At 41.9% G+C, this 64,636-nt stretch overlaps 2 protein-coding genes across 3 annotated transcripts; one reads left to right on the top strand and one right to left on the bottom strand.

The window, feature by feature from the left end:
* The first annotated feature begins 1,026 nt into the window (after positions 1-1,026).
* lypd6 (LY6/PLAUR domain containing 6) lies at positions 1,027-27,544 on the top strand. Its single transcript, XM_064944583.1, has 5 exons — positions 1,027-1,172; positions 20,311-20,484; positions 23,602-23,700; positions 24,443-24,573; positions 25,391-27,544. Exons 2-5 carry the CDS (start codon positions 20,367-20,369, stop codon positions 25,562-25,564), a joined length of 522 nt encoding a protein of 173 aa, XP_064800655.1. The 5' UTR covers positions 1,027-1,172; positions 20,311-20,366; the 3' UTR covers positions 25,565-27,544.
* A 9,162-nt stretch (positions 27,545-36,706) lies between these two features.
* mmadhcb (metabolism of cobalamin associated Db) lies at positions 36,707-58,721 on the bottom strand. Of its 2 annotated transcripts, none has more exons than XM_064944582.1 (8): positions 58,701-58,721; positions 41,602-41,650; positions 41,337-41,487; positions 40,969-41,189; positions 40,735-40,843; positions 38,936-39,066; positions 38,028-38,114; positions 36,707-37,813 (listed from the first exon to the last, which is right to left on the bottom strand). In XM_064944582.1, the coding sequence occupies exons 2-8, from the start codon at positions 41,608-41,610 to the stop codon at positions 37,619-37,621; spliced, it is 903 nt and encodes a 300-aa protein (XP_064800654.1). In that variant the 5' UTR covers positions 41,611-41,650; positions 58,701-58,721; the 3' UTR covers positions 36,707-37,618. The 2 variants fall into 2 exon arrangements, with proteins under 2 accessions (XP_064800654.1, XP_064800653.1); XM_064944581.1 differs by lacking the exon at positions 58,701-58,721 and adding an exon at positions 43,142-43,305.
* Positions 58,722-64,636: the final 5,915 nt, after the last annotated feature.

Genomic DNA, 64,636 nt, shown 5'->3' with positions numbered 1-64,636 from the left:
CCTTTATAAAAGGTAAATAAGCAGTTTGGGTTAAAATACCATTTCAATAGCTTTAAGATCTGAATCCCAACCACATCTTATTAACAAGTCTCTCTCTCTCTCTCTCTCTCTCTCTCTCTCTCTCTCTCTCTCTCTCTCTCTCTCTCTCTCTCTCTCTTCTCTCTCTCTCTCTACACTTCACTCAAATAACATAACTTTCATACACAAGCAGTTTAGTTCTTCTGACTCTTACATCCACACAACACAAATCAAACTCAACATCCAGACTTAATATACAACTGCGGCATAAATCTTCTGAAGTGTATCTTTAGGCAGATAATTTGTATGTGTCCTTGATTGATTGATGTGTTTATTTATTTACCAAGAGCAAGCACCATCCCCCTTAGTTTCTGCAAAATATAGTGTTATAGTGTCAGTGAGGTGTGCTAGATTTGTACAAGAGATACAGAGAGATAATACACATGTAGGACTACATTTTGGTACTGTAGTTTACTGTGATTATATGTAATTCAACAGTTACCATACACACAACACACACGAAATACGTATACATACTGTGTAATAAGTAATGCATGAATGTTTTGTTTGTTTGCAACCCTAGTAATTAAAGTGTGACCAGTGGAGGGCGTTGATCTGCAAAATAATGAGTCATCAAACGTTTTAAGCTATTCATTATTAAAATAAAGAATATGAACTAATATTAACGCTATGTAGCCTTAACATTGGAACCATTTCAGAACAGACTCCAGCTCTGACGGTGCCTAGAAAAATATGGAATATTGATTATCCGTCTCTAGTTTTAAGGATTAATATTTTTTGCATTCAAAGGACAACTGCAATATTTTTTCTAATCAAATGAAGGAATAAGGGAAAGGCTAAGTGAAAGTGCGGTGTCTGTCTGTGTTCCTAATTTGAATGTGAACCTACTATCGAGATGCGCAGCCTATTGGGACTGTCCCAGTCGGTATTGAACACGCCTCCCGCCACCCGTCGTCAACTAATGTATTCCATTTCCAAGACGTCAAAGAGTCACAGAGCCAATACACCGACCTACCGACGTGCAATAATCCGCAAAGGCAACACACGGAGGAGTGTACATTTGTTTTAGAGCCGTGGACTATTCAAAAGCTGGGACCTGGGGTGAAGTTTGACTGCTACAGGAGGAATTCCTAGTAAGTGAAGTGTTTTGTTTATTTAGTAACTACAAATACTCAATGGGATCAATAAGCGACAATAGAGTGGCTGTGCGGTGACATGGGTAAACAGAGCCCCCCAAGAAAGAAATGGATACATTATTTATTATTTGAGAAAGAAAATTAATATAACAAGAATGGAAAATAATAGAAAAGCCAAGTGCAATAGACTATGAAACTGTATCCAGTACACACTGTTTTTGTGTTGTATTTAAGCTCTTCTTGCAGACCCACTTTGACCCCCATTCTCCTGTGTCAAGACCATAACATGATGACCAGAATAGAGAAAAATATTATCCATGCATGAATAATACTTACTTTATGGATGGAGAAATGTATCCTGTCATTTGAGTAAAATATAAATGTGACAAATTCTATTTGACTAACATGAAATATATTTGAAAGGCTGTTTTTGTTTGTTTGACATTAATAAATTATACTCCCAGAACAACAAAGGACTGTCTGATTGTCCACAATATAGTTGCTAGGCTACAGATTAGTTACATTATTATTACACAATTATTACCTAGTTTCTATTGAAACCAATAACATTTTGCACATTTTATGTTACTAAATCAAGAGGTTGGGGTATTCAAGGAATAGAAACTATGAGCTCCATTTGGACCACACCTCTGTCAGATTGTACTAAATGCCATGCAGGTTTAATTTCACACATTGTTTACAGACCAGGGTCCAGATCCACTGTTGAAAAGGAACTCAGTATTGCAATGGATGTGAATGTAGACTAGCAGGTGCATTGAGGCTCCCATACCCTTGTCTTGTCCATGTACAGTGTTTTCCCTACCCCCGGACAGACGCATCTATGGAAGCCAGAGGTTTGAGGTTGGCTGTAACTGCCTCAGTAGTGGAGAGGTGGGGGCATTGTTCACGGGGGGCTTGCTGCTGTTGCTATGTGGATTTTAGTACATCTGTTTGGGAGTGGTCTCTCTCATTGCTCCATATTCTGTAGAGCAGAGGTTGCTGGGGGGCAAAGACTTGCCCTAGTCTCCTGCTCTGCTCCCTCCTGCTAGGCTGCTCCTCTCTGTGGTAGCTCTGTCAGTTTGGCTTAGATCACCTTGCTGTGCTCTACCCCTTCATATTCCATGTATTGGTGCCACTAAAATCTGGTGGTCAGAGAAAATAACTGGTGATGACCAGAGGTTCCCCCCTACTGTTACATAGACATAGTTATCACCCTGTTTTGATCCTTATGCAATAAGGCATCGCCGTGTTTTCTGCCACCTCTAATTCCTTGAGGTTTCATCTGTGTGTCAACTATACTGAACAAAAATATAAACGCAACGTGCAACAATTTAAGAGATTTTACTGTGTTACAGTTCATAGAAGGAAATCAGTCAACTGAAATAAATAAATTAGACCCTAATCTATGGATTTCACATGACTGGGCATAGGCCCACCCACTTGGAGCCAGGGCCAGCCAATCAGAATGGGTTTTTCCTTTTATTACAGACAGAAATATTTGTGTCCGGTATATTAGCTAACGACAGATAGAAGGACAAACTGTAAAAGCTATCCTTACCAATCTGTGCCATAGCACATCATCACTGACAACCTTTCTTGTGAACTGATGCATATGCTGTATGTGATCAAAATAAAGGAGGAAACTGATATTTGATCTGAAATAAGGGAAGAGTTGGTTAAATTTAAGCATTTTGCTATAAGCATTTCGCTACACTAACAATAACATCTGCTAACCATGTGTATGTGACCAGTAACTTTGTGTTTTATTTTTTATTTGATTTGGTGTGAAGCTCCATCTGTAGTCTGGCTCATTGATAATCGTGCGGCGTGTGAGTTGGGGCAATGCATGCTTTTGTAAGGAGGACATCAGCATAACAATAGAGCATGAGAAATTAGTTTTTGAGGTGAAAGAATTTAGTCTTCCCATAAACTGTGTGTTTCTGTGGGCTGCTCTGCTCTGCAGCACGAGGCTGATGCCTGATGCCCACGCGTGGCAAGAACAGGCATGGGGTCCCCTGGGCCCCATTTCAGGGGGATTGTATGTATGGGCCTTGCTCTCAACAGAAATCACTTGCTGGAGCTGAGGAACACTCACTGGATTGAGATTAATATTCATTTTGAAATCATGACTGAGTAACACAAATGCATTGAAAGAGCATAACTTGATAGATTTTTGGTGTGTGTACTTTTCAGGAATGCAATTGTCAAATATATGATGAGATTCAGTGTACTACTTACTGTGATGTTAGATGTTAGGATCAATACATTTAGCAATATTTTTAGGATCAAAATGTTTCAGATTGATTTGTTTAACAGTCCATCTATCACACAGGACATCTACATTTTGGGTCAGTTTAATGCACTCTCTCCGACAGCTTATATATGCACCATCATTAAAATGTATATTAACATTGCACTACCTCTGTGTCATTGATGGATAGATCTACAACCCGATCGACCCTGTTGTGTGATGTCTGACTAGGTTGAGAAATGTACTGTCATCATGTCAGGTGCGGAACGCTCTGTTCCTCCTCATTAGCTTGGACACATTCCATTATGTGTTGTTCTGATTGAAAGTGCTCCTGGTCAGATCTTTGACTGCCGCTGGTCCAATGACCCTGAGTGACACCACCGGTACTAGTGATGTGGCTCTACGGTTGGGCAAAGACAGATGTAGGTAGGGACACCTGCAGGGGACATGGTGGTATGGGGATGGAGATGGGGGTATGGGGAGACACACAGGTATAATTTGAGATGTGGGTAATAACAAGGATGTGGAGACAGAGGATGCAGGTATATGGGTCATTATCCTCGGTAGGTGCAGACAGAGTATGGGGGTTGTTACCTGGATAATACAGGTATGGTGGAGGTGAATGGTAATGGGCTGCTATGGGAACCCTCACTCAGTCATGTACTGGTACAGCCAGCCCTACTGCTGAGCCTCCCCACTAGGTTGATGGATGGCTTGTGTAACGTGCCTTTGGTCCTTGGTCCGTCCCTTTTTGCATGCGAACACATGACAAATAATGCCTGTCAAGGTGCGCTCAACTCTGTGTTTGTCTTGCCAGAATGCGCTGTTGGCTGTTTTCTCAGTGGTAAATTATCTCTCCCTACCATTTACAGTATCTGAGTTGCCTGCAGTAATTTACCCTCAGTGGCAAAATGTTGTTGGGAAAAAAACAGGTGAAGAATGGTGATAGTAATGCATCTCTCTCTCTTACATGCACACACACACACTCACACACACACAGGGAGTCATTGTGGAACATGCCACCCCTGTTTCCCGGTGTAGACCTGGATGCCAGACCAGAGCATGTAGATAAAGAAAGAGCTTTTTGTGAGAAAATGTTTCCTGTGATTTTTACTGACAGACATGTGGCCTTTGATATTTGTATTTCACTTCATGATGAGAACTCCTTGGTCACACATCCTTTTTGTGGTTAATGTCCACATTTTATATAAGGGTCTATCTCTATCTCTTCCTGTTTTAGACTACTCTGTTTTTCTCTCTCATCTCTCTCTCTCTCTCTCCCTCTCTGTCCCACTGTTAAAGACATTAAACGGAAATACTCCACATTTTCATAAGGAGACGTAGGAACTTCTCAGCTGCCCTCGCAAATCACTATTGCACGCTTGTCATCGCCGTGATGTTCAAGTGGGTCACAGCATAGCAGAGGTCAGTGGTGGACTAGTTCTGAGCTATGACAGGGATGTTTAGACCAGTATTAACCCTTCAGTCAGCAGAGAGTGGCTTTCTGTCTCCAGTATCTCAGAGACTGGGCCTGTAGCGGGGTACTCTCTCCACTCTCTAGTCAGGGTGTCACTGAGGAGTGGCTGTCAATAGGATGAGGGACAGGGATGGATCAGGGACAGGGTCAGAGATGAGAAGGCTTGCTCCAGGCCCGGGTTAGTTTTCCTCCAGGGCACCCGTCGTAGCCAGATCATTCACAAATTAGTTTAATAGTGTTCAACGGGGCTTTTTTCTTATTGTGCCAATTCCAATTTATGTATTTTTTAAATTTAATTAGGCAAGTCAGTTAAGAACAAATTCTTATTTACAATGACGGCCTACACCGACCAAACCCAGACAACGCTCGGCCAATTGTGCGCCGACCTATGGGACTCCCAATCTCAGCCGGTTGTGACACAGCCTGGATTCAAACCAGGTTGTCTGTAGTGACAACTCTAGCACTGAGATGCAGTGCCTTAGACCTCTGCGCCACTCGGGAGCCCCTTATGTATACTGTAATGTTAATTTCAAGTACATAACATTTGAGTATTGTCTTTTCAAGGACAATATTTGTAGCCTGGAAATGTGTTAAACAAAGGTTACTGTAGGTTATGTGGTTCCCTCTTGCTACCGTATATCGCCATCTCTGACATACTGCTAATGCTGCTCTCTGTGAATTATTCAGCAAAGTTTGTGGAAGCTTAAACGCATGGATGACTTTTACTACCAGACCTTTATGTTCGGTGACTGCACCACTGAGTTGTCTAAGTCAGAAACCCTTCTAACCTAGAGTAGTGGTTCCCAAACTTTTTATAGTCCCTGCGGCGGCAGTGGTTAGAGCGTTGGGCCAGTAACCGAAAGGTTGCTGGATCGAATCCCCGAGCTGACTAGGTATAAATCTGTCGTTCTGCCCCTGAACAAGGCAGTTAACCCAATGTTCCCCGGTAGGCTGTAGGAAACTACTGGAATGATTTTCCATGGCTGCAGAGGGGTGTGGCCTTGCAGAATTCAGTTCAGTTTCAGATTTATTTGGATTCTAATCCCCCCTTGGTATCTTTCCCAATGGTTTAGTGATCAGATGTATTCGACTTGTCCACTCTGCCTCCTTCTAGCCTCCCTCACACCAATGTGTGCCTGGAAGAAGCTTGCATCCTGGGGTGAACCTGCTGTCTCTTTTCTGTCCTGTTATATTGGGGTTAAGTGCTTGATTACCATAATCTGCTGCAACTGTGAGTGACACATCCTACATTTTCAATTGATGTACATTTTCTGTGTTTGGATTTCATGCTGTTCATTTTCTAATCAAAGATTGTAGATAGAAAAAGTGCAATTAAATTGCAGTGAAATATGAAGAAGCACTCATGGCTGAGATTTCAAGGACTAAAAATACGGATGAAAGCAAAGAGGGAGAATAGCATTTCTACACGCGGAGAAGAGAACAGGGCCAAACGTTTCATTTGGGGAACACTTTGAACTAAATGTTTTCCCCAAGGAAATCTGAGACTCTAATGTAGCCTACAAAATAAATCAGAGCTTCTTGAGGAAATCAGAAAAATCCACTGTCACATTCACCTTCTTTGATTCACACATTGTGACATATATACTGTAGTCCCTCCCATGTTATGGGGCTATGGTAGTCTGGTTACCAGTCTTTTGAGCGAACATTTCACTTCCTGTCATTTGCCAAAGAATTAGGATGAAATCCTCTGATCTCCTCGAGCTCATTAATGAAAGGCCAGTCTCTAGTAAATGAGGAGTGGTGTGTAATAGCTGAACAGAGACAGCATCTAGGCTAGGGCTATGGTTGGTTAACCTCTATTTTAGTATGCAGGCAACGTCGTCACCCTGCTCAACACTTTGAATGGATCGAGAGCGTAAAGGGGCACGGTTTTACTATCTACAACCAGAGATACACTTACCACGTCCCTTGAGATCATGTCTTTTGATGATCTTTCTTTGAAGTTCAGCACTTTTAGTCCATGAATGTGATTGGATAGTGTCTTATGCATAATTCATGCTTTGTAGTAGTAAAATCCATGTTTTATTTCTTTTGCAACGTAAATGTAAAAATGTTCTGCCACACAAAGGGCAGTAAAATCAAATAATTCCGATTATCATTCATTTCCTTTCTATAAACAATTGACTGTATTATATTCTGTTTAATACATTCCTAAGCCTACATATACTTCAATAATCACAGTTATGTATCTCTGGTGTAAAATACTAATTCCCTTCCATGACCTCAGTATTGCCAATAACCAAAGGTCCGATTTTAGGGGATTTCAATCTCTTCAACTTAAGCCCATCTTCAATTGACTCCTTGAAGCTGTTTTTCCTGACTGCGAATCGATCAGTCCAATTTTCCTCAGGTGACATGGTCGTTGTCTTCAAAACGAAGCGGCCAGTCATTCTGACTTTGAAGTCAGGTCTTTACAGAGCAGAGCATTTAAAGCTTCATGCACTGTGTCTAATTGTGTGGTTTCTTTTGACAGACTTTGGTGTTGGGAAGAAAGGACAAAAATGTGGTCCTAAACCACTCATATTTCCTGAGGGAAATGAGTTCTCTGTAAGATAAGAATGGTCAGATCAGCGATGTAAGGTCTCCTGTAACTACGTACACGGTCACTTTCAACAGCTTGCTAGGGAGTAAATCAGAGAACCGGAGACTTGTTGAGTTCTGGTTGGGAAGGTTCAGCCTTCCTGTCTTTTATAGACCGTTGACTGGTGGTTTATGCTGGTCCTGTCTTCTATCCAGTCTTCCTACCAGACCCAGTCTTACCATTGTTGGTCTCTAAAGTTCAATCAAGCTCAAACGTAGACAATCAAAACCAACTTCTCATAGTTGAACTCATTCTTAAATGGAATGCTGTACATTTCTTCATTCTCCTGGGGTACCTAATTCAACCGTTAAAGTCAGCAGTCCATGCCCTCCCTGTGTATGTGGTGTGAAAAATCTTGAGCCAGGGTGATTTGTGCCGTCCCTAGTGCCTCTATTAAGACAAAATGAAGAAAAAAGAAAACAGTCACCTCCAAAATCCCAATTAGCTTCCATGTTGCCTTTCAACTGGACCCACGGCTTCATGTCACCCTCAAGTACAAGGGGATCAGATCCACCCCTGCAGCCCCTCTCTCTGAGTCTGACCCCTCTGCAGCTGTCACAGGGTACATTATCCCCCCGTCAGCCCCTCTGATCCCAGTCATACCTCAGTCACAGTCACCCCTCCTCTCCTCGTGGGCCCGGTCCCATATCAAAAACTTCACACATCTTAGCCACCCTTCAAAGAGATTTGGTGTACTGCACCCTCTGTTTCTCATGCAGGGGCTTTAGCCCCTTCACAGGCCAGCCAAACAATGTGGGAGAGCTGGTATGTCCCAGAGGAGGGGGGCGACGGGCTGACTGCGCCTCTCCTAAGTCCCCTGCTAAAGCATTATGTGTAGAATAGGAGCACTTGTACATCACATCACACTGGGATGAGAGAGAGAGAGAGAGAGAGAGAGAGAGAGAGAGAGAGAGAGAGAGAGAGAGAGAGAGAGAGAGAGAGAGAGAGAGAGAGAGAGAGAGAGCGAAAGACAGAGACAGAGCGAAAGAGAGAGACAGAGACAGAGCGAAAGAGAGAGACAGAGACAGAGAGAGACAGAGAGAGAGAGAGACAGAGAGAGAGAGAGGAAAGGTCTCATTGTGATCCTTAAAGTGGTACAGTTAAAGTCAAGTGGTCCAGTTTGTACAGTGGATGGAGAACTCCATTGTGAGTTGTATTGACCTCCCAGGGAGCTTTTCCTGTTTGCTTGGTAGCCACCCTACATTGTGTGGTTTACGGTACACAAACAACATGTACCACATGAGGTGTTATGACGGCTTCTGTTTCAATGTTGGCATTCCTATAAACCTTTGTTTAATTCTGCTCATATTTGCTTTGAAATGAAAGGCTTTTTTGGTGATCACTTTATGATCTTTTCTTTATTGTATTCATATTTATAGGCTATGTGTATGTCGTAGACATAATTCAATACTAAAGCACACCCACATTTATTTTTATTTGGATTCAACACAAGCCATGTTTTGCTGTGAATAAATGCAGGCAAAAAAAATTTTTTGAAAGCTTTGTTTCAGGAAAAAAAACTACAGCTACAGGCCAGAAACCACAGAATGTTGGGAGAAAAGTAATTATTCTGAAATGTGGAAGATTACACTGTAATTATGACAATTGCTCGCTTGGTATTTGTTACATGATGTCATGACAGGGTTTGAGTTAATGTGATTTATGTAGGCCTAAATACTTTAATGCATTCGTTTTAATGGGATAAAGTTGAAAGGAAATGAAGCTTTAATCACATTGCACTTGGACCAATCCCTTGCAGTAAGACTATAACTTTGGGACACATTTGAATGTTCCCTGCTCCTTTAAATAGAGTGGTGTCCTATATCTAAAGTAAATGACTAGCCTACTCACTAGCAATTGAATGGCACATAGTGGCAAATACAGCCACACAAATAAACATGGACTATAATGACTGTAACTGTTGAGGCATACAGTCCATTGAGTCTTCATTTGATCCAGCTTCTCCTTCCTGCGGTTATATTGTTACAGTCCCAGACTATTTCAAACTACTCTGCAAATCTGCGCTATCCCGTCATTTATGTCTATCATAAGTGTGACTGCAGTCTGAGGTAGTGTAAAAAAATATACAAAAAACGAATTGACTGACAACGGTTCAATTATTTGAATTCCATTTCGTACGTTTTTCTTCTGTGAGCTCAATGCACACATTGCACAGTTTCTCGAAAGACAAATCAGATCCAGCCTGTGTGATGTAGTAGGGAGTTTTAGTTTCTAACAGGCCAATATTCCACATAGTTTAGTGCATAAAGCGTGGTAATTAACTACAATGACCATAATCCATTGCGCATCTACTTGTCCAGTCTTGTGTTTCTTTTACGCCTGCTACTGAAAAGACAGAAGAATGTGTGATCGTGAAGGGATATAGAGAGGAGCTGTTGCTTCGCAATGTATCTCTACCTGAAAATACATGATCTAAGTGATTGATAGTTGGTGTTCAGCAGTCATAAAAGTATGCCTTATTTACTTTGAAGAACGACAAGAACTTTGAAGAACTATAGTGATTTTGTCAGACGGCATAAGCAGCAGCTCTATAGAGACGAGATGATAACATGGAATGAAGTAATACAATCCTCAAATGAAGCAAATGTAATAGACATAACGTCTGAAATATTTTATTAAAATAAAAATAATGTGAATAAATGATGGTTAAGCAGTAAAGTGCAGTCACTACCATCATGTGACTTTTATTAATTGTTTTATTCAGTTTTGCTACAACATTCAACCCAAATAATCAAAACCGAAATCGAAAACTGATTATTGTTTAGTAATCGAACCAAACCAACCTCAAAATGGACTAATAGCCAGATCCCGTGTCATGTTAAGGCCAAGGCAAAGTACAAAACATGTTTTATCTGCACAGGCAACATTCCACTGCTTTATTATTGTACAGTGGGGGCCCTTTTATTCCTGACCATGGCATTTTCTGGCAGTAGCCAGCAGCCTGTTCCCCCCGTGAGTACCAGCTACATGGTTAATCCTCTGGATCTTCGTATGCGCCAAACCTTCGAGATTGGGGATTAAAAAATTATACAGCTGACTTGGAGCACTTCAAAAGAAAACTGCTGGATTAGGGTTGTGCTGGTCGCATGTAGGATTTCAATTAGCCAGCCAGTGATTCTGATCCGATTTGACTCCGACTCCCAAGTCCCAGTCAAAGTCCCAAATGATACCCTATTCTCTACATAGTGCACTACTTTTGACCCGTGCACTGTGGGCCCTGGTCAAAAGTAGTTCACTATATAGGGAATAGGGTGCCATTTGAGATGCAACGACAGGTTTTGTGGGATAGACTACCAGAGGCCAGGGGCATCGTTGGCTGCTGCCATATGGCAAATAACAAGAGCGGACAGTCCATGTTGATGAAGCATTGTCTCGTTTTGTTTTGGCACTTTTGAATCAATGGGAGGCTTGGTCTTTGTCTCGACTGTGGTTGTCAGCCCTGCATTTAATCAGCTTGACTTTGTTTCTCTGAATCGTCCTGAAAGAATGGCATAATTGGATTTGTTAAGGGACAAAAGGTATGCATACTGTATAGATTTGTCAAGCTGTTTTTCAGCTGTGCAGGCAAGTTCCGACAAACCTCTCCTACTGTAGCATACTGTAGCTTTCTATTTTATATTTAAGCAATAAGGCCAGAGGGGGTGTGGTATATGTCCAATAAACTACGGCTAAGGGCTGTTCATAATCAGACAAATGCGGAGTGCCTGGACACAGCCCTTAGCCATGGTATATTGGTCCTATATCACAAATCCCTGAGGTGCTTTATTGCTATTATAAACTGGTTACCAATGTAATTAGATCAGTAAAAATAACTGTTTTGTCATACACGTGATATACCACGGCTGTCAGCCAATCAGCCTTCAGGGCTCGAACCACCCAGTTTATAATAGCTAGTATAATATTTATACCACTCTGCTACCCAGGTACAATGCTGTTGAAATGTGCACAACTGTTAAAGGCCTGCAGCACAGAAAGAAAAGCTTGCACCAAGAACCTCAATATGATTATATATATATATATATATATATATATATATATATATATATAATAAAAACTGTTTTTACATTAGTTACATTACCAGCTAAAAATATTGTAGTCATATTACTGGTACTTTTGAAAAACTAAATTATTACTTATTGGATTACTTTTAAATTCAGAAAGGATGTTTAAAAAAAATACATTATGACATCTTTAGTTTTTTTCAATGACATTCAATTCAGTGTTTGAAGAAAAGGTGCAAGTGTACATTAGTTCCACCTGAGTCTGACCACAAGTCAGTGACCACTATGATGACACACCAAATGTGTTTGATGAATCAGTTTTGTCTTCTTCTAATGCCTCTTAAGGGAATGTAATCCAAAAGTAACTGAAAGTTATTAACGTTATTGAGTTTGGGTAAATCCAAAAATTAACATTACTGACTACAATTTTGGACAGTAACTAGTAACTGTAACGGGTAACATTTAGATAATAACCTACCCAACCCTGCACACCACTCTCCCCTCCCTACCTCTCTTCCCCCCTGTCCAACCAATTCTCCCTCCCTCTTTTTCTGAATCTGGTCAGACCAGTTCTCAGAGTCACTAGACTGCTGGTGATTTGCATTTCTCTCCCTCTCAGAAGGGAGGAACCATTATTCACAGGTCATTGCTCAGCCCAGGAGATTGTGTTGCGGGCCACAGATTGCCTTACCCTGCTGGCATCCTCTCCAAGAGACACTCCTGCTGCTCTCACCCACAAGGAGGCTCAGGCCCAAGCATTTTGGGTTGGGCTTTAGAGTAATATGAACATTAGGTCTGACTTTGGCACTGACCTGAAAGAAGATTGGGATGGGATGACTTTGCGTCATCTCTCTCTCTCTCTCTCTCTCTCTCTCGAGACAACAAGGTATACTATGCAGCCAGTTGTAGAGAGGCAAGGCAGATTTAATTCTGTTCTTAATTTATGTGCATCTGTAATGAAATGAAACATTGGTAAGACTGGATAATATTGTTGTTTCTAGTCTTCTTTATTAGCCCAGCACCTATGTTTTTAAGGATGTGCGTATGACCACAAACTTTTCTGTAGACTGGATAATATGTCACCAACTTTATAGAATTTGGTAAAGGTTGATAAACATGCTAGTAGTAAGAACCAGTAGGTATTTGATTAGTTGAGAGTCACACGTGGAGAGGTTTGAAGCAGTGTTGTTGTGTGATGAATGGGGTTTGTTTTCCCTCCTCCGATATCCAGCTGAAGCAGTGTTGTTGTGTGATGAATGGGGTTTGTTTTCCCTCCTCCGATATCCAGTTGAAGCAGTGTTGTTGTGTGATGAATGGGGTTCGTTTTCCCCCCTCCGATATCCAGCAGTTGAAGCAGTGTTGTTGTGTGATGAATGGGGTTCGTTTTCCCCCGTCCGATATCCAGTTCAAGCAGTGTTGTTGTGTGATGAATGGGATTCGCCCCCGATATCCAGTTGAAGCAGTGTTGTTGTGTGATGAATGGGGTTTGTTATCCCCCCTCCAATATCCAGATGAATGGGGTTCGTTTTCCCTCCTCCAATATCCAGTTGAAGCAGTGCCGTTGTACAGTATGACGGATAGGGTTTATGAATGGTAATAATTTTCCCCTCCTCCGATATCCACAACCATGTGGAGCTATTCATTACTCACCTGGGGCCATGTGGGGCACTGAAAGGGATCTTAAGAGTAATAAATGCTGCTTTTCTTCATTACTACCCCATTGACCTCTCTCACAGCAGGCACACACACACAGGCACTTCCTGGCTAATTAAACTTAAGCACACCCAGACACACACCCTTTGCGTTTGCATTTAAAGCCACAATCTTGAATCAGTGGTCGGTTGCCACGACCTGCTATTTTGTCAAACTGAAAGGGAGGGGTTTGGAAAATGGGACCACTTTCAAATTCATTAAAGGCTAGAGTGATGCTTTTCCATTTAACATGTCACCTCAGAGTGAGACTCCCCATCTTGTGGAATTGATAGCAAGAGAGAGTGAAAAATATTACACAGACAAATAAGTAAGGAGAGACAAACAAAAGAATGAAACAGTCACGTGGGTTTAGAAAAAGAGAAACGATGGATTCTGTCTAGGTTCCTCCTCTTCTCCTTCAACAGTGATTACCTCTATGGCTGTGCCAACTGCCAAACAACAGTCTATCAGCCCTCCCTTCAGACCTGTTAAACAAAAGAGAAGATTCTAAATACAAACGAAAGACCACAGCTTCCATTTGCACAGCGCGCCAAATGGCATGAAGGCTTTGACGACAGGTGGAGCTTATGGCAGGCATCCTGGCAGAGGTTTAGAGAGGCTGGTACGATTGAAGTTGTTCCACTCCAAGCATGTCCTGACTGAAAGGTTAACATGCATTGGAAGGTTGCCTTTCTGAACCACCCAATAATTATTGTCTTATGACAAAAAAATACGAGAAACATTTTAACGTTTTTCTATGAACTCTGTCTGGACCAAGGATTGATGCTTATCTCACATTAGTAATGCATGAATCAAAGAGGAAACTGTCACTGGAAAGAAATTCCAAGCGTTTATTCCAACACAGATTGAAGACATGGGGAGAAATGTCATGTGAAATCTATTTTCTTGAATCATGTCACAGGTTGTGAGAAGTTTTTGGCTAGTGTTAAATTTGGCCCTGATTTTGTAGGCGATTCCTTTGTAATTCGATTGACGTCTGTAGATACACTATTTTGGAGCAGTCGCACTCTTTCTCGATCATCCTCCATTTCTGTCAGCCTTGTCATTTTGTTTCCTCCAAAGTCAAGTGAGGCACCTGCTGACACATGGCTTAGCGTGTAACATGTAATACTAGACTCCTCACAGAGAGATAGAGGTACCTTAGCATGTTAAATACGAATCCTCACAGAGATATTAAGGCCAATAAGATGTCCTTTAGCTTCTGTGTTGACACCTGCAGAGTTGAAATAAGACCGTTGTCCCCACTCCCAATGTCAATGGGATACCTGTCTGTTTGTGTCCTTTAGCCTTTCTCCCCATTCATACACAAGGTATTATTTTGCAATCCCCAGAGTAAAGGTTGAGGCAGAGGTTAATCTGGTGAATATCAGAAACATTCATCTGATCTGCCTCATCAGCCCTGTGATCAGTCAATAGTTTTTGCGGCTGGTTTTAGCAGTTCAACAGTCCTCCAAAGGACTTATTGTGCTACTGAGAAAGTGGTTCCATCTGTGAAAATAATGGAATTAATAAATTACTGAACACTCCAAAACTGGTGAATCCTGGATTGTGGAATTTTTCTAAATAAATGTTCTAAAAGTATTTGTGTAAAGGATGCCCGTTTTACCTGTTTATACATTTTGCATTAGTGAAGTGTTTAATAGAACAGGCCTGTCAAAGTTATCCTAGCATTGCAGATTATCATTCTTGGTCCATCCAAGAATAGTCTTCATGTATTTGTCTGTTTCATGTATTTGTCTCTCTACCTGTTACAGTAGCAGGAAAAGGAAACAGGAAATGGGTCAGGGTTCCTGCTGGTTGATATGTACACCTCTCTCTTTTGGTCTCTCCCTGAATACACTGTGGACCTTTTGCCATGATAACAATCTCTGGGAGGAAACTCAATGCAGTCCACCGTGGCTACAGAGTGCCACAGCGCCTTGTCCAGGGGGTCAGAAGGTAGAGCATTACAAGGGGCCATGACTCTGCACAGCTTCTGGGCATATGTTGTGTTTTGTGTTGGTGGTTGTGGTTTTCCTGGCATCACATTGAAGGTATAAATTGCAAGTATTATGTGTGTACATGAGAGCCGTAATGAACAAGTGTACTTGAAAGAAGTTGAGAGACACTGATTCAGGTGTTGAATATAACACATTATAATAAAACAATCCCCTTAACCGTGACCAACCCCTCGTGATTTCCCTTTGCATTTTGCAGTGGGGCGTTGCCAATGTTCATGTTATCCTATTTACAGTTACTGTAACACAGCCATCAACATGTTTTAGATGCATTATTATGGCCAAACCGGATGGGATGTTATGGTCTGGACCTTGAAGCACTTTACCTTAACATATGACCATACCGGGTTCACTCCAGTTATCCACAGGTTAGTGTGCTGCTTAAGGGGAGAGTGTGGTTGTAGGCTCGATTTCCACAGTTCAGCAAATTCAGCACATTTTTTGAATTCTCTTTTTTTCCTGACAGCTTTGACAACCTATGTTAGAGTTTTGTCGTGTAGTATTAAATATCCACTCCAGCTCCCTAGCACCTCATTTATCACCTGATTTACTTAACAAAAGGCACATCTCAATTAGGCGGTTCAGGTATCCTCATGACATGGCACAAGTGGGGGGGGCTTTCCTCTTTTGTCCTCTATTGCTCCTATATTGTTCCAGCAAGCAAGGGGGGAGGCAGATGACATCAGAGTGAACCATCAGACAACTCTTTGATTTGCCAAACCCTTGAATTTTGCAATTGTCTTAGAAAGCCCTATTCTGCTCTATTAGTGTGATTTACTGTATCTATACTTGTGGATTATAATTTTTCAACAGGAAAAGTAAAAACGTATCTGTACTTTGTCTATATCAGTTGACTGAACACACTCGTTCTCGTCATGATGGCTCTGTTGCAACGTGTTGTACTTTTCGTTATTGCTTATTCTATTCAAATCAAATCTTAAAGTTGCAGACTTACATTGAGTATTAAGATTGCTTCATCATGCCCTGATGGTTTACTTAATTTCATATGCAAAGCTAGAGCACAATCACAACATTGTCCTATCGATTCTATCACAGAACAATCCCCACACCAAACAATTATATTGTTTTCATGAATCAGGTACCCTGCTAATACCTCAGACTATAGTGACTGGAAATATTTGCTCAGGGTCATTAGTTAACAAAAGAAGCTGACTTAACATGGTAAGATAAGATAATTGTGTTTATCGCTTCAACAGCAGTGTGCAGCAAAGAAGAGAAAGCATACACACAGTACTTACTGTATGAGCCAGAGCCCAGAAAATTAAAGCTGTTTTGTTTTGGTGCACTGAAAATCCAACAGTGTGTCAGTGTAGCCACACCCTGAGATAAAGATTATTTGCTCAGTCTTTTAGATTTCTTTGGCCCATGTTACAATACCTTTAGCTACCTGCCTCAAGGTTCATAAACAACACAAATCCCAATCACAACTAAACATGGAAGAGCAGCTTTGTTTGATAATGAAGGCAAGCAAATTCAGAGTAAAAGGTTGTGGTGTGGCTGTGGTCTGAGATATTGCTGGTTGGTTAAATACATTAAAGTGCTTTATCACTCCCCAATCACCCTGGTAGCCCAGGGTGACAGAACTCTAATGGCCTTGTACACCTGTCCTTAAAGGCACAGTGCAGTCAAAAACATGTGTTTTACATATATTTCCACACTATGAGACTGGAATAATAAATGATGATAAAATGAATGATGATAATCCCCTTTTAGTGTAAGAGCTGTTTGAAAAGACCAGCCTGTTATGGTGGGATGGAGTTTTGACCTGTCTGGTGACATCACCAGGCAGTAAATTAGTTAATAGACCAATAAGAAAGAAAGTTCCAAACCTCTCTGCCAATAACAGCTAGTTTTCAGTTCTCTCTCCCCACTCAGACCCCTCAGACAGTGCTAGCAAAATTCTTGCTTGAGAAATTGCTCTTTGCTAAGAAGCTATTTTTGTTTCTTTTTGACCATTTTAATTGAAAACAATCACATTAAGGTACTTAATTGTTACCCAGAAATTATTTGATATTAGGATAAAAATGGCTGCATTGGACCTTTAAAGACATCACCGGGCGGATTTAACAGGCAACAGTCCGTACAAAAGATGGCTTATGGGAGACTTCAAAGTTTAAAGTCTCAAGGCGATGCTGCTATTTGTGAGCAATATTTGATTTGGTTTGATGGAGCACTGTGAGTACATTCACACTAATCAGTTTGAGTCAGCTGACTTTGAGAGCTAATCCTAAAATGACTTAGTGAGGCTCAGAGGTAAATCCTCTAATGCCAATAAGTATCAGTTTGACTGGGGGTGTCAGATATTACCAGATGAAAATGAACTAAGTGTGAACTTTGGAGGAATTTGTTGTTGTTTCTTGCTTGCATTGATCTTAGGAGTGAGACATCTTACTCAAATGCAATTCCTTAATCAGTTTGCTTTGCACCCTTCTTTGTGTCTTGTTGTGCCACACAAATTGCTTGAGTCAAGTGTATGTGACAAATGTGTAAACGGCTCAAATTGTTCTTTAAAGAATACAACAACCAACCACAGGGCTATCCCTTGTCCCGTGGCCAGGCACTCTTCTGTATCCCTGTCAGCTCGCTCTGACAGAATGGGCCAAGGTCTTTCTCAGGGTGAGGAGAACACAATTACACGATAGCCAACCCCTACATTTCTCCCAGGGTTGATGGACGAGCCTTGTTTCCCAGCTCTCAGGCTGTGTCCCGTGCTCTAGGCTCTGGAATGGGATTTCCCAAGGGACAGAGGCCCCATCTACCCTGGCTACCTCGGACCTGTTTGGGAGACTAGGAAAAGGACACTGAATGGAAGGTCAGGGCCATTTCACCATTCTGTGGTGAAAACAAGAGTATTGGAACTCTCCTCCAATGTGACTGTGTGTTATTCAGACTTTCAGAGAAGTCAACATCTACCCAGAATCACTAAGTGGGTCAACAACATGGGCCTTGGTGGTGAGACTAGACTAGACCACTGCCTCCTCCTGCTGAGGAATTCCTGAACCTAATGAATGTCACAATATTGTGTCTGGGTAAGGCTGGTTTGTCTGTATTGGACATGTTGTGGGCTACTGGGTATTTCTTCAGAGAGAATTGGTCAGACCGTTAAGCAATCTTGTCTGGGAAAGTCAAGGGAGATCCTCACGTAATGGTAAAACAACCTTGCTCACACGTAAATGTCTTAACCTTGCTCACACAGACACACAAGGACACAGGCATTCCATTAAAGGCATACGATTACAATATTAATGTAATCATTTCACCCTTCCCCCTCTAATGTTGCCAGGGAATCCTATGTTTTGTCACTGTTAAGTCTGAAACTGTAGGCTAAGCGTAATTCCCTTTGTTGTGATGGTGATGGTGACACATCAATCCAATGGCAGTCACCCAACATCACTATCCCTCAGGCTTTGAAGACAGACAGCCACAGTGATTCTATAAGTGATCCTGAATAACTTCTGATTAAATCATAAATAAATTTCAGTGAAGACTGTTTCTTTATTTGTGGTAAAAGCAGAGTTAACAGAAAATACCTATTATAATTTACTGCATATGTTTTTCACTTATAGAGCCCTGGAGAAATTGATTACATTGGTAAAAAATGATGTATTCTTATAAATAATACATTCAACTAATCAATAAGTAAATAATAATAATATAATGAAGATATACTTATTATTTTCATAATTTTTATATCATAAACAACAAGACACACTTATAAAACAACAAAAATACCACACCTTTCCAGTTTCCACCCACCCTTCCCACACAAAATGACAAAAACAGTCAAAAAGGAACATGTAAATGATTGAAAGAAAATGGACTCTAATATCCATTACGTAGTTAGAAACATAACACTTTACAGGCACTACATGTTTGAGTTTTGAGTCATTCCTCACCGACATGCAGCCACTCTCGACTCTGCTGTTCTGTTGTCCAGGAGGCTGGGCTGCTACCCTCCTGGTCTTCTGAGGAGCCTGGTCTCTTCTCCTGGTCTTCAATTTAACAGCATTCAAAACACAGACCATCCCCAGCAGGCCACAGCCCATCAATGAAGAATACACTGTATACTGTAGAAATAGTAATCTATGACAAAGCGGTCTTTCTCCTCATGAATTACAAAGGTCCGAGGGCCTAATTGGTACACACAGCCTATTATCAACCCCTTCAGCTATGACTAAACAATACAGTAGTACTCTCCACTCTCTTCCACTGACAGGTTAGAGAGGACCAGATAGATGTATGGTTGAAGAGAATTTATTTGGTCATTCAATCCTCAAGTATTGGTCGATCTTCAAACATAGTAGATTTGTCCAATATGACATTGTACCCTTGAACAGTCTTTTTTTGATCTACGCAACCAGGATAGAGTATGATTAGAGTTAGAGCTGAGAGCCGTTCGAGAATCATTTTGTGAGCAGGTAAGACCACCAGCATATACATTTGGATGTAATTATTCTATTGATTTGGATGCTTCACACAGAAGTAACTGTTTATTACTATCCCAACTGTTTTTTTATGCCTAACTCTGTTACTGGTGTCTCACTGCATAAAGAATGAGCTGGACCAGAATCAAGACAGCATGAGGGCTGATGATGCATGAGAGTCTGGTCCCTGGCAGACTGACTGGTGTCATTGATCTAATGAGGAGATCTTTGACTGGGGGATAATATATGCAGGCTGTGTCCCAAATGGGAACATTGCCTGACCGGGGTCAAAAGTAGTGTACCACATAGGGTGCCATTTAGGATGCAACCCTAATGATGAACACTGCTCTGTTGTTTCTGGTCTGGTGGCTGATTGGAGGATGTCCAGGGCTTCAGGGTTTTCCTCTGTCTTTTCCAAAAGGGCTGGTGACTCCCATGGTCACTGTACCATATTGTTAGGATAGGCAGTCAGGATGCTTTGATCAGAAATCCAAATTGATTGTTGTTTTTAAATATGCTTTTTTTTCCTCTTTGAAATGAAACAAAGTAAATTGTGCAAAGTGGAACATGCTATCGCATTGGCTAAAAAAAGGAGTTGGGTTAAATGTGTGCTCTCTTTCCGCTGCAGGTGTCCTCGTGTAATTGTCCAATCAGAAACCTGCATGTGTGAAGCCGCGGCCAGCAATGGAACCCTGGCCTGCAGTGGCCTGGGTCCTACTGCTGACGGTCATCGCTGATTGGCTGAAAACAGCCCAATCAAAGGACTTTACAGAACAGGACATCATCTACCTCCATCCCTCAAGTAAGAATCAGACTTTATTATTTCATGACCAAAAGTATTTAATAGAGTGATGGTGTCCCAATTTCCCAGATGAGAGTGATATGCTTCTAGACATCCAATACTAATAGCGTGAAAGGTTACAAGTAATTTACAGAGCTAATTCACTATGTCCAAAATGCAGCTGACTTGCATGGAATTGGCGTTTGTGTTGGACGAAATGTATTCAATTATTCCGACAAGCTAAGAAAATGCCCTGGGTTTGGTCTGATGCGACTTGGATGCCTTGTAGATCAGTCAGCAGCTGTTATTGCACTCAGAGATCCCACTTCTGCTAACATCGTCAATGATGTGACCGGACTGCTATTATCCCAGTGACTGGGTGATATAAAATTGAGACGGTCCGTCAGTCACCGCTGTCGGCTTTAACTGTTAATCAACTGGCCAAAGCCACGTCCATGTATTCATGTAGCCCAGCCCTTTCTCTCTGAGAACGTGTAAGCCTTATAAACTAGGCTAGGGGAGACCTTCAGCCCCTTAGTCCCCTGTAAAGCTGTCAATAGACTGAGTCTGTTATTACAGGCCATCTCTAATGGAGGAGAGGCCCCTCTGTCGCTCTCTTGCTCTCTTTCTCTATGTCTCTCCCTTTCTCTTTCTCTTTCTCACACACACACACACACACACTCACACACACACTTTCACTGTCTTGTGATGAGACTATTTCGTTAGATGAGCCCCCTTTGCTTATTACATCCCTCATAACTGCGGCTTATCCCAAACCTTAATAGACTGCTCTATTCCAATTTTGACTGACCCTTAAGAGTTATGAAAAAGTCAGTCAAAGGCTATGCTACTCAGGAATAGCTGTTAGGGGTGTATATCCAGTGAGGTTGTGATCCCAAGCCAAACCAGACAGATCTACAGCTGGCACAGCAACTGCCTGCTCCCTCCCCTCTCCACCACCAGGCCAGGCTCTTTGATCTGAGGTATGGGGTCATGTGACTCCACGCATAGCTACCCAGCACAGTCAGACGCCCCACAGTCACCCATGTTGTCAGTGCCTTCTGCCGTCTGCCTTCTTTTGTCTCATCCACACATTAGCCCAGCTATTTCCAACCCCCCCCCCCAATAGAGACACTACACTACACCTTAACTGTAAGACCAACTGCAAATGGCATAGACATCTTATTAATGTTTATTCAATATTTCCTGAATCAGTTCAGATTGAAACAATGAAACACATTATCAATAAACCAAAGGAATGCTCATAGAGAGTGAATGTTATCTTAATTAGAATTCTGGTGGTCTGAGCCAAGTCGTGACAGTGACGACCAACAAGACTCAGCTGAGGGTAACTGATTGTTTGCTGTCCTCTGGCTGTCCCTGTGACTCGAGACAGAATGTTCCGGCATAGGCAGAATGTGGATACTGACTAATTGGTCCTCAGTGTCAATTAGATCATGTTCCCGAGCCACAGGAATGGTTGCTTTCCATAACATAGTACTCTCAACTTGTTCTCTCTCTCCTCCCTCCTTCTCTCTCTCCTCCCCCCTTCTCTCTCTCCCACCTTTCCTCCCTGTGTTAACTCAATGTGCACCCGTGCCAGTATAGGGCAAATGGTAAATAAATACAAGTCATGTAAGTCACATTACAGCTGGTAAATTGCTGCTCCACATCTCAAGTACTCTTACAGTCCTTTTTCCTAGTTTGTTAGGTCAGTAGATAAGCCAAGTTGCCTCGACATGGCCTCTGTACAACAGTCTTCTCCCCTTTTTCAGACCCCCTGCAGGACCACTTACTCCAGTCAGTGTGCAACAAACAGACTGGGTCACTGTAGGCTTCTGTAGAGGGACATATGCTAGGTATAAGCTCCCAGATTAGGGTCTGAAACAACCCCAACTCTCCCCAGGAAGCGGGCATGTTAGAGGTCAGCCCTCCCACGTCTCAGAAACAGGTCCCCATGTAGCCAGAGAAAAAATCTCTTAAGATCTGTGACTCTTTCATCACAGAGAGGCAGAACTCCCGGGATCAGGTTAACACCGTGCCGGCTTTCCGGGATACTGCGGGAGATATCCGTGTCAGCTCGAGGCCACCCCTCTAGTCCCCGTGGGGATTTGGTAGATTGTGTGTGTGTGTATATGTGTGTGTGTTCGCGTGTACGTGCATGTGTCCGTGTCTATGTACATATGTGAGCATGTGACAGGGTGTTTGCGTAGTTGTGTGTCTGTCTTTGTGTGTGGGTGTGGGGGGGCTCCTAGGGAGTGGTAACTAACCAGACATCCTGGGAGATGGAGGGAGGGGTCATGGTCTAGCTAGCAGTGACGAGGCAAGGCGGGATCATGGTCTGCATCCTAAATCGCACCCTATTCCCGATATACTGCACAACTTTTGACCAGAGTCCTATGGCCTACATAGTGCACTGTATAGGGAATAGGGTGCCATTTGAGACGTAGCCATGGTGATTGGCAACAAGCTTTGTGTTCTGAATGAAATTTGCCTGACCTGCAGACCTGCAGCTATCATTGGGGAACGGTGTGGAGGAGTGACCAATCAGATTAATGTAATGGTGTGAAACTGGAAAGACTAACAGCTTCTTCGTCCGTTTGATCACAACAGATGGCCACCATGGACATTTTCCATCCTCTGGGGACTATGCATTGAGAAGGGAGGCAGCAACTGAGCTGCATGGTATTAGTCTTAGTGTTTCACTGAATTAACAGAGTGCATGGGGTAAACTGCATTTGGCAATTGAAGTCTTTATCAGAACAAGTGTGTGTGAGAGAGATATAGATTACTACTAGTCATAAACTATGTACAGTATGTTGGTGCAAGTTCCCCTCCCTAAAGTCCATGTTATAAGAGTGATTTTTGTTTTACTAATCCAAAATAACGCATTCCATGCATTCCAAAATTATTTATCAAAAAGTTCAATCTTTTTCTGGACAGATTTCATAAACTAATACTATTATTAACCCAGCTTTTAGTATAATCTTGCTAATCTTATTCAATGTTTCAGGACTTCTGTTCACTTAGGCTAAGTGTTTGTTGGCTATGGCTGTGTGACTGGCTATGCATGTCCCAGTGCCCTGGGCATGACTCTTAATCAGTGTGTGGAATAAGTGTGTGTGTATGTTTCTACAGCCACTCCATTCCCAGGCGGGTTCAAGTGCTTCACATGTGAGGAGGCACCTGACAACTACGAGTGTAATCGCTGGGCGCCAGACCTGTACTGCCCACAAGGTGAGTCAAACCACTAGGGCAAACCAATTTTCTTTTTACCGTTGATAACAACAGTATGATTTCAAGCCCTACTCATTAAGTAATAATAATAGGTTAATTCTTAATTCCTTCTGATTTCAAATAGGACCTACTCTTACTTTGTATTTAAATTAGGCATTCTTTCCTTCTCTGAGTACTGCCACAAAGTTGTAAATTACCGCTCTGTTCCTTCAATGGAGGCCTTGGTGTATTATGAAGTATATGTTACCCTGCTGTTGACATGTTTAGCTCATAAATAGCTAGTGAGTTAGCTTGGCTCGACCTCTATCCGACTGATTTACAGCTCGCTCTTAAAGACTAATAAGTTACTCTTGGCCTAGCCCAAAAAATACACGTTCTTTGTATAAATAATAGCTTCATAGATCGTTGGATAGAGACATGCACTACTTGAACAAAACTCCCTGGAATGCTCTCTGTGACGTGATATGATTGGCTTTCCTCCAGGTTTTATGGGTTTGATAGTAAAAGTGACATACTGTCATGTATAGCTTTGGAGTATATCAGATACCGTATGGCAGTGGATTCAATGCAGGAAAGGGTCAGATGTAGGTAGCCTATAGTGTGTTTCCCCACGACCTATGAGCAGAAAAGCACAGCTTTTCTCTCAATTCTAACTTAACTCAATATCCGTCCACGCTAACCAAAATGTGGTAGCTACAGCAAGAGGTCAATAGGTCTTATTTACTATCTTTATTCTCAACAGAGACCAGATATTGTTATACGCTTCACATGATGGATGTGGAGGGGGACAGTGTTTCCGTGACAAAGCGTTGTGTGGCTCTGGAGGACTGCCTCTCTACTGGATGCTCTGAAGAAGGCCATGAAGGAAACAAGGTGAGGAGTGGGAACAAGGGGAAGAGTGTTGAGCCTATTGTTGGGAGGTTAGAATGGCATGACGTGGGGCAAGGTTTTCTCTGGTCGTAATTATTCTAGTTGACTTTGGGCATGGCATTTTTCTGACTTGGAATTTTTCAGTCATGACATAGACCGAGGTAGATGGTGTTGTAGCCAAACTGCCGCCAACAGGGTAAAGTTTATGGTTGGATCTCAGACTATGGTGGTGGTCAAATCTTGACTGGGTTCAGAGCCAGGGTCAGGCAACGTGAACATGGCGCTTTATATTACGGCCCTGTCCCAGTCACCACCACTTAACTGGGCTTTTGAGTTAATCCGGAGATCCTCCAAAGTGCTCGCTCCAGATAAGATAAAGAGAAGGGTTGAAACTGCTCTCTCTCAGTAGGCTGTCATTCTAATCCCCGGTGAAAGGTGTGAGTCTTCACTACCTCGGAAGTCTGCATTATTCCCCATTGAGAGACACAGAGAGAGAGAGAGAGAGAGAGAGACATAGAGAGAGTGAGGGAGAGAGATATATAGAGAGAGAGACATAGAGAGAGGGAGGGAGAGAGAGAGACATAGAGAGAGGGAGGGAGAGAGATAGAGAGAGGGAGGGAGAGAGAGAGAGAGACAGAGAGAGGGAGGAAGAGAGAGAGAGAGAGACATAGAGAGAGGGAGGGAGAGAGAGAGAGAGACATAGAGAGAGGGAGGGAGAGAGAGAGAGACATAGAGAGAGGGAGGGAGAGAGATAGAGAGAGAGAGACCAGAGAAGACGCAAGCGAGTGTTGTATCTAACGTTTCAACTTTTCTCCTTTAGGTCTGTACGGCGTGCTGTGAGGGCAATATCTGTAACCTTCCTCTCCCCTGGAATGAGACGGAGGCCGTGTTCGCCACCACTTCTCCTCTCAGCGGCACCACAGGAATCCCGCAGAGCTACAGACTAATATCCTGCCTCCTTTTCCTCACCCTCCTCATCTCCAGCTATGTTTGAGAAGTGGAGAGAGATACTGACATATACAATTTTCTTTACCAGTTGAAGGCCTGACCCAACTGTTAATGTATTCCGATCCAACTGTTAATCGATTCAATCTACACCCTATGGAAATAGTACTCACTGCAGTTTTTGACAGTTTATTTTCCTTTTAATTAAAAAGGAATCCAGTTTTGATTCCCTTTCATCATTATGCTTGGTTTCAATAAAATGTGCACTTAGAACTGGATACTGATACTGCTTCTAAAACACAGGCCATATGGCTGTCAATCTGGAAGGATACAACCTAATAAACATCCGAGTATGAAATGACATAATTCTCCCCCTACTAGTCTTCTGCACCGGGACAGAAGGAGGGGAAACTGTAAACCTTGAAATGTGTTGTGGCATGTTTGGATTCGTCAGTCGGCTATATACTGTAAGAGTTTCAACATGTTCCAGCGATGAGGAAGAATTGAAGAACAGCTTCAGCTTCTATGAGGATTTGTCTGGTTTAACGTTTTTTATGTTTTTACATTTTCACATTTGCGAGTCCGTGCCCCATGTTGTATGTTTGACACATATGTACATATACATAGTATTTATTTTTTATGGAACATTGTTGTTAGAAGGTGAATATGTCTGTGTGAAACGTTACGCCGGTAGGTTTATATAATAGCATGTAAGTGTAGACTACATCTTTTATTTTCCAGCAGGAACAGGTGACATAGGCGCTGCGCATCCTTTTACGTCTAGTATGCAGAAAGTATTTTTACCGACATGGAAAGAGAGCCGGGCGCTTATCAAACAAACACTTAACCCTTCGGTGTTTCTGTTGTGGGAAGACTATTTCCTCAAAACCTAAAAAAAAAGGATCAAAGTTAATTACAGGTCTATTTTAGCTTCAAAATTGACCGATGATGAAAAATAAATCTGACTTTCCACATGATACAGCTACCCACATACCTCAGTGCAGCACTTTGTTTGGCCTAGGCTTTGGAAGCTGTGCTGTAACTATAGGACAAATAGCATGTTTTTATGTCTCGTCATTTCAGTTTTAGTGAGAGGCAACAATAAATGACTTGCTTTGTGCGAACACACTTAATTACTGACACTACGTGCTCTTCAGGAGAGTTTTTCTCACAAGTGTTTTAATGTTTTTGTACGTTCTTGTGACATGTCCCTCTGATGTTTGTACTGTGCTCTGTTCTGTGATATGTTTCTCATCCATCACTCTCTGTTGGCGGTGTGGTCGCCTGTCCAGGCGGGAAAAATGCAGAGTTAGCAAATACAGTGTTATTGTTCTCCAGGATTTCTGATTTATTTAGGCTGACCACCCGAGACATAAAGGAGACTGGTCACTTCCCCCCTCCAGACCTGGGTTCATTTACTATTTTAAATCATTGTTTGGCTCAATGGACCAATAGAATAGTCCCAAAATGGCAAACCATGCTCATATAGTACTTCAGGCAGACTAAAGCAAACGATCAAAGTATTTGAAAGATTTCAAATAGTATCTGAACCCAGGTCTGCCCTCCTCCCTCCTTACCACACTGTCTGTTCAGTAGGACTCAAGCCAAGCAGCAAAAGGAAAACAGTGAAGCATGATTTACAGAAAGCAAACATTTGTACCTACTGTAGTTTGCTCTGTTAATATTTTATAAATTACATTTCGTTTTTTATGGGGTAACATAAGGGCTAAAACATGTTGTGTCCCTTTAAACCAATCAGGCAATACTATATTTTCCCTTTTAAATATTTTGCCAGGACTTTTGTACTGTGACCTGAATGCCAACATATCATGCCAGATGTTGCCTTAAATAAATGCTGTACAATTCATGGAAGAAGTGCTTGTGCATGATCTTATCTAGTCATGTTGTGCCAATTGACGTTATGTAAATACCATCTCTGTTTGTATATGCAATGTCTTTGTACATAATTGTATATATAGATGTGAAGGACTTTGTAACTTCATATTAAAGATGAAGACATGACCACTTAGCCAATGGTGTATGAGATAAGTGTTATTTGAGTGACTCAAAAATACTACTGTGATGCTGGATACCATATTCAACCAATGGTCTGACCAAACTAGGCCTGAATACCCATTTTTGTTTATACTATCAGACAAGAGAATCAGCACGCTATTTCATTGAAGTTAAACAGTTGAATGCTTCGCTCTCACCATCGTAGGAATCAGTGGGTGATTCCTTTGTCAGGATCATTTGATAGGTGTTACATTTTATATAATGCTGCTGCATGCCATTACTATTTAGGTCCCACAAAAACAGTTCACCGTTAATCCCCTGTTTTCCAGTCGTCCTTTTTCCACAGATTGCAGAGTTTCCAGCCACTGCAGCCCTGGCGTGACGCCTATAAATCTGCTGTGTTTTTCTACCCCGTCGACCTTCCAGAGGCGGTGACGTCTGAGGATGACTCATCTGAACTGAGCAGACCTGTGTCATCTGTAGAATCAGCCGCGGTTCCAGATAAGCCATCCTTGGAGAGTTGTTGTAGGGGCCCCTGATGCCCTGTTCTAATACTTCAGGGTGGAAAAGCAAACAAAGGACCCTTCAGTCTGGACAGCGTTTATGCCCACTTCTTGAGGAATGACCATTATGTTGATCCTCAGGCCAAGGTACTGGTGGGTTACGGCCACTGGCAGCAAGTGTCGGATGTATTGCACTGAGAAGTAATAGGATTGGACCGTTGGCTTTGTAAAAACGCATCATTCAAGAGAAGACATTCTTTGAAGCATTGTAACACCCTATTCTAAAACAAATGACAAATCACAGTCTAGCTATAAACAATAAAGTGTCTGGTGCTCTGTTCAAATTCAGATCACTTGAGCAAACAGTCTAAACAAGAGCCCAAATACAAGACAACAGTAAAGTCTGTTTGGACTGGGTGATGTCCTTCATGGTTATTTATGGTTTGGTTCCAGTGGCCTCAGACCGCTCCCATAGCGGGACGTAAATTGGGAACATGACCCCTGTTGGATAGAACTCTAGGAAGGTCAGAGGTTAATATCCTGGGCCGTTTGTCCGCTCTGTGTCATAGATGGACTCTGCAGTGAAAATGAAGTCGACTTTGTTGGAGTTGTAAAGGTTTTCGGTTTCACTCAGAAGTGGCGTCTGTGGTAGCTGGATTCATAGGAAAAATCTTGAAACGACCTAATGCATGGCAGTCAGTGGGAGAAATATGTCTTGTTCTTTTTTGCCTTTTTGGCTTCTCCTCTCAGGGCAGCCAAAACAGCAATAGCATTCTCAGGCTTTAGACCCTACAGTGTAATTTCCAATCCTTTTCATCCAAAGGGATTAGCCTCTCTCTTTTACCTCAGGATCTGCGGGGTGGTAATTTAAAGGTGACCTGTGAGAGAGAGTGTGGGAAAGAGAGGGTGTGGGAAAGAGAGGGTGTGGGAAAGGCCTTTCTCTATTTTCCAGTACTCAGATATATGTGTCCTTCACAGAGAGGTTGAACTCTTAGATTGAAGATGCTTGTTGTGCAACAACAGGAAAAAAACCTAGAATATGTTAATCCTCAAAACCACAGCTCAAACATATCAAAACAATGACCAGAAAAAGTAACCTGTCATCACCAGCAAAGCTAACTTTGCAGATGAGCCGTAACATGTTTTTAGTGATTGCGATTGAGTGCAGTTCCAGGCCTGGTTGTTGAATCCCTGGTTGGCAAAGGCAGGGTTTGAAGAATGACCCTCATTGTATGAGGGCATGGCTGCATATCCTGTTCAGCTTCGACCGGCTGAGATTGTAATTACCCTTACAGAGGATTCTCAGGGAAGAGGTACAGTATCTGCAAACACATCAAGTCCTCTCACTGCAGGGAACACAACCCAGCATAGGCTCTCTGTGGATTCCTGTACATTGAAACAAGTGGTTGCCATTGGTAATGGTCACTGATAAAGTAGCCTACACATGGCATAACCTGGTAAGAGAGTGATAGTGGAACTAGGCACAGTGCTTGTGACTCTGAAAATGGGCCGAGTTTAAGGATACTACCTTCTATGAATGTTCATTTGATCCAATTGCTATGCATGTGTGAGCGTGCGTTTGTGAGTGTGTGTTAGCTTTTCTGCAGACATTGTTTTATATAGAAAAAAAGTGTGATCTGTGTGTGTTCTGTGGTCTACTCATGAAGCATCAGAAGACCGCATTGCATTATAGGAAACATTTATCAAAGCAAACACCACCAGCAGTGATTGACATGCTCCTAGGTCACCACAGGTTTTCCTCCAACTCCTTCTCATATTTATATAGTTGATGTCATGACCAGCTCAATCTGACATCTTATTTATTCTCTCCCCAATTTCGATCTTGTGTCATCACTGCAACTCCTCAATGGGCTCGGGCGAGGCGAAGGTGGAGTCATGCGTCCTCCGAAACATGACCGCCTAACCGTGCTCCTTAACACCCACCAGCTTAACCCGGATGCCAGCCGCACCAATGTGTCAGAGGAAACACTGTTCAACTGACGATGGGGTCAGCCTGCAGGCACCCAGCCTGCCACAAGGAGTCGCTAGGGCGTGATTAGCCAAGGAAAGCCCCTCCTCTAACCCGGACGACGCTGGGCCAATTGTGCGCCGTCCTATAGGACTCCTGGCCACGGGCGGGTTTGGCACAGCCCGGGAATGAACCCTGGTCTGTAGTAACGCCAGATCAGACCACTGATAAAAGGAACACATAAAAAGGTAAATGAAAACCATGAATTGTTTCACAAGAGTCTGGCTCATCGAATGTTTAAATCAAAGAATGAATGTGGTGCATGTTAGAATTATCAGTGAACAGCCCAGGCCCTAAAGATATACCACCCTAATTTGTCCCTGTGAATACTACTTACCATATAGGAAGCATTAATGTAGTGTAGGCTACCAGTGTAAGGTATAAGATGTCAAAAGATTGACCGTTTTGAAGATAAGAACATCTATAAACGGAGACATTACCGTGGGAACAGGGTAAAAGAGGACAGCAATAGATGTTGCTGGGCGTAACCACGGAAACAATCAGTGGATATTGATGTAAGTGTGAGCTCTTCTCCAGAGGAAGACACTGACAATAAGGAAGCATGTTGTGCAAAACCCCAACATATTTATGGAAGTTGTTTCTGGTTTGGAGGTGATCCAGGAGGTGTAACTGTTTTAGACGCGTTATGGGGATTCTGAGTCATGACAAGTTGTCGAAGAGCTAGCCTGAAAGATGGATGGAGTTCCCCGGCCCCTTTACAGTAAAGGGAAAGGACAGAGCTAACTTTCAACACCTGATTCTCAGAAAAGAAAAAGAGAAGACTGGTTGGCATGGAAGGGAATCACAAAAATAGATGTACTTTTAATGCCTATCCTCCCATTTGGCAACACACACCTTTGCTCTACTGATCCAACTATGTCCCATGGAGCAAAGCACTCTAGTCTAGACCCACGACTCCCGCACCGCAGCTTTCCCAGAAGCACCCTTTCTGTATGTTGTGTAAGTTGTGTTTGCTTTTGTCTGCCCAAGACAAAGTCATGTTCATTACAAATCCCTGTGCTAATCTGTGTCTTCATGAAAATCCTGGCGTGTAGGACTAACATGATTAAGTGGTTGTGGTGATGTGAATAAAAAGACAGAGCACCAGTCTTGGCCTTATTCACCTCTGGGATTGCTCTGGCTACAATGTGGCTGATTGAGGGTAGTAGCAGGGTTCTATCACTGGCTACACTTTGTCTGACTGGGACCACTAGTATGTCTCTATCTGGAATTTGGTCTGGGGTTAGGGTTGAGGCTAGGGTTAGGATAGAGTTGTGATGTGGACATGAAGCTATGGTTAGGTAGCCAGGTGCTTCACACTAAATTCTTCCGCTGCTCTATCGTTCGCTACATACTGTACTTTAGTCTGAGACTGCCATCATTGAAGTTGTTTGTGGTGACGACGGACACGGGGGGGTGTTGCACAAAACAATAGTCGATTGGATCGTCTCTAACCAATCAGAGTATCAAAGCCAATGACACATTTTCAAACTGTAGCTCTACCCACATGTGTTCTGGCTGTGGCCCAACCCATCGGTTTCTGGACCAATCAGACGGCGCCGAATGTGTTTGCATTCGGTGAAGGGTTGAGGAGGTACTCAGATCCAGACTCATTGCAGAGAAGAAATTAACGCCTGTGGGCGTAGCATGGGCATGTCATGGGGTTAGGGTTTGAAACCTGGAACAGGATTACTGGTTCTGGGGATGTGAATGAAAGATCTGCTATTGTACATTAGTATAATGCAGATGAGGTACCGGCATAGCTTTTAAAATGGATTCAGGACAATTTGAATGAATGCAGTCGAGTAAAGACAGTTAATAAAACAGGAAATGATGAGTTATGGATAGTTTTGTTCTCCATTGTTGTTTTAAGTGGACAGACTTTGTGACACAGCTTTGCCACTCCCTGCAATCAGGTACATCCTCCTGACCTGACTGAGCTCTCAGCCTGACTCAGTAAACAATACATTTAGCCAGCTCTGATGTCTTACGACTGACTGCATGCTGTATATTTTTGCAGCTGGTCCTTGGCGCCTGTTTGTCACAATTTTGCGGGTGGGGAGAGAGGTAGAGAGGGTGTAGGAGGAGTATTGGCTTGAAGCACTGGGCATATTGTTGTTATGACATGCATTATCTGAATTAGGCCCACACATAATTATACCTACGAAGGAGCAGTTTCTACGAAGGAATTTTAGGCGCGTTCACACCGCACTTTAGCCCAGGGTTAACAAATGCTTGTGTGAACACAGGATAAACTAGACCAAGGCCAGTCTTAGCCTAGGGATAAGATAGCCTGGGGCTAAGAACAATGCCGTGTGAAAAGTCCTTTTGAATGTCTTTGAACTTCAGAGAGTTGGCTTAACGTTAGACCAGAGTTAGCTATCTAGCTCGCTAACAAGCTTGTGTGTGCACAGCAGCACCAGAATTTAAATAAAACATGTCTTATTGTAGTTAACAAATCCAATATGAAATGTGATAACTATAGTATCCTTAAATAGCATTAAAAAATGTAATCCATTCATTTCTAATCAAACATATTTGTCCCTTATTTCGGAATCATAATGTCAGTAGGCTACAGTAAACTATACTTCAGAGGAGAAGGGGCAGGTAGCATACATACACACTGGAAGACTTTCAGCAGGCAGGCTGGCAGGCACTGGGTTACGTTTCTGAGTGACAAAGTGAGGACTTTGCATAGGCGCTTTGTTGCATTTTTTTGTGGGGCAAAAAAAAATGCCTGGAATGTAAAAATAATGTTATTAACTGGTTCCCATGCTCGTTCCTGGTTCTGTTTCTGTTCCTCAAAAAATTGCGTTACTTTCTGGTTTTCGGTTCTGTTCCTTGAACCAGTGTCAATCTCTGGATACAACTGATATGTTTTTGATACAACAGAGAGTTTGTCCACACAAAAATGGTTACACAGCCTATGTTATTTCCACAATGTTTGTGTAATTATTTTGAAGAAAAAATATTTTGTATCACAACCGTTGTGCCAATACGTTGTAGATCAGTTGTACAATCTGTGTGTACAGAGCCCATGAGTTGATTTCTGTGATCATTTCAATTGAATGTCGGAATTGAATTAATGAAATTCCTTGAAGAAAGGACCATTTCTTTTGGAGTCAGGTTTGATGTTAATTATTCATTCTTTATGCAAACTAACAAGTAACCAGTCTGACCTAGATATCAACCTTAATTAAATATTAATGCTGCTAATTTCCCCCTTACAATATTAATTATTGTGATACATTCTGCCAGCATGTGCTTAAACCCCCACATATAAACAGTTTCAGATCAGTCTTGTTGTCGACAGACAGCTTTTCCCTTTCTGTCGGTGATATGAGCTCATCTGAATTGCTCATGTCGACAACAAGACTGGTAGGTAGGTCAGTCGGTCGGTCGGTCGGTCCTGTCTGCCATTCATATTTACTTAATAATGTCATTCTAAGGAGGGAGTCAAACTTTAGGAAATGATAATAACACCCCCTCATCACTCACAACTCAACCTCCATTCTTCAGACAGGAAACTGAGACCAAAACGTTCAAAACGTTCTCATCCACATGTAGAATATTTACACTGACCCCATGGTTACTGTGAGTGAGTCGCAGTGGTGAGGAAAGGTCATGTAAATACATAATGGCTGACTCACTATACATCAAAGACTTAATCGGCAATATTCCTTCAAGACAATAGCAGCAGTCCTCAAAACGACAAAAAAAGGGAGAGAAAAGAAAGGTTGACACATGCAAAACCTTGGCGAGCATTGGAGCTGAAAGCAGAAGGTGGAAAAAACATGTATTTGAACCTAGACTTATCTGTTAGACTGACAGACACAAACCTCAGTGGGTTGGCCGACATAGGGATGAGAATGCGAGAGAAAAACCTTGTTGGTTTGAGACCTTCCAAAAGCTACAGACTTTGTATTTGAGTGAGTTGAGTGATGTGAATTGTACAACTAGATGAACTTGTTTGCTGTCTGACGCTGGTCTGCCATCTCCACATCTTTGTCTTGCAGCCTGCCTGGGATGTTACCTAATTGTTGTGTACAGCCTTATCTGTCAGCAGCATAGGGCCCTGCTTCAACAGTTAACCCCTCACTGACTGATTTGAGATAAACCAACCCAAGAACTTGGCCCATAAGGTGATGGTTACTTCCATAATTCTGGAATTAGTACTGGAATCAGTTCCAGAACATTTCTGCAGGTTTTAGGATGTTCTCCTGTAATCCTTTTCACAATTGTGTGGAGTCTGGGGTCCACACTCAGGCGTGGCTTTGAAAACCCAGAATGTAACACCTGTTACAGAGACAATAAGTTGACTGTGTGCTTCTAAGCCAATTGGTTTACCACATTTTAAGCATTAGCCAGGGTGCAGGGGTCCCAAGAAATCAACAATATCATTCCAATATTTTTCTATTTCATATATAAACAAATCATCTGTATCCACAGAAGAAGATGCAATAATTTGGGATAGACATCCCTTTTCTCCAAGGAGAAAAATCTAACAAAGGGTTCTTTGTTGCAGAAGTTTCAACAATTGTCTGTAGTGACCATGTAAATGTAACACAGAAAAACATCTTGTTCATTCAGATCCAATTAGAGCCAATGGAGAGCCATGTCAATCAGTGGTCACTGAGGCATGACCCAAGATCCCAAACATGTAAAGAGGCTCAAATGATACCTCCAACATGGAACCAGATTCCAGACAGACTCAATGCTTCCAGGCTGTTGTCTGGTCTCTCTCCACTCGTGACGGTCACATGCACAGTTGTTTGATGCTGAGGCAGCCCCCCTGCCACGATGTCTAGCCTGGATAGCCTGATTAGTAAAGCCCCTTGTTCTGGACCCATATCTCACACACACAATCACATCCACCCTGGTTAGGTCACACAACACACTATACTGGGGTTTCTAAGTATCTGAGTTCAGTAGACATTGTGACTATTCCCTGACCTTTGTGGTAATGCAATGCATATGGTGCTTGTCTTTGGAGTGAATGGTTTGATTTGGTTTGATTAAACTGGCTGGGAAATATGGGACTTTAAAGTGATTTATAAACCTACCCTGCACACATTTTCTCAGCCTTTTCTAAATGTTTAGTCTTGAATCTTTCTTTTGCTTACATTATTAGTTAAGACGCTAATATTCCCCTTGCTGTTTCATGGCGGTACATTGTGTTCACAGAGCCTGTTTACATTAACATCTGTTTGAACTCATTTTACAACACACGCAAACTCTATGAACATTCACCCCTGAGCTTTCCAGACAACAACACTTTGTGAAATCACTAAGTACTGTATCTGGGAGACAATAAGAGTTAAATAAAACATAGCGATTTTGTTATAAACGCCCAGTTCCTTAAAAAAAACAAATCTTTAACTTACTATAGAACAATAGGAAATCTAGTCTATTGTATTAACCCATGTGACAAGTACATTATGTCCAGGTCACAGCACCGCAACCCTTGACCTTGTCGGTCTTATAAGAACACTGGGTGTTGGCCAACAGAGTTTGTAGCCTGCTGTGATAAACACCACAGAGACCACTGGTTGGAGCAGTGCACTCTTATTCAATCTCAACCACTCTTGCATGCCTTGGCACTATTAGTACACTGGTCCTATTTAAGCCCTCTCTAAGGACATTGTAAACTGCACTAAATATGTCCTTCCCAGTTACTGAGTTGATGTTGAGATAATCTTATCACATGATCTCGCTTGCCAGCTCATCATAGAGAATAGCTTACAGTGTAACAGATTTACAACTTTTTTTACCACCATTTATCTAAAAGTACTGCTGAGGAAAGTGAGTGGGAAATATTTAAATGATTAGACATGTTAGAGCTTCTGTTATGGGTCTTTATCTGATAGGTACCATACTTTTCACCAAGACACGGTCTCTACAGGACAAACTGAATAAGTAGGCACTATCTCACTGCATGGAAAGGTACAGCAGTAGGGCTAAGTGGAGCAGGAATGAATGGTCTCATCCATGTATCTACATGCTCAGTGGAAAGAGAAGCTGGTGAACTCTAAACCCTGTGTGACCTCATCATTGCCGAGGAAGTGTGAAAATTCAGTTGAACTAGGTCATGTTCACTCATCTTAGGCCTACTTACTTGGTCACGCCCATGTTGAGTGTTTGTAAATATCCCTAAAAAGATGATCAAGTGCATTTTGTGGAACAGCCTGTTTGGTAGGGTTTGGTTTTCTGGCACAACATTTGTACTCCAAGAATGAGGAGAGAATCTATCAGCATAATTCCCAGAAGGTACAACTACAATTCATTTGAGTTACTGTGACAGGGGACCCATCTGCTGTGCTTTACCTGGCACAGTAGAGGATAATACAATACATGTTAAACAGTACCCCAGAGACAATCACTTCTACCACTTGTGACACCCTATACAATAGCCTGAACTGAGACATGCTCATTTAGCTAATCAAGTTCAAACATGTGCCTGCTACAGTCAAGGAGAGATGTGGGTCATTAGGTCGAATTTCAAATGTAAACTTTTTTTTTTTTTTTTTTTTACATGTTTATTTCATATCTCCCCTCACAACACCGATTTATCCATTTAAATGAAGGTCACTTCAACAATCACCGCTTCCTTTCTCCCAGAAAGAACTGACCACTGACAAGGTGATGTGTTTTATTGCATTTAATGTGTGGACCTCAGGACAAAAGTTGCCACAAGAATCACAGACCCTTTTAAAAACAGCTCATCTTGTAAAGTGACAGAGACAAGTGCTGCCCCTCTCTTCTAGACAAGTGCATTGATTACGGTCACAAGTACAATATTCAAGGGTGAACTGGATCTCAGGACCTGTGAACAAGACATGAGGTCTCTATTCTGAAGGCAACGCGGATCAAATAAGAGCTCTTGAGATTAACCTCACGACATCAGAAAAGCTCAATTCTTACCTTTTGATAAAAATGGGAGTTTATCAACCCAAGTCAAGGGCAGCAGCAGGTCCCCATGTTTTTCTTATCTAGCTGCAGGATTGATTCTACTATGAAAATCTCATCTGGGCAGAATCAATCCACCCTTAATGGGGAAATCCACTCAAACTGTATTTTGTCCATTGTTAATACAGTCACAATATATTTTATATGTCAGCAGTCAAGTCCAAGATATTGGACTTTGAAGAAGCAGTGTCACTTACCCCATCATGAAAAGAAAAAAATACCCAAAGACAATGTGAGTGGATTTTTCATCCACCTTCTATTTCACATTCAATTGAACTTTTATTTATACAGCTAAATCTCATTGAGATAAAATCTATTTTGCAAGAGAGACCCCTTTCAATCAGGCCAACCACAATACACTAAAGGAACAGATAAAGATGCTGAAAATAAATATATTATCATGGTTAAACTGTCAGGGATCATGGTTGTGGGTATTTCACAATATTGGTGTACCATACTATTTTGAAGGTTTCTATACAAATGTGAAGTACAAAGAAAAAGCAAATAGTAGTTAAGGGCTGTGTAAAGAGCCTTGACACGTCAAAGTTTAATAGCAACCACATACCAGACACTCTCCCATCATTCAGGTTTAGTTCCCTTGCAGTTTCTTCATGATAAGGCTATGGGGAGGTGCGCTGGTGAAAACTGTCCCCACAAAAACATGCGTCCCCCACAATGCATGGCGGATGACTTTGCAGCAGCCCAAGTCCTCGATGCTGAAGCCCAGGTTACGGTACCTCTCGTCGGTCTCAAACAGTGTGTTGTTGGTGTACGACCCAAAGAACTGGAGGAAACAAACACATGGGAAAAGATCCGAATGCTGCTTGTTTTGAAAGATTTAAGTTGAACAAATATAAATCCATTTAAAATCGTTAAGAAGACCACACAACTGCCATCCCTGTCTCACAACTGTTTGTACTGTTCATAAAATATTACAGAAATAACTATTCCTGTAGCATAGTACTAATCCTTAAGCAGCCATTTTAGTCACTTCTTACTGCCAGGCCTGAGGACGGGTCTATGAAGTCAGCCCAGAAGCCTTCTGTCCTCAGGGCATAACAGATTTCCTTGGCACCGGCAACAAACTGCAACAGAACAACGCAACAACAAATTTACCTTCGACAATTGATTAGATTTTTATTTTCCATTCAAGCGTTCCACTTTTGTACTGATACAAACATGTGTAATAGTGACCAACATTCTGATTGTGTTGTTAACTGCAAACGTGTGGAGGTTCCTGCTTGCTATATGTATATATATTTTTTCAGATACAAAAGAGACCATCTGTTCAAACACATTGTTATTGGTAATCATGTCACCATCAAAGATGGCAACACGCAACAAATGCTGTTGTAGAGATCTAGCCTATTGCTGGGATGGGAGAGGAGGGTGCGTGTCAGGGTGTAGTAAATGAGTGCAGTCAAGGGGGTCAGCGGTACAATTAGAGCGATTCTCAACCAAGGGCATGTTAACCAGACGGTGAATAACGCACAATGTCACAAACAAGCCCTGCTCTAACACGCAATGCCCTCACACACACTCAAGACTACTAACAGAAGTCTTCTATTGTAATGCTGGGATTGGGAATATGTAATGCACAACCCCATTATCATAAACAGAATAGGTACTTGCTAATATTTAAAGGCATTGAGTCTGAAAGAATATGTACAGTTGAATCCTTTCAATTCCTTAAATGTGGTTCTCAGAGGAAAACAGACTGGGTTAAAGTATACATGTGCCATACACCAGCAACTCATAACTCCTTACAACTTCAGACAGTTAAAAAAAAGAAGAAACAAAGGGGGGGAAAAAAGGGTCAGACTTTTCTTCAGTGGTTCTGATAGACAGTTCATGTTGTTCATATGCTATGGGTAAAACTACCCACGGTGTTGTGACACCAACTCACTTTGTCTAGCATCAACTCCCTCTCTTTGTCCACCTCCTCACACCACGCTGTCATGTCGTTCTGAGTCTTCTGGGTCACCGTGACAACCGTCATGCCGTTGTTAGGGGCCTCAGGGAACATTGACTCAAAATCTGCAAACACATGGGGAGAACATGCATGGTCAAAAACTATACATGACCATCACACCAAGAGTTATTATGCTCATACATGATGTACATTCCTTTAGTGTTTGAGCCCCCTCTGCTGGATACATGTAGAATCTCAACATCAATCTCACAAACACATGAAGAGGTAAGTAAACGCTTTCACCTCTTTTTCCCTATCCATTCCCCATTTACGATGTGGACATAGTAAACACATAGACAAAGTATATCAACAAGTTTGAAAGTTTAACAATGTGCCAGATATTGTGTGTAGCATGATCAGTGTCTGCTTTTACAGTGCATTTGGAAAGTATTCAGACCCCGAGACTTTTTCCACATCTTGCACAGCTGTATTTTCGGAGTTTTTCAAATTCTTCTCTGCAGATCCTCTCAAGCTCTGTCAGGTTGGATGGATAGCGCCTCCGCACAAGTATTTTCAGGTCTCTCCAGAGATGTTTGATCGGGTTCAAGTTCGGGCTCTGGCTGGGCCACTCAAGGACATTCGGAGACTTGTCCCGAAGCCACTCCTGCATTGTCTTGGCTGTGTGCTTAGGGTTGTTGTCCTGTTGGAAGGTAAATCTTCGCCCCAGTCTGAAGTCCTGAGCGCTCTGGAGCAGGTTTTCATCAAGGATCTCTCTGTACTTTGCTCCGTTCATCTTTCCCTCGATCCTGACTAGTCTCCCAGTCCCTGCCTCTGAAAAACATCCCCACAGTATGATGCTGCCACCACCATTGCCAGGTTTCTTCCAGACATGGCGTTTGGCATTCAGGCCAAAGAGTTCAATCTTGGCTTCATTAGACTAGACAATCTTGTTTTTATGGTCAGAGCCCTTTAGGTGCCTTTTGGCAAACTCCAAGCGGGCTGGAATGTGCCTTTAATTGAGGTCTGGCCACTCAACCATAAAGGCCTGATTGGTGGAGTGCTGCAGATGGTTGTCGTTCTGGAAACTGTCAAAATGATCATCGGGTTCTTGGTCACCTCCCTGACTAAGGCCCTTCTCTCCCGATTGCTCAGTTTGGCCGGGATGCCAGCTCTAGGAAGAGTCTTGGTGGTTCCAAATGTCTTCAATTTAAGGATGACAGAGGCCACTGTTCTTGGGGACCTTCAATGCTGCTGACATTTTTTGGTACCCTTCCACAGATCTGTGCCTTAATAAAATACTATCTCGGAGCTCTACGGACAATTCCTTTGACCTCATGGCTCGTTTTTGCTCTGACATGCTCTGTCAACTGTGGGATCTTATATAGTCAGGTGTGTGCCTTTCCAAAACATTTTCAATCAATTGAATTTACCACAGGTGGACTCCAATCAAGTTGAAGAAACATCAAGAATGATCAATGGAAACAGGATGCACCTGAGCACAATTTCGAGTCTCAGGGCAAAGGGTCTGAATACTTATGTAAATAAGGTATCTGTTTTAATCCATTTTCAATCATTTCTAAAAACTGTTTTTGCTTTGTCATTATGGGGTATTGTGTGTAGATTGAGGAGGAAAAACATGCATTTAATCAATTTTAGAATGAGGATAATATGTGGGGAATGGGTCTGAATACTTTCTGAATGCACTGTATGTTGTGCATTTTTACAGAAAGTAAGACTGCTCACATAGGGCTATATCTGTTTGGTGAAAGGAAAACAATCATATATATATATACCTTTCTTCAGCAGCTCAGGGCAAGACTGTATCGCACACTCTACATTGGAGTTATCAAAGTACTGTTCTGCTCTGTTGACTATTTGTTCCTGGGGATCAGCCTCTTTCCCCTAAGACAAACAATCATGGAACGTTGCTCAGAAAACCAAAAACATCCCTGAATATTACGCTGCATAATATGCATTCATTATCAACAGAAGAAATGTATGTCAATTGTGAAACCAACCACACTTACTTGGAACTCGCCGACAAATTGGGCAAGAATGAACTCATGCCTCTCGCCGCTGGAGGGAGCCGTCAGCACGTCGGGGACTGTCCGGCGGACTGGGACATTAATCTTCTGTTCTGCTGTGCCTTCCAGGTGGCAGTCAAAGCCTGAGTTACCTGGCAGTTGGAAGCGCTGGTCCTGAGGCCCGAACGGACCCATACTATCATCTGGCCAAACTGTCCTGGGTCCTGACAATGAGACATAATTTAACAAGAAGTTGATCCAATTATTGAGCCAATTGATTCACACACCTTCTGAATGACAGACAGTTGGTATATGACGTTCACATTCAGGCAACTTCAGTATCATCATTGTGATTAGAGGTCTGCACTTACCAAGGTCAGGTGGTGTGATGGCTACACGAGGCTCATCAGAGCCAGATGATCCAGCACCAGAGAATGTTCTCTGGTTGGTTCCAGCAATCCGCCGGACCAGTACATGAAGCCCTGGCAGGTAAGTCACCAGCCTGGCTCTGCTACAGAGCACCTGAGGAACAGAGAAGGAACATCCCCATCAGGACACACACGACACAAGCATTAAGTGTGTGTGTGTGACATTGGATTCTGATCAAATCTCGAAGTCTATGTCAAATAGACTTACACTGGTCATCCTGTTGGGCCTCTCCCTCTTCTGTTATTCACTTGCAAAACTGCAAAAGACAAAGTAATAAATTAACCAACTGCATAAATCTCATTGAGATAAATCTCATTAGACACAAAACACTGAAAGTGGGTGCATAAACTGATTATCATCAAGCTAAATATCTCAAAACTAACAGCAGTTGACTGCCAACAGGCTAACTAGCTGGCTACAAATAATTTGAATCACAATTCAGAATATCCTGTAGCTACCTTACCCCGTAGTACCGTCACTTAGTGCTCATTGACAACTATTTCAGACGACATAGCTGCCACAACATTACATAACAGGGTACAGCAGGACTGTAGGGAATGTTAGCTAGCTAGCTAATGTTAGCTAACTAAAAAGTGAGCTGTGGTGTATTCATTGGTCAGATTCTGTTGCAAAATGTTTTGCAACAGAAACGGTTTACTCCAAATGCTCTTGCAACATGACGTAAAAGAAGTTGGGTTCTTAAATGGAATTTGTAGTTCATTTTAATGTTATGGCAAAGACAGTATGTACTGTATGGTTTCCTGACCATTCCAATCTGAATAGTCTTTAAAGTGTTTGGCACAAGCTTCACAACTATAAATTATTAATTCTTCCATGCTCTAAAGTGGAGTGAAGTCCACATGGTTCCTTCCACCTTCTTTCAGCTATGTTTCCCAACAGACCAAATGTTTTGCAACAGAATCCAACTAATGAATACACCCCAGCTCGCTAAACTGCAATACATTTATTTTCAGTTTACATAGGGACGGCAGGTAGCCTAGTGGTTAGAGCTGACAAGGTAAAAATCTGTCGTTCTGCCCCTGAACAAAGCAGTTACCCAGTGTTCCTCGATAGGCCGTCATTGCAAATAAGAATTTGTTCTTAACTGACTTACCTAGTTAAATGAAGGTTAAATACATTTTAAAAATGGGTCAAATATAGCACTCTTAGTAGTTAGAGCTAAGTAATTAAAATGAGGCCCTATGTAGTGTGTAATCTGCATATAAGGGCTAACCCTCCTGAAAGGGAATGTAAAAACGTATATTTTGTTTACATTCAATCCCCAATATTTGGGGCGGCAGGGTAGCCTAGTGGTTGGAGCGTTGGACTAGCAACCAGAAGGTTGCGAGTTCAAACCTCCGAGCTGACAAGGTACAAATCTGTCGTTCTGCCCCTGAACAGGCAGTTCCCAGACCGTCATTGAAAATAAGAATTTGTTCTTGACTGACTTGCCTGCTTAAAAAAAGGTAAAATATTGCACTTTTACGACTGTCCCTAAACCACCCGAGCGTCAGAAAACAGCATAATACCTCCTTCTCGGAAAGTGCTCTCTAACATCATCTGATTCTCAATATATCCTATCATCATCCTATGACTCCGTCTGATAGCTATTGACGAGCAAACTATGAATATCGAAAGTAAAAACAAATTTCCTGAGGGGCAAGACCACACAGCTAACGTGCTAGCTAGCTCTACGTTGGCCGATTTATAGTAGTTTAGGCTCTGACAATAAATGTAATATATTTACCTTAATAAAATTTCTTTGAAGAATATCCCCTTCTTGCAAACATGAATCAATAAAATACGTTGAAAAGATCAATAGGTCTTATCTGTGTTTATCCTTGACCTAACTTTAGCTCGAATGCCATCTATCTGCTTCGCCTTTCGTTGTGCACATGCGCGCTTACGTGGATAAATGACGGAACCTACGAGCAACATAAATGGCTTGACGTAACAAGGTTGAAAAAAAGAAATCACATAAAAATGCAGAATCATGTTTGCACACTAGATGTCGTTATAGCCCTATCCATGAGTGGCAGCATGTACCTACAGATTGATGCCAGCAAAGGCAATTCTAAGGAGAGTTTCAGACAAAAATGAATGTGAAAGTTTTCGTCAGTGTTTCTAGTGGCACTGTAATTAGTGGCTAAACTGTATAATATATAAAATAATCCTCAAACTCCCATTCAGATGAGAGCTTTGTACCTGAAGAGCAGTGTATCTCCTGAGTGGTGCAGCAGTGCTAGAGGTGTACCTACTGACCCTGGTTCGATTCCAGTTGTATCACAACTGTCCATGATTGGGAGTACCATAGGGTGGCGCCCAGTGTCGTGCAGATTAGGATTTGGCCGGGGTAGACTGTCATTGTAAATACAAATTTGTTCTTAACTGACCTGCCTAGTTAAATAAAGGTAAAATATAGAGGTTGCTGTGCTAATGAGGGCATTTGATTAATGAACCGGGTTAACATTAACTTTGGAACGTTCTGATTTGAGAAGGGCGGTCTCTCACCACTTTTAGCCGTTCACGCCCGTTACTCAAACTCCCTCAATGTATTTATTTGAGTGTAAACGTTCTGTGGACCAGTCTGTTGAGAACAAATGTTTGTTCTTCAAGTGCAGTCGCATAAATCTTCAAGCGCTATTATGAAACTGGCTCTCATGAGGACCGCCACAGGATAGGAAGACCCAGAGTTACCTCTGCTGCAGAGGATAAGTTCATTAGAATAACTGCACCTCAGATTGCAGCCCAAATAAATGCTTCACAGAGATCAAGTACAGACACATTTCAACATCAACTGTTCAGAGAAGACTGCATTATTAAGACATTCATGGTCGAATTGCTGCAATGAAACCACTACTAAAGGACACCAATAAGAAGAAGAGACATCCTTGGGCCAAGAAACATGAGCAATGGACATTAGAACAGTGGAAATCTGTCCTATGGTCCAAATTTGAGATTTTTGGTTCCAACCGCTGTGTCTTTGTGAGACGCAGAGTAGGTGAACGGATGATCTCCACGTGTGTGGTTCCCACCGTGAAGCATGGAGGAGGAGGTGTGATGGTGTGGGGGTGCTTTGCTGGTGACACTGTCAGTGATTTATTTAGAATTCAAGGCACACTTAACCAGCATGGCTACCAAAGCATTCTGCAGCGATATGCCATCCTATCTGGTTTTCACTTTGTGGGACTATCATTTGATTTTCAACAGGACAATGACCCGAACTCCTGGGTGGCGCAGTGGTCTAAGTGCTACCTGTGCCACCAGAGGTTCTGGGTTCGAGCCCAGGCTATGTCGCAGCCGGCTGTGACCGGGAGGTAAATGGGTTAGGGAGGGTTTGGCCAGCAAGGATATCCTTGTCTCATCGCGCACTAGCGACTCCTGTGTCGGGCTGGGGGCAGTGCACACTGACCAGGTCACCAGGTGTATGGTGCTTCCTCCGACACATTGGTGCGGCTGGCTTCCGGGTTGGATGTGCGTTGTGTCAAGACGCAGTGCAGTTGGGTTGTGTTTCGGAGGATGCACGGCTCTGGACCTTTGCCTCTCCCGAGTACGTACGGGAGTTGCAGCGATGAGACAAGACTGTAACTACTACAAATTGGATACCATGAAACTGGGGAAACAAAAGGGGGTAAAACATTTTTTTTTTATTAATAAAAAACAGGACATATTTTTCCTTTCTATTCTAACTCAGTGTAACCGATGTGAAATGGCAAGCTAGTTAGCGGTGGTGCACGCTAATAGCGTTTCAATCGGTGACGTCACTCGCTCTGAGACCTTGAAGTAGTGGTTCCCCTTGCTCTGCAAGGGCCGCGGCTTTTGTGGAGCGATGGGTAACAATGCTTAGTATGTGTCAGTTGTCTATGTGTGCAGAGGGTCCCTGATTCGAGCCCGGCGCTGGGACGGACTAAAGTTATACTGTTACATCAGCCTGGAAGATTAAGCCATCTGCATCTGAGAATATTATTCACATTGTGCAAGAACGTTTATAACAGATATCAAGAGCTTGATATGAAGTAAACTGAAACAAAACTGCTGCATGATGCCAAAGCTGACCTCTAACCCCTCACCCTGTCCCCCACGTCCTCTGAAACCATAACCAGCTGCACTGTGAAATTAACTTGCTTGTCATTTTGCCGCTGAAGAGTTGGAAGTTAATTGAAAGGCTGGTCTCCTCCCTCTGTGTCAGAGGGGTCACGATGTTATGGAGTAATGGTCATTATTAGGTGAAAGAGGTTCCACTGAGGACAGAGACAGGAGAGATAGAGAGACAGGGGAGTGAGAGAGAGAGAGAGAGAGATGGAGAGGGGTAACCAATCTGTGACTGGCCTGTCCAGATTAACCCCATAACCTTGACGCTGGCCCCCTCCACAGCAGGGGCATTGTCATTAAAGCCAGGAGTCACGCTGGGGGTCAGTGCTCTCTCTTATCTCAGAGCGTCCCCATGGACAATTAACCTGACAGGTTGTCACTCTGAGGAGCATAAGTCTTCACTGTGGACCTATAGGTCTCTATAGGTCCCTATAGGAGCTCAGCCAACTTTAACATTCAGTCTGCTGCAGCTTTCTGTTTGAGGAAACCCAGCTAGCACATTTGGTTCCTTGGAAGTTGTGGGAATGTACATTTTTTGCTCCCCATTGGTTCTGGAAACAAAGCATTAAAGGGCCGTTTTTTAAATGTTCATCAACTCCAGCACCACCCATGTCAACATATGTGAAAATGTGTGCGTTTCTATGTTTTACAGTTAAATTGCCTACTAATTGTGTGCTGTTTGGTTAATGATGTCATTGGAAACACTTATCTTCCTCTATCTTTTTTACAAAAAAAACATAGAAATGCGCCATTTTCACATATGTCGATGTTGGGTTGGTTCTGGGAATGATGAATATGTAGTAGAAACATTTGTAAGATTCCTGACCGGTAAAACAGAAAGTTTTTAAACATTCGGAGAATGGAAGTGAAAATTCTGGGAATCTCTGTTCTGGGAATGTGTCACGACTTCTGCCGAAGTCGTTGCCTCTCCTTGTTCGGGCAGTGCTCGGCGTTCGATGTCACCGGTCTTCTAGCCATCATTGATCCTTTTTTCATTTTCCATTGGTTTTGTCTTGTCTTCCCACACAACTGTTTTCAATCCCATTCATTACCTGTTGTGTATTTAACCCTCTGTTTCCCCTCATATGTCTTTGTCAGAGATTGTTTTATTGTCAGTGTAGTGTGATTGTTGTATAGGTGCGCGTCGGGTCCTCGTACCCATGTTTGTTTGTTTATGTACATTTAGTGTTATGGAGCATACTCCGTGAACTTTATTAAAAGACTCCATTTTACACTCCATTTTACTCTCCTGCGCCTGACTTCCCTGCCACCTATTACACCTATGCATGACAGAATGTAAATGTTTAGGTTGCTGGACAGTTCTGAGAACATTTTACTATGGTCCCCTGAATGTTTCCTGTGAGGTTTTTATCAACTTTGAGAATGAAAATTATAGGTAATTTGAAGGTAATTAAATCATGTTTCAGTAAGACTTATTTCTATTAAAGCATATTGGATGACTGTCATATTCCACCCCCCTAAATTAAACATCTATATGTTTAGGTTACATGATACTAAAATGTTCCCTAAACCAGCCATGAGGTTGCTACAACCTAGCCTATGAATTAAAGTTTACAACGTAGATGCACAGGTCCAGAGAAAATTAGGAATAATCAAGGTGACAGACAGTGACACATTCAATACTGCCATGCACACTCTTGCCTGCATCTAGGTGATCTAAGGTGTAATCATTAGTTCAACAGTTGCAAACGAGAGTTTCTATTGGAAAAAAATAAACATGTTTATCCCAGTTTTGATCCGTTTGCTTTCTTTTAAGAAATGCTTTCAACAGAATCGGCTGAATGAATACACCCCTGATCACATGCAAACCCAGTTCACTTTCATAGCAGCCACATACAAAGAGCAGGATCACTTTGCTCGTTAATTCCTTCTTGCATCTACTCACTCTCCTCCTCACCTTTTCCCTTCGCTTGTGTACTTCAGTGCACAACACATCAGCTGTCTGTGACCAGGCTAAAAAACCTTTCGAAGCCAAACCTTCATATCATAACCGCTAACCTCTATACACCGCCTACATAATTGTCACCATATTTGCTAACGTAATTGTCACCATAGCTACAATAACTAACGCGGTAGTATAAACCCGCTACAATCATGCAGTGCAGTGTACAGACAGCAAGCAGTTTAGCAGTTACACTGGCGGGCCCTGGTAGCAATAATTTAATAAAACCAAAAGCTTACCTTTACTTGGAAAAGTTCCAGTGTTGGATAGCCATAGCCAGCTAGCTAACATGGCATCCCTCACTGTTTGAGCCTGGTTTTTGAGTAGGCTAAACCAGCTAGCTGCATTTGCTAGCGAAGTAGCTAGCTACGTGAAAGTGAGAAAGTGAAAAAAAATACAATGAATTATAGCTAGCTAGCTCCCTCTCTCTTAATTTTCTTTAATTGTTTCAAGAAATTAATTTGTTCAAGACTGTTAAACTATTGTCTTTCTCTGTCTTTGAGTCAACTACTCACCACATTTTATGCACTGCAGTGATACTGTAGCTCGCTGTAGTTTATGCTTTCAGTACTAGATTCATGAGCCTCCAAAGTTTTGTATTGAAGTTAATGGAGGACGGAAACTAGCTGCCCTCCGGCTACACCATGGTGCTACCCGACAGAGTGCTGTTGAGGCTACTGTAGACCTTAATTGCAAAGCAGTGCTTTTTAATTAAATTATTTGGTGAATATATTTAGTATAATTTTATCCAAAAAGGACAACTTTTTTAATGTTTCACTATTTTTATGAAATTCACTGAGGAGGATGGTCCTCCCCTTCTTTGTCCCCATGTGCAGTTGCAAACCGTAGTCTGTTTTTTTTATGGCGGTTTTGGAGCAGTGGCTTCTTCCTTGCTGAGTGGCCTTTCAGGTTATGTCAATATAGGACTCGTTTTACTGTGGATATAGATACTTTTGTACCTGTTTCCTCCAGCATCTTCACAGGGTCCTTTGCTGTTGTTCTGGGATTGACTTACAATTTTCGCAAAGTACGTTTATCTCTTGGAAACAGAACGCGTCCCCTTCCTGAGTGGTATGACGGCTGTGTGGTCCCATGGTGTTTATACTTGCGCACTATTGTTTGTATAGATGAACGTGGTACCTTCAGTCGTTTGGAAATTGCTCCTATGGATGAACCAGACTTGTGGAGGTCTACAATGTTCTTTTCTGAGGTCTTGGCTGATTTCTTTTGATTTTCCCATGATGTCAAGCAAAGAGGCAGTGAATTTGAAGGTAGGCCTTGAAATACATCCACAGGTACATCTCCAATTGACTCAAATTATGTCAATTAGCCCATCAGAAACTTCTAAAGCCATGACATCATTTTCTGGAATTTTCCAAGCTGTTTAAAGGCACAGTCAACTTAGTGTATGTACATTTCTGACCCACTGGAATTGTGATACAGTGAATTATAAGTGAAATATTCTGCCTTTAAACAATTGTTGGAAAAATTAGTAGATGTCCTAACCGACTTGCCAAAACTACAGTTTGTTAGCAAGAAATTTGTGGAGTGGTTGAAAATCAAGTTTTAATGACTCCAACCTAAGTGTATGCAAACTTCAGACTTCAACTGTATATAAGCTCAGTATAATTTCCATTTGAGACTTATCAGCTGAACACCAGGCAAACTGCATGCAAGAGAGTATGTGGTGAAAATGTTCCGCTTATTACGTCTCTCTGTTCACACAATTACACTTTATTGGCCTTTGCTGAATGTCACCGTTAAAGCCTAAATCGCAGCAGCAAGATGCTTTTGTACCTTTATTCAGCTCAATGGAGTGATAAAAAGATGGTGTTTGTAAATTGGCTGTCATTAAACTAGGTGTTTCGCAGGAGGTGTGAAACTCACTGCACCCCAAAAGATGCTTTACAATCTGTAACTATTAAAGAATCTTCATAAAACTTTTTTTTAATTGCTTGAAATTAAACATATTCCTGACTGCTCATATAAACTCATAAAAAAAGTCATCTCACTGTCAACTGCATTTATTTTCAGCAAACTTAACATGTGTAAATATTTGTATGAACATAACAAGATTCAACAACTGAGACATAAACTGAACAAGTTCCACAGACATGTGACTAATAATGCGTCCCCGAACAAGGGGGGGTCAAAATCAAAAGTAACAGTCAGTATCTGGTGTGGCCACCAGCTGCATTAAGTACTGCAGTGCATCTCCTCCTCATGGACTGCACCAGATTTGCCAGTTCTTGCTGTGAGATGTTACCCTACTCTTCCACCAAGGCACCTGCAAGTTCCCGGACAGTCCCGAGCTGCCCCTCAGTCCAGTGGGGTTCTGGGTGAGGACTACTAGGCCATGGTCGGCGGCGAGGGTGGACTATCCTAGGATGCGAGGAGGGGGGACTAAGACATTGATAGAGTGGGGTCCACATCACGCGCCGGAGCCGCCACCATGGACAGACGCCCACCCGGACCCTCCCCTATTGTTTTGATGTGCGTCCGGGAGTCCGCACCTTAGGGGGGTTCTGTCACGCCCTGGTCGAAATATATTGTGTTTGTCTGCATTTATTTGGTCAGGCCGGGGTGTGACATGGGTTTATTGTGGTGTGTTTTGTCTTGGAGGTGTCTAGCATAGTCTATGGCTGTCTGGAGTGGTTCTCAATCAGAGGCAGGTGTTTATCGTTGTCTCTGATTGTGAACCATATTTAGGCAGCCATATTCTTTGAGTGTTTCGTGGGTGATTGTTGCTGTCTCTGTGTTTGTTGTCACCAGATAGGCTGTATAGGTTTTCACGGTCCGTTTGTTGTTTTTGTATTGTTCGTTTTCATCGTCATTAAACATGTCTCAAAAATACCACGCTGCATTTTGGTCCGCTTCTCTTCCACCAGACGAAAGCCGTTACAAGACCATGACGGACCCTACACCTCCAAATTGATCCCGCTCCAGAGAACAGGCCTCGGTGTAACGCTCATTCCTTTGACGATAAACGCAAATCTGACCATGACCCCTGGTGAGACAAAACCACGCTTCGTCAGTGAAGAGCACTTTTTGCCAGTCCTGTCTGGTCCAGCGACACTGGGTTTGTGCCCATAGGCGACATTGTTGCCAGTGATTTCTGGTGAGGACCTGCCATACAACAGACCTACAAGCCCTCAATCCAGCCTCTCTCAGCCTATTTCCGGACAGTCTGAGCACTAATGGTGGGATTGTGCTTTCCTGGTGTAACTCGGGCAGTTGTTGTTGCCATCCTGTACCTGTCCCGCAGGTGGGATGTTCGGATGTACAGATCCTGTGCAGGTGTTGTTACATGTGGTCTGCCACTGCGAGGACGATCATCTGTCCGTCCTGTCTCCCTGTAGCGCTGTCTTAGGCGTCTCACAGTACGGACATTGCAATTTATTGCCCTGGCCACATCTGCAGTCCTCATGCCTCCTTGCGGCATGCCTAAGGCATGTTCATGCAGATGAGAAGGAGCCCCGGGCATCTTTATTTTGGTGTTTTTCAGAGTCAGTAGAACGGCCTCTTTGGTGTCCTAAGTTTTCTTAATTGTGACCTTAATTGCCTACCGTCTGTAATCTGTTAGTATCTTAACAACCGTTCCACAGTTGCATGTTCATGAATTGTTTATGGTTCATTAAACAAGCATGGGAAACAGTGTTACAATGAAGATCTGTGAAGTTATTTGGATTTTTACGAATTATCTTTGAAAGACAGAGTCTTGAAAAATTGACGTTTCTTTTTCTGCTGAGTTTATGTTGTAGTAGGGCCTACAGCAGCATGCCTTGAAGTATTTCTAAACATTCCAGCACATTCCCTTTTTAGCCAGTTGATCGCTTTTTATTTCAAATGAGTAAGTTCTCTCGTCTCACACTGACCGACATTTAACACTCTGGAACACACAGATGAGGGAGGCAGTCAGAGAAGGCTGTTGAAGCTCAAGACTAACGTCTCAGCACATTTTACACAACGATGGATGGAGTTGCCTAGCAGGTGCTGTTGCTATGATTTATTTTTTTAGGGATTCAGCTAAGAAAGAGCTTGTAAAAAGATTCCAAAATGCTGTGAGCATTCTGGAGCACTTGGTGGGTTCTAGTAAGTCCCATTGCTCCTACATGCAAGCTTAATCTTTATGCTAAATAACCATGTACTGGTTTCATATTATTAATGACAGCTGCATTTGCACACCTTTGAATTGAAGCTCAGTAGTGCAAAATGATGATGCTTCAGTGACTCTGATAATATACAACAGAACTGTAGGCCCCTGTCTCTAAGCATGTAGAGAGATTACATGAATTGGAAAAACCATGTCTAGATCTAACAGAAAGTTGGAAAATACTTTCCTTCTGGACCTTTCTTTTGAAAGGCAACCAGTTATCAGTTCAGTGTTTTTCCATGCTGTGGGAGAAAAATCCCCTCAGAACAGCAGATGTGCTTTTGACTGAGTGATGTCTTATCTAACCTCTCACTCAACAGCTCTCTTTAGGCCCATACCTGTTGTAATTATTTTGATAGGCTCATTTGGGATCCGTGAGGCATGACGGGGAAATGACTAGTCTGGCTTGTTGCTGGGGAATGAAAAACCCCACATGGATGTATTCATGAAGGAGGAACATGTGTCATCCATTACACTGGATAGGAGTGTGACATTAATGGCTGTCACCAGTTCGTCAGAACACACACAGGGTAAAACTGCGTTAACATGAAATGTATGAGAATACAAAAGGTATTTGGAGAGATGTTAAAAATCTATGTCTTTCTGTCATGGGTCATTTTTCAAAGGTCAATAATATTCAGATGGAAAGATGGTTTGAAAACCAGTTAGTCATATACCCGATAGTCACTGGAATGGATTTGCTATTCCAGGCAATTAGAAAATAGATGGCTGTAAAAGCTACAGGAAATTAAGCAGATAACACAGTACATCTCTCCATGGCTGATAGGATTGCAGTATTAACACACATCAATCAGCTAAGAATAAAACCCAGAATATTAGCTCTGGAGATTCTGTTGCGATTAACTGAACCAATAGTCTGTGTCTGGGTTTAATTCCTGATATGATGGGCCTGCATTTAGATTTCATTGATAACCTCCAAAGTATTGGTAAAAGTAAGTAAGATAGGAAATAGGCCTGATATATCAGAAGAGAAAGACAGAGAGAGTACACATTAAACAAAACACTCAACCCATGTGACAATGGACCTCATTATTTTAAAATGAATGAATAAAGATCATAAAAGCAAAATAGGAATCAATTCAAAGCAATTTTCAATTGGCATGCATCCAATTGTTTGGTTTGCTTTGACACAATGTGGAAACTGCTGAGGTTAATTGGTTCATTAGAATTGTATAGCAATGGCTGCAATTGCAATTTGAAACACAGTTAATCTATGAGTCATTTCCATACATTGAAGTCCATAGGATTACAACATGACCTTCAATTACAGGAAACCTCTTTGTATAGGCAGAGGCTCTACTTTTTTCTCTGGCCTGTTGAGGGTGCTCTAATACGTAACATTTACTGTAAGCAATAAGCATTGATTGCTCCACTGCCAGTGCCCAACATCTAATATTTTATCTTTTGCTTCTCAGGTGGAAACTTCTCCATAACTCATCACCCCCTCTGTCAATTGTAACTGGCACTCCCTGCAGAGCACGAGACATCTTACAGGTAAGTCCAGCAAACAAAATGTGTAAAAGAAAACATGTTAAGTTATTTATCCAAACATGTTCCTATTTATTTGAGTTTTACCACAGCAGCACATTCTGAGCCATGTTCTTTGTTTTACAATTATGTCAATAGATGCTAGCGTGTTGACATACTAAATCCCTCCAGTGGAATATGTTGTTGTTTTTGCCCATGAGAGAATTCCTACTGGGCATAAACTGGTTGAATCAACATTGTTTCCATGTAATGATATTGAATCAGCATAGAAAACTGTCATCAACATAAGGAAATGTTGTCTCTTTTTCACCAAACTTTGAACATAAATCCAATGACATGGTAACATTTTATGTTGATTTCACGTGAAATTCACTCAAACTCAACCAAACGCATATAAAAAATAGACATTGAACTGACGTCTGTGCCCGTGTTTGGATCATTTTCCCATCAACGTGTAGCTGTTCCTTTGAGGTATGATTCATCAAATAATTATTATGGCTTCTAGAACAATAACTTTCCTTGAAGGCATTTTCAATTGGGTTCTCCCCATGGTATCAAGCACCTCCAAGAATATACCTTGAAGACAGGCATAGGCAGATGCTTAAACTGACAGATTTTGATGGGGATTTTTTAATGATGTCAATTAGATATAGACTCTTATGGACTTTTAATCACAATGGATTAGCTAGTTTCCATAAAACAGCTGCCTGGTTTAGCTGCTGAGTTAGTGCAGTGTTCTTAGCTAGCTAGCTATGTTGTGCTAGCTAACGAATATGCTAACATTAGGTAGCTAGCTAAACATTTGGCTATGGGGTGGCACTGGCACTATGGGATTATGAAGATTGAATTAAATGGTTTCTTCATCATCTTGCTAGGTAGTTATCTAGCTGTGGCCCTCTGGCTAGTATTAACAAGAGCTTTTAACAAAATAGTAACATTAGCGGAGGTAGATTGGAATCTAGACCATAAGCAATAATCACGGAGATGCATTGACAAACAAAGCTACTGCCAACTTCTGGTTTGGAGTACTTCCAAGATCTTTGCTGTGTGAACACAAAAGAGATTGACTGCCGACACTGTTCAGACGTGCCAAGACTGGCCTCCTGAGTGGCGCAGTGGTTTGGCGGGCAGGGATTTCCTTGTCCCATTGCGCACTAGCGACTCCTGTGGCGGGCAGCGTGCAGTGCAAGCTGCCATGGTTGCCAGGTGCACGGTGTTTCCTCCAACACATTATCGTGTGTCTAAGCTTTTAAGATAGTTAGACAAGCTAGCCTGAAATGACTTCTTGGTAGCTAGGCTGGCAGACTGGGAACCTAACTGGACTAGCGAAAGACAACTTCATGAAATTGCTAGATGACTAGTAATATTACAGAAAAACAACAAAAACAAACACTTTTTTGTGTCATTTTCTTTAACAGGACAAATCTGAGGGGGCACGTAGCCTTGTGCCCCCTATGGGCATTACACCTCTGCTATCCCCAACCTTCTCAACTGTCTGTTTGAAGAATATTTAATACAATAATAGATTACAAACAATTGTTGACTTTAAAGATACCAGTTGCTCAGTGTTAAGAGCTTTAAAAGTGCATGGCAGGTAGTTGGTCTTAAAAAAATGTCACCTCTACTCCTGCTCCCCCATTCCCCCAATCTGCTCCACATTGTTAAGCACACCTGGACTTCATCACCATCACTACTGAGGCTATATAGGCCTCAGTAAGCCTCAGCCATCAGGCAGTATTGGTTTTGGTTACGTTCAGTATGTGGCTCCATCCATGATGATGATGATGATGTCATGACTGTCCTGATTAGGTCAGGTTACAGTTATCTCTCAACCCCAACAGAGGAGGAGAGATCTAGGGGTCTGAAGATGTGGGGGTTTTATGACCCCTCACACCCCTGGTAAATCTCAGGCCACAGACAAATTCCTTTGTTCTGTTACTATGGAGAACCAGCCTCAGAACATTAAACATGAAATAAAGGGACTTTGGAACAATGGTTTCCGTCAACCACAATGGTGGTCATGACGATAGATAGAATATGAAAATGTATGTCATTTTTGTTTTGTTATTAAAGGTTAATAGATGACATTATTACGAAAACATTGTAACGTGAAGAGTTTTCCTAGTATATGTTTGATGTTTATACATTATATATACGTTGTGTGGAAAATGTCCAAATCAAAGGGAATGTTTGAAGTTATGTGTGAAGTTAGTTGTCTAAAATTGGATTTGAGAAAAACCTAGACCTTGTTCTTAACTTGGAATTGCCCTAAAGGCAGTTACGCCCACTTCTGACACGAGGGTATAAAACCTGTGAGTAAAGAATTTACAGAGGAGACTACGTGACCCAAGCTGCAGCCAAGGTCTAAAAAGTCAACGAACCCAGAACGCAACACAAGTTTGAAGACATATAAATATTTTTCTACCCAAGCTACGGATGAGTAGCTGTGTCTAAGCAGGTGATTTGGTGAATTCAAGCCGGACCCCCTAGCATCCAATCCCAGCAAATCGTGGTATATAAAAGGTTTCATTCCTATGCTGTGAGCTCTGAGCTACAGAGCTGTCTGTCCTCAGAAGACCCCTTCCAGAGCAAGGGTGAGGGAACAGACTCCTAAGCCAAAAGGACACTGACATTGTGAGGACGACCAGAAAGTTGCGCCGGAGAAGTGCATCATCGAGCAGCCTGAACGGTCCCCTGAATGGTCCACGCAGAGAATTCTCAGAGATCTTCCCCACGTAATTACATCATTATATTCTGACCCATAAGAGCGGCAGTTTGGGGCAAGGTTAGGGTTAGAATAGCATAGCTGACAAATTCACCCAAATGTATATTTCTCTCGTGTACTTTCTTTTTTCTCTCTCTCTTTGAAATGCCCATTTTGGGTAACATGCGCCATAGTGTGTTGGCCCGTTAAGTTCTAATCAATAACCTATAATGTGTTTTGTCTATGTGTATCTTCTATCATCATTTTAGCTTTCTAGTAAATAAATATTCAACTAAGATTGGTGTGGTACGAACTCATTGGTGAGACCCGGGTCCATGCAGATTCACGGACTATACGACGTTCAGAACGAGATTGTAGAGGTAACTGGTTAATGATATTCTTTGAGTTAATTTGGGAAATAGAAACTCAATAAAAACAACCTTTTCCATGGTGCCCCAGGTTAATGAGTTAATAATTGCTTGATTCAGTTAATCACGCAATTAGAAACGTTTAATAATTGCTTGATTCAGTTAATCACGCAATTAGAAACGTTTAATAATTCGTTGAACATCAGTCGTCACATTAACTAATACAACGTCACGACAATGATGATGATGATGACTATTATTAAACTCACCTTCTGCACCTGTTTCCTGACTCCCTTTGTATACATTACAAAAATAAAGTCATGTTAATCAGAAATATAATGGAAATATTTTCAACTGTCTCCATCCTCTGAATTGTCATATCCAGTCAAATACAGTTTGTCTTTCAACCCAGCACAAGTGACATGTTTGTGACATGTTACACAATTCCCTGTACAGAGAAAATCATAGTCAAGTAAACACTTTGTTTTGGAATGTGAATACTGACTAAAACCTCAGGCATGTTGTTCTTTCCATTGTTTAATTCAGTCATAATTGAATCAGACATTTGGTCTGAGCTAGAGAGCAGGAATTATGTTTTGTATATTGTTCTGACTGTACTGAGAGCATATTTCCCTTTTAAACATTAGAGTACAGCTTGACTGTAATTGCATGAGACACTTGAGGTATACTCTAGAACGGCATGAATATAAGCATGTCTAGTGAGGTGAAACATTGTTCTGTTGAGCTCTTTAAGTAGCAATCACTTTACACTAGAGGACCAAGTATGATCGGTCTTTAATGTGATTTTCTTCTTGTGATTACCTACACTTCCTGTGGCCTAAACTGGAGGTGCTAATTTGAAGTTGATTGCTATAAACAGAACATGTGATGGAGACACTTCACGAAGCTTCTACGATGTGATGGGTCACCAGAGTCCAGAACCTTTGCTAGTGAAATTTTTAAATGAAAACCTGCCTACCAAGTCACAAACAGTGAGCCTCATGTAGTCTTTTCAGTTGTCTGTTCACCTCTGTCGAGCAGTTTCCACATCTCATCCATGCTCTATGTGTGTAGCTTGGCTCTGTCACTCTGTCCCTCTGTTCTGTTCTCTCATCTCCTCTCTCCATATGCTGGGTCCTCAGGCTGCACTGTGCTCATACCTAAAGGCTCTGTCTTCTTTCTCTAAACCCATCTGGTCCCCTGTTTCCCCTCTCTCCCTGGTGGCCCTTCAGTTGGGGACCATGCCAACACCTCCCCTGGTTGGCACCCAGTGTCTGGCAGTCCATCTTCCTGTCTCTTAACTCTTGTCTGGAAGCTGTGAATGCCAATCGATGGTATCATTGTCTATATTTTTAATGGCCTTTGTTTGTTGCCAATAGTGTTGGCACCACTGACCTACAGGGTTGGCACTGCCTCAAGAAGCAGGGAATGTCATGGAATTCAAGCCAGAGGACTGGACAAGGGGCTGGGGTCGTGCGGGAGCAGAGCCTGGAGGTTATCTGACGGGATCCTGTTTCCGTCAGTGCCGGTTGACGAATGAACCTTTGTTTGGCCGCAGATCGGCAGAGCTCCGGAGGCAGGAACACCATGGTCTTGCGCGGATGCGGAACCACCAGTGGAGAGAGCGGAGGAGCGGGTGACGGGAGAGAACTTGGCCAGCCAACCACCAAAGAGTGTGTATATTTCTCTCTCCTCAACAATATAGGGCAGGGATACCCAGCAGCTTAGCATGACCTATCATAATGTGTCTGTGAGTGAGTGCACTTCAGTGGCGGTCGGTGCCATTTAAGATGAGGGAGTACGATTATTTAAACATATTAGATGACTATCATTCATATTCCATTCACCCAGCTCAATGTTACATTGATAAGTTTAGGCTACTACATGATACTCAAATTTTCCCTATACCCATCACGAGGTTGCTACAACCTAGACTATGAATGAAAGTTTACAACGTAGAGATATTTTTTTGTAATCAAGGTGACAGACAGTGACACATTCAATACTGCCTTGCACACTCCAGCTGATCTAGGGTGTATTGAACAAATTCAGTTTCTATTGGAGAAATTCAGGTATGTTTATCCTCATTTCGTTATGTTAAAAAACTTTTTTCAACAGAATGAATACACCTCTGATCACACGCAAACACAGTTCACTTTCATAGCAGCCACATACAAACAGCAAAATCACTTTGCTCGTTGTATTCTTTTTCGCATCTACAAGCTCTCCTCCTCTCACCTTTTCCCTTCACATGTGGACCTCATTGCACAACACATCAGCTGTCTGTGACCAGGTGAAAAAACCTTTCCAAGCCAAACCATCTTAACCGCTAACTGCTACACACAGCCTACATCGTTGTCACCATATTTGCTAACGTCATAGTCAACATAGCTACTATAACTAATGATGTAGTATAAACCCGCTACAATCATGCAGTGCAGTGTACAGTCAGCAACCAGTTTAGCAGTTACACCAGTGGGCCCTGGTGGCAATAAATTAATAAAACCAAAAGCTTACCTTGACTTGGAAGAGTTTCAGTGTTGGATAGCCATAGCCAGATAGCTAACATAGCATCCCTCTCTGTTTGAGCCAGGTGTTTGAGTATGCTAAACTAGCTATGTGCATACACTAGCTAATTAAGTGAAAGTGAAAGTGAAGTGAAAAAAAAATTAACTAAATATACCTCTATAATCCATATATAGTCTCTCTCTCTCTCTCTCTCTCTTCTTGCTTCTCCTTTATTTCTGAAAAAATGTATTTATTTTAAAACTGTTCAACTATTGTCTTTCTCTCCCTTTGAGTCAACTACTCAACACATTTCATGCACTTCAGTACTAGCTAGCTATAGTTTATGGTTTCAGTACTAGATTTATTCTTTGATCCTTTGATTGGGTGGACAACATGTCAGTTCATGAAACAAGAGCTCTGATAGGTGCTGTCATAATTACTGTATACGTTTATGGAAGGGGCTGAGAAACATGAGCCTCCTAGGTTTTGTATTGAAGCCAATGTACCCAGAGGAGAACTCCAAGTCTGTTTTATTCAGGTATTTGGTGACGTGAATATATTTAGTATAGTTTGATCTAAAAAGGATAATTATTTAATGTTTCATTATTTTTTATTAAATTCACTGTGGAGGATGAACAAATTCAGTTTCTAACAAATTCATCTCATTTCGTTATGTTAAAAAAACGTTTTTCAACAGAATGAATACACCTCTGTCCTCCCCTTCCTCCTCAGAGGAGCCTCCACTGGTGCCCTTATTTCCTGCTAACCCATTGTACTATTTTACATACTTTTGCCTTCGTTTTTGGTCCATTTATTCTTTTTGATCTCTCTGGTTGTCTAACACTGACAATAATCCTATCTTTCCTGAGAACATACTAAATCTGTATTTTATCTGAGGATGAAACTATACAGTATCTATAATGAAGGGGTATGAGGATGAAGACTGGGGTGGGACACAGAAGGGACATTGATGTAACAACTCAAAGGAAACAACACCAACTGAGTGTAATCAGAAAAGCATATTTACCATTTCACAACTGATCCTTACTGACATTCAAAAAAACCTGAGGTCAGCGGAGACAATTTACACTTCCATTATGTTCTCCTCCTTGCGTGAGTCAAGAAGCGAACTCCTACGTGAATAGGTTGTATGTCATTCAGTGGTGGAGCATCTGGTTGTGTTTTCAATGTAGACATGTTTACCCATGAGCTCTACCCACAAAGTCAACAGTAGAAACCACTGAATGGTGTGAGAGCCACCAAACAAGCAGATAGTCAGTCCACCACACCCTTTAAACAACGACATCAGTCATGTCTGGCAAAGACTGTACAGAAATGGAATACAGAAGTGGCAACCAGATTGTTACAGTATGGGAATAAAACACGTATTACATGCCATCTGAGTGGCTTTTGTCTTCACAATTAAAGGTTCTTCTGTTGTAAGACCTTTGTCTCAGATTCTCTAATAATAATAGAAGACCTGAGACAAAGGCTTTACACGTTTAAGCACACATTATGTGCTTCAGGTAATGTACCATTTGACCAATAAATGCTCTTATATCCACTTAAAGATTGACATGACTGGTAAAACCACTCAGAACAGAACATTGAAGCCTGCCCAGAGGCTCTGAATCCCATTACCAAGACAGTGTTCATCAAGTCAATCAATGGCCTCAAGACTTCATGTCAACAGGACTCATATGTACCATAGCTACAGGGGCTCTCATCTGTGACAACAGCCCCGACAACAAAATCCAGGGACAGAGACAATGCAACTACTAATGGAGCATGCTAGATGGCTGTTGTACACAAAGACTCTGGCAATGGCAATACCCCGGGGATGAGTTCCCAGTGCTCTTTTTTTCAGCACTCTGACATATTGTTGGCAGCCATCTTGTGATGTTGGAGATGTGCTTGCTTGTGGTTGAATATGCTCTTCAAAGAATAGTATTACTCTATGATGCCAACAGGTCCGTTTCAGGCAGGGAAAATCATGATGAATTACACTCAAGAAGCCAGTCAGGAGAATGTTTTCCACCCCAGTTAACAATGCAACTTGTGGGGGGAAAAAAACCTGCTCTTTTCTGATTCAGAATTGAGAGAATTGTATTGCAAACCATACAAATGGAGATGTTTTTTGTCTTTTTGACCTTTGATCTGTTAAGCCTATATTTGAATAACCTTTAACATCATGTCACCTCATCGTGTCCTTGTTTGTTCTTTCTGAGGTAAATGTAGCACTGTACTGTATTGTTCCAGGCCAGGATACTGTACACCAACCTTTCATACAGTGAAGAGGCAATTGGAGAAGAATCTCAATTGTATACTCCTCACATCCTCTCTCCTCGCCTCCTTCTCAATACCCTGTGAGTTTTGATGAGGCGAGGTGAAAGGACACGAGGAGTATGCAATTGAGATTCTCCCTGGGGTGTGTTCAGTGATATTTTTGCATTTGCTGCCTATTCTTGCATTTTTTTATTAAGTTGCTGCACTTGACATTTTCAGGAATTTGCACTAAGATGGATTAAAGAGTGTGACTAAAATGTGTTTTTGGAAGATATGATGGATGTACCATTAACATGAACTTGCAAGCCAGCAATCCAGCGAGTTTTGGTTTCTTATTTAGTCCAAATAACCTATTCATTATAATAGCAAAATGAATGAATAATAAGAGGATTTAATAACTTTGCGTATGGCTCCAAATGAGAGTCAGCTTGTTTAAACAGTCTACATGGGCCTAATAAAAAAAATTAACATACAGTCAAATTTGTTCTTTATGCCACAAAAACATAATTGACTTGGAATTCAAATCCAACTTTTTGGAGGAAAACAATGTTTAAGTGGATCACTTTGGATAATATTCCAATTTATAACCATATAATTTTTGGGAGTGGGGGGGGGGGGTGTCCCCTATACAGATATATTGGGTCTGACACTGAGACTTACAGTACTTATTCTGTGATGTAACTATGGAAATGTCCAAACACAGATGAAAGAGATCCAAAAAGCTATAGTCTTAAGTGGTTGACAAGGCTATCAGAGTTGCAAACCCAATGTTCCCCTTATTAAAATGAAGTCATCATAGCATCACACACAGCACCAAGATACCAGGGGGATGATATAATGAGAGTAGTCTGTAACTGACCTCAAACTAACACTGACAGCACCTCTAACAATAATAGAGAACACTACACAGCATACTATTTTAGTCACAGCAACTATTTAGGCCTGTGACTTCAACCAATTCCAAATAAAACACAATGACCCCCAAATATCACATTAAATAATGGTTCATAAAGAACTATTCTACTTCTACTCCACACCTTCAGAGCAGAGTTTCTCGCAGCGGCCTAGCCCGGGTATCCTCAGTTATTCAGATGTGTTGGAAATAATGACCTCCCAGGGTCAAAGTCACAGCAGTCGCTGTGGAGCACGCTCACTCTGCTCACTCTGTTATTGTGAAGCATCACTCCCATGCTGAGCGGTTCCAAACAGAGGGTTCTAAGGTTAGGGAGAGAGCGAGGGTATGTCTGTGTGACGGGTCATCACATCACAGCAACCCGAGCGACAACGGACAGACTGTGTCTCATCGCACGTATGACTAGGGTAATGACAGGAAGTGATGAAGCTCCACTTCCTTTCTTACTTCCTTTAATATTTGGTCCCCATGACCTCATAGGACGTGCCAGATCCTGACAAATCAGCAGCTCCAAAGAGAGGAAACCACTTCTTACTCTTAGACAGAGAGGATTCAACTCATCTGACTTTAAGGGGATATAAATAACCTTGCATGGTTGAGACTCACAGTCACTTACCCCCATATTGGTTTTAAATATGGCAATATGTGTCTTATGGGTTTCCTGGAATTATGCTTTCTGTTAATGAGCTCTTTGATATAAATATTACTTCAAGCCAATTCCTTCCCTCCTTCCCCCATCCACTCTGGAAATATAATAGAGGTTCTGAGGGACCTGTGGATCTCTGAAGCCAATGTAGCACTTAGCATCTTTAAAGTTGACTGTGAATGACTGTTGGTTATGCAAGATTCTTTTTAGACCTGCCAGAGAAGCATTTCTCTCTCAAAACGTCAAAACCTAAGAGAGGGAAAACTTACTGTAGGTACAGTGCAATCAGAAAGTATTCAGACCCCTTGACTTTTTCCACATTTAAATGGATTAAAAAAAGAAGATAATTATCATCAATCTACACACAATACTCAATAATGACAAAGCAAAAACATGTTTTTCTACATTTGTGCACATGTATTCAAAATAAAAAAATCTGAAAAATTATATTTACATAAGTATTCAGACACTTTGCTAGTTCTTTGTTGCAGCACCTTTGGCAGTGATTACAGCCTTGGGTCTTCTTGGGTATGATGCTACAAGCTTGGCACAACTGTATTTGGGGAGTTTCTCCCATTCATCTCTGCAGATCCTCTCAAGCTCTGTAAGGTTTGATGGGGAGTGTCGCTGCACAGCTGTTTTCAGGTCTCTCCAGAGATGTTTGATCGGTTTCAAGCCCGGGCTCTGGCTGGGCCACTCAAGGACATTCCGAGACTTGTCCTGAAGCCACCCCTGTGTTGTCTTTGCTATGTGCTTAGGGTCGTTGTCCTGTTGGAAGGTGAACCTTCGCCCCAGTTTGAGGTCCTGAGCGCTATGGAGCAGGTTTTCATTAAGAATCTCTCTGTACTTTGCTCCATTCATCTTTCCCTCGATCCTGACTATTCTCCCAGTCCCTAGCTCTGAAAGCATCCACACAGCATGATGCTGTCACCACCATGGATCAGCGTAGGGATGGTGTCAGGTTTCAGACGTTTGGCATTCAGGCCAAAGTGTTCAATCTTGGTTTCATCAGACCAGAGAATTTGTTTCTCATGGTCTGAGAGTCCTTTAGGTGCCTTTTGGCAAACTCCAAATGGGCTGTCATGTGAAACATCTCAAGGATGGTCAATGGAAACAGGATGCACTTGAGCTCAATATTGAGTCTCATAACTTACGTAAATAAGGTATTTCTGTTTTAAAATTGTATTATACTTGCAAAAGAAATGTCAACCTGTTTTTACTTTGTCATTATTGGGTATAGTGTGTAGATTAACGAGCAAAACATTTGATTTAATCCATTGTAGAATATGGCTGTAACGTAACAAAATTTGGAAAAAGTGAAAGGGTATTTGGTGTTTTATTAGGATCCCCATTTGCTGTTGCAAAAGCAGCAGCTACTCTTCCTGTGGTCCACACAAAACATGAAACATGACATAATACAGAACATTAATAGACAAGAACAGCTCAAGGACAGAACTACATACGTAGCCTACATATCAATGCATACACACAACCTATATTGGTCAAATAGGGGAGCCGCGTTGTGCCGTGAGGTGTTGCTTTATCTATTTTTTTTAAACCAGGTTTGCCATTTATTTGAGCAATATGAGATGAAATGGAGTTCCATGCAATAATGGCTCTGTATAAAACTGTACGCTTTCTTGAATTTGAGGACTGTGAAAAGACCCCTGGTGGCATGTCTGGTGGGGTACGTGTATGTGTCAGAGCTGTGTGTAAGTTGACTATGCAAACAATTTGGGATTTTCAACACATTAATGTTTCTTATAAAAAAGAAGGGATGCAATCAGTCTCTCGACAACTCTTAGCCAAGAAAGACTGGCATGCATAGTATTTATATCAGCCCTCTGATTTCAGTGAAGAACACGACATGACGCTCTGTTCTTGGCCAGCTGCAGCTTAACAATTTTTTCCCTTGCAACACTGGACCACACGACTGGACAATAATCAAGATTAGACAAAACTAGAGCCTGCAGAACTTGCTTTTTGGAATGTGGTGTCAAAAAAGCAGACCATCTCTTTATTACAGACAGACCTCTCCCAATGTTTACAACCATTGAATCTATATGTTTTGACCATGACCGTTTACAATCTAAGGTAACA

This window comes from Oncorhynchus masou, chromosome 29, assembly GCF_036934945.1.
Source record: "Oncorhynchus masou masou isolate Uvic2021 chromosome 29, UVic_Omas_1.1, whole genome shotgun sequence".
NCBI classification, from domain to species: domain Eukaryota; kingdom Metazoa; phylum Chordata; class Actinopteri; order Salmoniformes; family Salmonidae; genus Oncorhynchus; species Oncorhynchus masou.
Note: the sequence above shows the minus strand (reverse complement) of the source record. Positions and strands in the feature narration are given on the sequence as shown.

Coding starts and splice junctions, on each gene's coding strand:
- lypd6 (XM_064944583.1), top strand. CDS start 20,367: ATGGAACCCTGGCCTGCAGTGGCCTGGGTCCTACTGCTGACGGTCATC. Junction 20,485..23,601: donor CATCTACCTCCATCCCTCAA/GTAAGAATCAGA, acceptor ATGTTTCTACAG/CCACTCCATTCCCAGGCGGG. Junction 24,574..25,390: donor AAGGCCATGAAGGAAACAAG/GTGAGGAGTGGG, acceptor TTTCTCCTTTAG/GTCTGTACGGCGTGCTGTGA.
- mmadhcb (XM_064944582.1), bottom strand. Junction 40,844..40,968: donor AATTTGTCGGCGAGTTCCAA/GTAAGTGTGGTT, acceptor TGTTTGTCTTAG/GGGAAAGAGGCTGATCCCCA. Junction 39,067..40,734: donor CCCTGAGCTGCTGAAGAAAG/GTATATATATAT, acceptor ATGTGTTTGCAG/ATTTTGAGTCAATGTTCCCT.